This window comes from Triticum urartu, chromosome 3A, assembly GCF_056163025.1.
Source record: "Triticum urartu cultivar PI428250 chromosome 3A, HENAU_Tu73, whole genome shotgun sequence".
Taxonomy (NCBI): Eukaryota; Viridiplantae; Streptophyta; class Magnoliopsida; order Poales; family Poaceae; genus Triticum; species Triticum urartu.
Genome location: NC_141875.1, coordinates 106136522 through 106207792, shown reverse-complemented (window position 1 = coordinate 106207792; position 71271 = coordinate 106136522). Strand labels below are relative to the sequence as shown.

Sequence of the window (71271 nt, the reverse complement as noted above, 5' to 3'; positions counted from 1 at the left end):
TGATAGATCCCATCCAACCCATCACCGTCCAGCAAGCCTACGATGGAATTACTCACGCACGGCGGTGAGCATCATGAAATTGGTGGAGGATGGTTGATGATGACGATGGCGACGGATTCCCCTCTCCGGAGCCCCGAACGGACTCCAGATCAGCCCTCCCGAGAGGTTTTAGGGCTTGGCGGTGGCTCCGTATCGTAAAACGCGATGAATTCTTATCCTTGATTTTTTTCTCATCGAAACTCAATATATGGAGGTGGAGTTGGAGTCGGAGACGCAACAGGGGGCCCACGAGGTAGGGGGCGCGCCCCCCACCCTCGTGGCAAGGTGGTGGGCCCCCTGGCCTCCATCTTTTGCAGGTATTTTCTTATTTTCTGAAAAGTCGCTCTGTGAAGTTTTAGGTCATTCTGAGAATGTTTGATCCTGCACATAAATAACACCATGGTAATTCTGCTGAAAACAGCGTCAGTCCGGGTTAGTTCCATTCAAATCATGCAAGTTAGAGTCCAAAACAAGGGCAAAAGTGTTTGAAAAAGTAGATACGTTGGAGACGTATCAACTCCCCCAAGCTTAAACATTTGCTTGTCCTCAAGCAATTCAGTTGACTAACTGAAAGTGATAAAGAAAAACTTTTACAAACTCTGTTTGCTCTTGTTGTTGTAAATATGTAAAGCCAGCATTCAAGTTTTCAGCAAAGATTATAACTAACCACATTTGCAATAACGCATAGTTCTCAAGTTTACTCATATCAATAGCATAATCAACTAGCGATCCATAATAATAAATCTCGGATGACAACACTTTCTCAAAACAATCATAATATGATATAACAAGTTGGTATCTCGCTAGCCCTTTCTGAGACCACAAAATATCAATGCAGCACACCTTTAAAGACCAAGGACTGACTAGACATTGTAATTCATGGTAAAAGAGATCCAGTCAAGTCATACTCAATGTAAATTAACAATAATGAATGCAAATGACAGTGGTGCTCTCCAACTGGTGCTTTTTAATAAGAGGATGATGACTCAGCATAAAAGTAAATAGATAGGCCCTTCGCAGAGGGAAGCAGAGATTTGTAGAGGTGGCAGAGCTCGGTTTTGAAATAGAGGTGAATAATATTTTGAGCGGCATACTTTCATTGTCAACATAACAACTGAGAGATGGCGATACCTTCCATGCTACACACATTATAGGTGGTTCCCAAACAGAATGGTAAAGTTTATACTCCCCCTTCCACCAATAAGCATCAATCCATGGCTTGCTCGAAACAACGAGTGCCTCCAAATAACAAGAGTCCCAGGGGGAGTTTTGTTTGCAATTATTTTGATTTAGTTTTCATAAAGCATGGGACTGGGCATCCCGGTGACCAGCCATTTATCTCGTGAGTGAGGAGCGGAGTCCACTCCTCTTGAGAATAACCCGCCTAACATGGAAGATACAGACAGCCCTAGTTGATACATGAGCTATTCGAGCATACAAAACAGGATATTTATTTGAAGGTTTAGAGGTTGGCACATACAAATTTACTTGGAACGGCATGTAGATACCGTTTATAGGTAGGTATAGTGGACTCGTATGGAATAACTTTGGGGTTTATGGAGTTTGGATGCACAAGCAGTATTCCCACTTAGTACAAGTGAAGGCTAGCAAAAGACTGAGAAGCAACCAGCTAGAGAGCGACAAAAGTCATGAACATGCATTAAAATTAATCAACACTGAATGCAAGCATGAGTAGGATATAACCACCATGAACATAAATATCGTGAAGGCTATGTTGATTTTGTTTCAACTACATGCGTGAACATGCGCCAAGTCAAGTCACTTAAATCATTTAGAGGAGGATACCACCCTATCATACCACATCATAACTATCTCAATAGCATGTTGGCACGCAAGGTAAACCATTATAACTCATAGCTAATCAAGCATGGCACAAGAAACTATGATCTCTAGTTGTCATTGCAAACATGTTTATTCATAATAGGCTGAATCAGGAACGATGAACTAATCATATTTACAAAAACAAAAGAGATCGAGTTCATACCAGCTTTTCTCATCTCAGCCAGTCCATCATATATCATCATAATTGCCTTTCACTTGCATGACCGAATAGTGTGAATAATAATAATAGTGCACGTGCATTGGACTAAGCTGGAATCTGCAAGCATTCAATAAACAGGAGAAGACAAGGCAATATGGGCTCTTTTGTCAGATAAACAATAATGCATATAAGAGCCACTTCAACAATTTAATTATGGTCTTCTCCTATCGACCCCCAAAGAAAAGAAAAGAAATAAAACTATTTACACGGAAAGCTCCCAACAAGCAAAAGAAGAACAAGAAATATTTTTGGGTTTTCTTTTTAATTACTACTACAAGCATGGAAATTAAAACTAGCTAAAATCTACAACTAATTTTTTTGGTTTTTCTTAAGGTTTATTAAACACACAGGAAGAAAGCATAAAAAGGAAAATAAACTAGCATGGATGATACAATGAAAAAGTATGAGCATCGACATCTAGCAATGAGTGTGTGAACATAAATTTAATGTCGGTGGGAAATATGTACTCCCCCAAGCATAGGCTTTTGGCCTAGGTTGGTCTATGGCCACGGCTGGCCCGGCGGATATCCATAATAATAGTTGGGGTCGTACTGGGATGAGGAAGAAGAAGGCTCCGATTGCCATTGGCTGGCAATCATCTCCGGATCCCACTGGTAATTAGACTGTCGTGAGGGATCAAATTGTGGTTCCGGCTCTGGCTCCTCGGCTGGTGCAGGGTTCCGGTAAGCTTGAATAGTCGTCAACGGAACAAGGTACGTGCCTACAGACAAATCAAACAAAGAAGGAGCAGGCAAGGTAATAGTCTCAGGATGATGTTTGTTAAAGAACAATTGATATTTAAGCTCTCCTGCCCTATTCTTAACAATAAAATCGTGTGCTACCATACTTTCATAATCTAGATAAACACGGGGCAGCACCTTTTCTTCCTTCTCAGCATGCCTAATAGGTATGTTAAAATGTGCAGCTAGGCGTGAGGCATAGATGCCTCCAAAGATAGGGCCTTTGGTATGGTTCAGACTTAACCGTTTGGCAATAATACCGCCCATACTAAAAGTGTTATCACTGTATAAACCTTGGAGCAAAATAATAATATCAGGGATACTAAGGTTTCCACAGTTTCTGCGACCAATTAAGCAACGACTAGCAAATAATGCAAAGTAACATAAAACAGGAAAATGTATGCTAGTGATTCGTGCATCGGAAACTTTCCTAGTTTCCCCTACAGTGATAGTATCAATAAAACCCTCCACATCATCACGATGTGGTTCTTCTGTCTTGCCCTCAAAAGGGACTAGACAAATCCGACAAAAATCATAAGGTGACATCTCCTTATGCTCATCATATAAATGAAACTCCACCGTAGGTGGTGAGTTTCTAGAATGGAAATGAAAGTTTTGCACAAAGGTATTTGTGAGTAAAACATACTGATCGCATTGGTCGTGGAGGAAAGCGGTGAGGCCTGCATTATGAGCCAATTCATGAAAATCTTCATAGATACCAGCTACTCTCAAGAAATCATCAGAAGGCCATTCACACGCCCGAATCTTTGCGGTGCGCGGCAAATTATACTTAGGCTTCGGTGCCTTTTCCTTCGAGCTTTGGCTCGATGAGCCCCTCAATAATCTCCTCATCATTTTTTGAAAAATTCTGAAATTTTAGTAACTTCAAAATAAAAGTAAACCAAACTCAATAATATTGATAGCAACTACTCCTACGAGTGCCTAGGGACTATATCATGCATCAAAACTACTTTTGACCATATAAATTTGACATGCAAGCTCAAGAACAGGGTCACCTAAGCAGCAAAAATTTGCAATGAATAAAGCACTAGAACAAAAACTAATTGGACCAATGGAGGAGTCACATACCAAGGAACAATCTCCCCAAGCAGTTTTGTGAGAGGTGCTTTGAGCAAGGAGATCAAAAATGGTAGCAAGATGAGCTAGAACTCGTGCTTGAGCTGGATATTCGTGTTTGTGGGAGGAAGATGAAGTGTATGGGTGAAAGGATAAGTTGAGGAGGGCCACCATGGGCCCACGAGGCAGGGGGCGCGCCCTCCACCCTCGTGGGCAGGTGGTTGACCCCCTGGTGTGATCTCAGTTCCATAAATCCTCAAATATTCTTAAAAACATATTTAAATTTCAGGGCATTTGGAGAACTTTTATTTTCGAGGTATTTTTATATTGCACGGATAATCAGATAACAGGCAGAAAAATATTTATTTTATTTTATTTAATATAAATAACAGAAAGTAAAAGTGGGGTACAGAAGGTTGTGCCTTCTAGTTTCATCCATCTCATGGTTATCAAAAGGAATCCTCTAACAAGGTTGATCAAGTCTTGTTAACGAACTCATTCCGAATAATCATGGAACCGGAGAAATTTCGAATAACACTATGTTACCTCAACGGGGATATGCACATCCCCAATAATAAGAATATCATATTTCTTCTTGACAGTAGGAAGAGGAAATTCAAAACCTCCAAATATAATCGATGGAATTTTTCCAATAGAGTTGATACTATGAACTTGAGGTTGTTTCCTCGAAAAATGTATAGTATGCTCATTGCCATTAACATGAAAAATGACATTGCCTTTAGTGCAATCAATAACAGCCCCTGCAGTATTCAAAAAGGGTCTTCCAAGAATAATAGACATACTATCATCCTCGGGAATATCAAGAATAACAAAGTCCGTTAAAATAGTAACGTTTGCAACTACAACAGGTACATCCTCACAAATACCGACAGGTATAGCAGTTGATTTATCAGCCATTTGCAAAGATATTTCAGTAGGTGTCAACTTATTCAAATCAAGTCTACGATATAAAGAGAGAGGCATAACACTAACACCGGTTCGAAGATCACATAAAGCAGTTTTAACATAGTTTCTTTTAATAGAGCATGGTATAGTGGGTACTCCTGGATCTCCAAGTTTCTTTGGTATTCCACCCTTAAAATTATAATTAGCAAGCATGGTGGAAATTTCAGCTTCCGGTATCTTTCTTTTATTTGTAACAATTTCTTTCATATACTTAGCATAAGGATTCATTTTGAGCATATCAGTTAATCGCATACGCAAAAAGATAGGTCTAATCATTTCAGCAAAGCGCTCAAAATCCTCATCATCTTTTTTCTTGGATGGTTTGGGAGGAAAAGGCATGGGTTTCTGAACCCAAGGCTCTCTTTCTTTACCATGTTTCCTAGCAACAAAGTCTTTCTTATCATAACATTGATTCTTTGATTGTGGGTTATCAAGATCAATAGCAGGTTCAATTTCTATATCATTATCATTACTAGGTTGAGCATCATCATGAACATTATTATTAACATTATCACTAGTTTCAGGTTCATTACCAGGTTGAGTTTCAGCATCAGAAATAGAAATATCATTTGGATTCTCAGGTGTTTCAACAATATGATCACTAGAAGCATGCAAAGTTCTATCATTTTTCTTTTTCTTCTTTTTAGAAGAACTAGGTGCACCTATATTATTTCTCTGAGAATCTTGCTCAATTCTCTTAGGGTGGCCTTCAGGATACAAAGGTTCCTGAGTCATTCTACCAGTTCTAGTAGCCACTCTAATAGCATAATCATTATTTTTACTATTTAATTCATTGAGCAAATCATTTTGAGCTTTAAGTACTTGTTCTACTTGAGTGGTAACCATAGAAGCATGTTTACTAATAAGTTTAAGTTCACCTTTTACATTAGCCATATAATCACCCAAGTGTTCAAGCATATTTGAATTATTTTTCAATTGTCTACGAAAATAAGCATTAAAATCTTCTTGCTTAGCCATAAATTTATCAAACTCATCTAAGCATGGGCTAGCAAATTTAGTAAATGGGGTTTCAGCTTTATCATATCTATAGAGAGGATTTACCTTTACTACCTGTGTCGGGTTATCAAGACCATGAGTTTCTTCAATAGGTAAAGGATTTGGATTATATGTTTCTTCAACATGCGGTAAATTAAGACCATGTATTTCTTCAATAGGAGGTAAATTCTTAACATCTTCAGCTTTAATACCTTTTTCTTTCATAGAGTTCTTTGCCTCTTGCATATCTTCAGGACTAAGAAATAGAATACCCCTCTTCTTCGGAGTTGGTTTAGGAATAGGCTCAGGAATTAGCTCCGGAGGTGTCCAATTATTTTCATTTGTCAACATATTGTTCAATAAAATTTCAGCTTCATCCGGTGTTCTTTCCCTAGAAACAGGACCAGCACAACTATCCAGGTAATCTCTGGAGGCATCGGTTAGTCCATTATAAAAGATATCATGTATTTCATTTTTCTTAAGAGGATGATCAGGCAAAGCATTAAGTAATTGGAGAAGTCTCCCCCAAGCTTGTGGGAGACTCTCTTCTTCAATTTGCACAAAATTATATATATCCCTTAAAGCAGCTTGTTTCTTATGAGCAGGGAAATATTTAGCAGAGAAGTAATAAATCATATCCTGGGGACTACACACACAACCAGGTTCAAGAGAATTAAACCATATCTTAGCATCACCCTTTAACGAAAACGGAAATATTTTAAGGATATAAAAGTAACGGGTTCTCTCATCTTTAGTGAACAGGGTGGCTATATCATTTAATTTAGTAAGATGTGCCATAACAGTTTCAGATTCATAACCATGAAAAGGATCAGATTCAACCAAAGTAATTATATCAGGATCAACAGAGAATTCATAATCCTTATCAGTAACACAGATAGGTGAGGTAGCAAAAGCAGGGTCAGGTTTCATTCTAGCACCTAGAGATTGCTTACTCCATTTAGCTAATAACCTTTTGAGTTCATTTCTATTTTCGCAAGCTAGAATAGCAAAAGAAGCTTCTTGATCAAAAACGTAGCCCTTAGGAATAACAAGTGGTTCTTCATCATCACTTTCATCGGTATCATCAGATTCAATATTTTCAATTTCTCTAGCCCTAGAAATTTGTTCATCAAGGAAATCACTAAGTGGCACAATAGTATCAGGCATAGAGGTAGTTTCATCATAAGTATCATGCATACCAGAAGTGGCGTCATCAATAACATGCGACATATCAGAACGAATAGCAGAATCAGGTGTAGGTGTCGCAAGCTTACTTAAAACAGAAGGTGAATCAAGTGCGGAGCTAGATGGCAGTTCCTTACCTCCCCTCGTAGTTGAGGGATAGATCTTGGTTTTTGGATCTCTCAAGTTCTTCATAATGATAAGCAGATATATATCCCAAGTGCCTCAAAGAATAGAGCTATGCTCCCCGGCAACGGCGCCAGAAAATAGTCTTGATAACCCACAAGTATAGGGGATCGCAACAGTTTTCGAGGGTAGAGTATTCAACCCAAATTTATTGATTCGACACAAGGGGAGCCAAAGAATACTTCAAGTATTAGAAGTTGGGTTGTCAATTCAACCACACCTGGAAACTTAATATCTGCAGCAAAGTGTTTAGTAGCAAAGTAATATGATAGTAGTGATAACAGTAGCAAAAGGTAACAGTAATAAAAGTAATGTTTTTGGTATTTTGTAGTGATGATAGCAATAGCAACGGGAAAGTAAATAAGCGGAGAACAATATATGGAAACCTCATAGGCAATGGATCAGTGATGGATAATTATGATGGATGCGGTTCATCATGTAACAGTCATAACCTAGGGTGACACAGAACTAGCTCCAGTTCATTGATATAATGTAGGCATGTATTCCAAACATAGTCATACGTGCTTATGGAAAAGAACTTGCATGACATCTTTTGTCCTACCCTCCCGTGGCAGCGGGGTCCTTATGGAAACTAAGGGATATTAAGGCCTCCTTTTAATAGAGAACCGGAACAAAGCATTAACACATAGTGAATACATGAACTCCTCAAACTACGGTCATCACCGGTAAGTATCCCGATTATTGTCACTTCGGGGTTAATGGATCATAACACATAATAGGTGACTATAGACTTGCAAGATAGGATCAAGAACACTCATATATTGATGAAACCATAATAGGTTCAGATCTGAAATCATGGCACTCGGGCCCTAGTGACAAGCATTAAGCATAGCAAAGTCATAGCAACATCAATCTCAGAACATAGTGGACACTAGGGATCAAACCCTAACAAAACTAACTCGATTACATGATAGATCCCATCCAACCCATCACCGTCCAGCAAGCCTACGATGGAATTACTCACGCACAGCGGTGAGCATCATGAAATTGGTGGAGGATGGTTGATGATGACGATGGCGATGGATTCCCCTCTCCGGAGCCCCAAACGGACTCCAGATCAGCCCTCCCGAGAGGTTTTAGGGCTTGGCGGTGGCTCCATATCGTAAAACGTGATGAATTCTTCTCCTTGATTTTTTTCTCATCGAAACTCAATATATGGAGGTGGAGTTGGAGTCGGAGACGCAACAGGGGGCCCACGAGGTAGGGGGCGCGCCCCCCACCCTCGTGGCAAGGTGGTGGGCCCCCTGGCCTCTATCTTTTGCAGGTATTTTTCTTATTTTTCTGAAAAGTCGCTCCGTGAAGTTTCAGGTCATTCCGAGAACGTTTGCTCCTGCACATAAATAACACCATGGTAATTCTGCTAAAAACAGCGTCAGTCCGGGTTAGTTCCATTCAAATCATGCAAGTTAGAGTCCAAAACAAGGGCAAAAGTGTTTGGAAAAGTAGATACGTTGGAGACGTATCAGAATCCCCTACCACACTCCTTGGCCGAAGTTGAGTCTAGTCGATGAAAACTGTTTTACTAACATGACTATGCGGCCTATGGGCCCACGTCACCATTGGGTGGTATTAGGATCTTTTACTCCTCGATCCTTACTCTGGGATTCTGATCTCTCTTCTATTCGTGTTAAATGATTTTCTAAAATCTAACTTTAGGTTCTCAAAAACACTTTCTCCCGGAGAGCCCCTTCAGTCCAGATGATCGCCGGCTGCACCCGAAGATTTCGAAGTTACTCTCTGATACTCTTTCAAGACTTTGTGCCCGTTGCTTTTGCAATTCCCTACCACCGAAATATCCCTATGGATAAATACATACACTCGCCGTTCTTACTTTTATTCCCAGTTGATCTTGTTATTACAAGACACCCTGAAATCCTCTCTATTGTTCCGAGATTATTTTGTGCCTACTGCCTTGTAGTTCCTTGCCACCTGAATACCCCTACGAATAATTTCTCGCCCTTATCGAGTATCCGCTCATCCCCAGTTGTTCATGTGTTTTGCAATGGTCTTCGAGATACCATTCGATCTTTCGAAAATCCTCAACCGCCTATTGCTCTTGAAATTCTTGCTTGCACTATGGTTAATCCCATATGTCCCGTAATCTTAATGGCATCCCTTGTCATTATCATTTTGAGTCTGTTGACTCAATAAGTTGCGAATTCTTGCAATCCCCAATCAGATTCTAGAATTCATCCTTCTGGCTCAGACGGTGTTTTGAACATGAGCTGGTTCTCGACCAATCAAATTGTCGTCGATTGTACCCCTAAGGCTATTCAACTTATCCATCCTTAATTAGAGCGTTTGCTTCTGATCCCTTGATTTGGAAATCATAATTCTTTTGCATTTGAGCTTTGAATTAGTTAGTTGTTTCTATAATCTGATCTCCATGCATTCTTTCTTCCTCTCGTTGAGTACCGATGCTCACATCAGATCCCTTGAGGACCACCAGACCCGTTGTTGGATTTTATCCGACAACGTCCTTCATATTATATCACTTTGGAAGTTCCTTCCCTGATACATAATGCCATTGGTAAATCATATTCTCTGATTTGGCCAACCATGCTTTGCTTTCGAGCTGGTGATATTTACTCTTGAAGCTTGTGGTATATGTTTCTAAGATACCCAATGGGTTGAACCTATGCCTTCCTTAATGTTTGAACCCGAAATGTTTCACGGGTCATACTCCTCTGGTAATTCACCATGTAAGTTTTGACACTAAAATTATTTTTATTTAGAGCAGTGAATGAATGGTCATGCATTGGAGAAGTGGGAGTCGACCTTGAACTTGTGTTCATGCCCATGAAAACGATGTAGATCTTATCATTAAAGCTTCTCTTAAATTAATTATTCCCTTGGTATAAGTTCATCTTATATCTGGGATCTAGCATTTTTGCAATCGTGGTTCCGACCATGTTGTCCTTTAAATACCATTTCCTATGCAAGTTTAAGCACTTTCTTCTACAAAGCAATACCCTAGTCCAACCTCTACTTTGATCTGTCGTCGAGTATTACCCCCCTGGTATCTCGAGATTATCTTGGAACTGCATAACTTCTTGTGACTTGTGAGTTCTTCATCAAGTACTACATTCTCACTGATTACAATTTTTCATGGGCTCTGAGTTATTAAACACTCAAAGACACCGATAACTGAACCGAGTCCGCACTACGGTTCAACAACTCTTAGTAATCTTCTTAACTTGCAAGTTTGTACTTGATCACGTCATCCCAAGCCTGATCGGCTATATCAGTATCGTGCTGATTTTAACTGTGCTACCTGGTCCTTATTTCCGGAGCACCAATTTCGGCGATGAGCTAAGCCTAAGTCGATCTTCCTTGTCTTGTCGTTTCACCTCAAACAACAAGCTTGATTCCGAGTTGGTGCCATATTCATGGTTCCAATAATCTTTCTCTTTGCATTAGTCATGTTGCTTGATGTAGCCGTTGTTCAATCGCTTCTTCGTGGAGCCTCTCGACAAAATTTGCCATGATCATCATCAGCATTCTGAGCTCTTCTAGGATATCAATTGAATTCATAATGAGAAATACCATCCTTGCCCTCAATGATTTGCGTTATCATCGACCACTTTATTGCCTTTCATTCAACACAAACTTGTTCGTGTTTCGTGTTATACCTTGAGATCCTTCTATCCAGCATTTGTTATTTACCTTGGAGGATTACCATCTGTTATGTTAATAATGTCGTGAGAATTTCACCACCTCTTAAGTAATTCTAGATGTAGTGATGCTTCTCGCAATCACCATTCTTTCTTGCCCCCCGTGTTGAGTGAACTCTGTTGTGAGGATTTAATATCTCTAGCAACCCTATTGTTTCAAAGTGAATGGCCGATAGTTTCGTTATCGAGTCACCATTCTAACATGGATCGTGCAACCCAGCCCATATTTTGGGTGCACCTTTCAACCAATGTTTAATTATGTATGTTTTCCTCGAGCATACCTCATTATATCATTTGATGTGACAAATATTATCTCATTGTTCACCTAATTGTGGAAATCCATCTTTTGGAAATCTCGATGGATTGTCGCTGAGTTCATCAGCCACCTCCTCATTCTCTCCTTGGTTTAATGATGAACTTTTGTCCCGGAACTCGCTTCCATAGTTCATTTCCCAAGAATCTTACAATGTCATCTCGTCAATTTGTGTTGCGCCATTTCTTCTCAGGCATCCCGAGTCTGAGGTATCCCGACACCAATTAGATCTGAACCTCAATCAGATATGATGGTGGGAACATATTTCCAAGAGTAATAACAATGGTCTTTATATGACCCGGTAAGGTGATATCGTGCCTAGCACACCTGGCCGGAGGACCTATTGTTACCGTTTCCTTTTTAGCAAGGCTATCCTTTCTTACATGAGGAAATTGTAAGACTTATTCTACAAGCCGTTCCTGATGGATCCTTTGTGTATCCATAGCTTGATCTTTACCTGATGACCATGTCAATGCTATCTCGAAGCATGTCTGTGGTACTCCAATCATCAATAAGAACAGTTGAACCAATGCTAAATTTTATTTATCAACTATCCAAACACCATTGTATGGGTAATGTCATGAAGATTCTCTCCCCTTTCCTAAAGGGTTTTCTACGTTATATCCTATCATGGATATCATGCTCTGCTTGCTCTTGGGAAGGATATACCCCTCAAATATGTGTTTAATTTTTTCCCCATTGGTTTGTTTAAACTGATAATCACATTTTCCTTTCGGTTGGTTTGTTTACCCTTTTTGGTGATCTACACATAATATAAGCAGTAATAATTCTCTGCTTATGTAACACCTCAGTGTACCACTCTGTCAGTAAGACCCTGTTACTTTTGTTGATGACATTCCAGTAACCACCGATGGATGAGAACTTTGCCTATTGGTCCGCCTCATTCAACGAGCAGGGAGATGGTTCTCTTTGTCGCCCTTGGTACCGATGTTGTTGCCGACATAACCGACAGACAATCCTCTGACATGCCTTGCTTACATGATCATGCAAGACGTCACCGCCCTTCCTGCTTTTAACCCACATTGTGGGCCCATAACCCACAGTTCCATAGGATCGAAACCTGACTCCACTATAAACCCCATGTTCCCAAGGTTGTTCCTCGCGTGTGGCCTCGTAAGTAATTCATGAGCCACCTTCCGAGAGATCATCAATTCTGTTATCAGACACAACACTTATTCCCATAGGTCTTAAGCACTCTCACATTCCGATTCAGGCAACGAATGATTGCCTATCAGCTTGGAACTTCTTATTACACCTTCTTACTCTACTCTTGATGACTTTTTTGAATGTCAACACAAGAGATGCCTCTATACCTCATTCACCAAAATAGCCCCTAGGTACCTAACATGTGTTGAACTCCGTCCTTCCCGAGTTTTCCACTTAACTTTCCCTAAGTACGACGGGGATACTGAAGAAAGGGTGACGACTTCATCATGATGACATGAAGAAGAGAAATTAAGACATTAATGTAATAGATCAACCTCTTCGAGAAGAGCAACCAAGACCGAGAAGATCCGTTAGAATTTCACAATCACAAATTTCCCCCTTACGCCACCTCTTAAATCTCGGGACGAGATTTCTTGTAGTGGAGGAGAATTGTGACGCCCGGATAATTAAGCTACAGTAACCCTCTGGAAATGATGCCACGTCACCTCGGTCAGTGTTGATAATCTCACGTTAATTCAAAACCGTTCAAAATTCAACTTCAAAATATGGCAAACAACAAAGTTTTAAAACATTAAAAAATGTTTGGACTGTGCCAAATATTACATAGGTAATTATAGTGAAAAAAGCACATGTTTAAAAAATACTTAAATGCCCTAAATTAAATAAAACAGAAAAGGAAAAAAATAAAAGAAACGAAAACACAAAAATAGAAAAGAAAACTATCAAAAAAAGGACCCCCCCACTGGGCCAACTGGCCTAGCTGGCCACCAGGCCGACTAGGACGGCCCACCCCCACACCTCCATAACCCCCCCATGACACCCAAACCCTAATCTGTCGCCCCACTCCCCCCACGTCGCCACTCCCTCTCCCTCTCTCGATCCGATCTGGATCAGGGGCCAACCTCCCCACTCCCCTCGCTCCTCGCCCCCTCTGCTCGGTCCAGACCGGGCCAACGCCGCCCCGACCCCATCGTCCCCGACGCGCTCGCCGCCCGGAGCGCCTAGACCTCGCTGAAGCCACCCCGCCAGCCTGCCTCCTCATCCCTCTCCTCGTCGGAGCGTCGTCCCCGTCCGCCACCCCGAGCCCCGCTGTCATTACCCCACGAACGCCGGTGAGACGACGAGCCTCCCCTCTCCCCCTGTCGGACGCCATCCGCCATGCCCGGCCCGCACTTGGACCAGCCACATCGGCCGCGCCCAGCTCGCCTCCGCACGCGCCCTGGCGCGCAAGCCCGCACTGCTGCCTTGCTCGATGCCGCCAGCCACCGCGCCCGCCCCCGCTCGCCTCGACCACATCGGCCACGCGCTGCATCGCCCGGCCGCGCTCACCGCAGCCCTGCCCCACCCGGTGCTCGCGCCGTCCGCTTCGGGCCTCGCGCGCAGCCGCGCCCTATGCGCGCCGCCTGCCCGTGTTGCGCCCTTGCTCGCGGTGCGCGCCCCGAGCCCACACCCGCATGTGCTGCTCCTTCCTGCTCGCCCTGTCTCGCGCCAAGGAGCCTCCGCCCCTCTCGCCGTGGCCTCGCGCGCCCGTCGTCCGCCTACGGCCGCCCTGCTGCGTGTCGGCAGCCGCGATCCTCCCCATGCTCCGCCCGGTCGCAGCAGCCGGAGCTCCACGCCGGTGCGCTGGCGCCCGCGCCCACCAGCCGCCCCACGGCGCCCAGTCGGGTGCGCCCCCACGGGCTAGCGCCCGTTTGGGTTGTGCCCGTTAGCACCCAGCGCCTGTAACCCGCATCGGCCCCCTGGTCGAATGACACATGGGGCCCAGCCCCCAGAACGTTAAAAAAAGGAAAGAAAAGGTATTAAAATATAATAATTAAAATATTAATTAAAGAATTAATTAACTTAATTAATCCGGATTATATTAACCTAATCATTTAGTTAAAGCTGATTGACCGGTTTAATTACTATGAGACTATGACAAGCGGGACCCACTAGTTAGTTTGACCAGTCAACAGTCAATGCTGACTGGGCTATTGACTTTGACCGGCCCCATCAGTCAGCCTCTGTTGACTGGGCAGTTGACCAAGTCAACTGAGCCTACTGGTCAGCCACCCCGGGCCCATCTATGGGTACACTTCTATGTACCCATAGCAATTTAACATTTAATTTCTGAATTAAAAATAATTTAGAAAATGATTTAAAACTTTAAAAATCAATATAAAATAATCCGTAACTCGGATGAAAATACATTGTACATGAAAGTTGCTCAGAACGATGAGACGAATTCGAATACGCAGTCCGTTCATCCGCCACACACCCCTAGCATAGCAAACATGCAACTTTCCCCTCTCCGGTTCATCTGTCCGAAAACGCGAAACACCGAGAATACTTTCCCGAATGTTTACCCCCTTCGCCGGTATCACCTCCTACCCCGTTAGGGCACACCTAGCACCGCTCATTGTCATGTCATGCATATGTTTGCATTATATTTATTGTTTCTTCCCCCTCTTCTCTCGCTAGACACCGAGACCGATGACGCTGCTACCCAGTACGACTATGGTGTTGACGACCCCTCCTTCTCGGCTGAGCTTCCAGGCAATCCCCCCCCCTTGATCAACCTGATATCGCCTATTCTTCTCTCTACTGCTTGCATTAGAGTAGTGTAGCATGTTACTGCTTTCCGTTTATCCTATCCTGATGCATAGCATGTCCTTGCTACTACTGTTGTTACCTTTACCTGCAATCCTAAATGCTTAGTATAGGATGCTAGTATTCCATCAGTGGCCCTACATTCTTGTCCGTCTGCCATGCTATACTATCGGGCCGTGATCACTTGGGAGGTGATCACGGGTATATACTTATATACATTATATGTGATACAGGTGGTGACTAAAGTCGGGTCGGCTCGTAGAGTACCGGCAAGTGATTCCGATGTGGGGGCTGAAGGGGCAGGTGGTTCCATCCAGGTAGTAGTGGGCCTGGATTCCCGACGGCCTCCGACTGTTACTTTATGGTGGAGCAACAGGGCAGGTTGAGACCACCTAGGAGAGAGGTGGTCCTGGCCCTGGTCGGCGTCCGCGGTTACTTCAAAATAACACGCTTAATGAGATCTTGGTATTTGATCCGAGTCTGGCCACTGGCCTATACGCACTAACCAACTACGCGGGAACAATTATGGGCACTCGACGTCGTGGTATCAGCTGAAGCCTTCGTGATATTAGCGACTGAGCGGCGCGCGCCGGATTGGACTGGAACGCCTACTCTTGTATTAGGGAGGCTAGGTCTGCTTCCGGCCGCCCACGCAACATGCAGGTGTGCAATGGGTGATGGGCCCAGACCCCTGCGCCATAGGATTTAGACCGGCGTGCTGACCTCTCTGTTGTGCCTAGGTAGGGCTGCGACGTGTTGATCTTCCGAGACCGGGCATGACCCAGGAAAGTGTGTCCGGCCAAAGGGGATCGGGCGTGTTGGAAAATGTTGTGCACCCCTGCAGAGAAGTTGATCTATTCGAATAGCCGTGTCCCTCGGTAAAAGGACGACCGGAGTTGTACCTTGACCTTATGACAACTAGAACCGGATACTTAATAAAACACACCCTTCCAAGTGCCAGATACAACCCGGTGATCGCTCTCTAACAGGGCGACGAGGAGAGGATCGCTGGGTAGGATTTATGCTATGCGATGATACTTGGTAAACTTACCATCTACTCTCTTCTACATGCTGCAAGATGGAGGCTGCCAGAAGCGTAGTCTTCGACAGGACTAGCTATCCCCCTCTTATTCTGGCATTCTGCAGTTCAGTCCACATATACTACCCCTTTCATTTGATACCAATGCATATGTAGTGTAGCTCCTTGCTTGCGAGTACTTTGGATGAGTACTCACGGTTGCTTTGCTCCCCTTTTTACCCTTTCTATACCCGGTTGTCACAACCAGATGATGGAGTTCAGGAGCCAGAGGATCCCGAGGATGATTCTACGTGGAGTTCGACTTCGAGGAGTAGTTAGGAGGTCCCAGGCAGGAGGCCTTGCCTTATCGATCGTTGTTACTTTTGTGCTAGCCTTCTTAAGGCAAAACTTGTTTAACTTATGCCTGTACTCAGATATTATTGCTTCCGCTGACTCTTGTGTATTTGGGCTTATGTATTTGAGCCCTCGAGGCCCCTGGCTTGTAATATAAAGCTGCTATTATTTTAATTTGTGTCTACAGTTGTGTTGTGATATCTTCTCGTGAGTCATTGATCTTGGTCGTACACATTTTCGTGCATGATTAGTGTACGGCCAAATTGGGTGCGTCACAACTGGTGAGCAAGATATGAAAATGCAGTCAAGGTGCATCTCCAAAGCGGACCCGTAAACCTTCTGCAGCCGTTTGGACCGCGCTATCCGAACCGCGGAAGCCATCCAATGCGACCCTGTATCGGTTCACGAGACGGCCCGGACGCGATTTCCCCCGCAAAATAGAGACAAAAGTGAGGAGGTTTATGGAAGTTCTGACACGCGAAACGTACAAATCCGACACCCCAGGCCCCACCCAAAACCTTCCCGGACCCCATGACTCCATCCTCCCCATTTTCTCTCCTTCCTTCTTTTTTTCTTGTCATCGCCGCCGCTCCACCACCCCGGCCACCACGCCACACCCCTACCGAAAATATGCGTCTCCGTCACCTCCGGCTATCCAGCAGGGCTCCCTGCCGCTTCTCCTCCATCTCCGTTCAACCCCCTAACCTCCGACCGCCCCGCCAGGTACCATCCTCTACCATGCCCGGCAACTGTTCGATGAATCACCGAAGCTGAAAACAGCTGGCCCTTCTTGTTTATAGCAATGGATTCTGATTTGGAGTACATATACGAGCAGTATGTTGAGTCCTCCGACGGCACGTCGGACGAGGAGGAGTACTGTGATGATGCAAACGGTCCTTGAAGACGCGGAGCGTGCGAAGGAGCATGTTCTCAATTTCAAGGGCTCGATCAAGGGAGGTGATGACATGTTGTGTGATCATGCACAACATGATCGTCGAGGATGAGGGTGAAGATACTGCCGCAGCTCTGGAATTCGAGAACATGGGTGGTCCTATCCAAACTTTCGGACCAGAATCCGGCCCCATTTGAGGAGTTTATTCAAATGTGCCAAAAAATTTGGCATCAACCAACTCACGAGCAACTTAAGAAGGATATGGTTGAGTATCAGTGAGCGGTGAAAGGGGACAACAATGTTGGGATGTAAAATAGTTGAACTTTTTAAAATTTTAACTAGTGCTGCATGCGGCTATTTGAACTTCTGTGCCCTTTGCATGTGACTACTTGATCGTGCGGACTAGGGAAAAAATCCAAAAGCCGGATGTATACGGCTACGATTGGATGGCTGCCTCTCGCATCCATGTCCACGGACTGGTCCCCCTATCCGTGAATGGATGCGGGAGGTTTTTTGCGGGTTGTTGTTGGAGATGCCCTAAAGACGGTATGCAACAATTAACTAAATTTAGCATTATTTATGGTGCCTCGGCTATCTGTAATAGAAGCTGGAAAATGTTGTTCCGATCAATATTTGGACCTGAGGAAACTATTGCATTGGTCACGTTGCAGGATGTCTTTAGGCCTTGCTTTCGGGAGTTCCGGATGTGGTGTTGTGGCACCTCACCACTCCGGGAAACTTCATGGTGGCGGATCTCTCGGCGGTAGAGGAGTGGAGCGGTGGATTTGGGTTGCCGGGGGCGAGAAATCGGAGGGGAAAGAGGGAATTCCCCATTTGCCGCTCGTTGCGTCGAACTGTCGACGCAATGTACAGAGCTGGCGATCGAAGCGCTTACCTAGGCCGGCCCGTTAATCTATTGGGGCACTTTCCGGTTTTGGGAAACTTCTAGAAGGTTCCTTGAAGCGTTTTTTTTTCTTTTTCGATTTTCTGTTTCTTTTTTTCCTCTCTTTTTTATTTCTTTTCTTTTTCTTTTTTTCGTTTCCTTTACATTTCAAGTCCATTTTTTAAAAACAAATCAGGTTTCAAAATTTGTCCAAAAACTGGAAAACAAAATGTTCATAGTTTTAAAATATTTTCAATTTTGTAAAAATTGTTGTGCTTTCAAAAATTGTTCATAAATTCACATAATGTTCACATTTTCAAAAAATTGTTCGGGCATTTCAAAAATTGTTCTCATTTTCCAAAAATTGTTCGGAATGTTTTTGTTCATTTTTGGAACGTTTCAAATAATGACCGGGATTTCAAAAATGTTCATGTTTTCAAAAATTGTTCTTGTTTCCAAAATTTTGTTCACCTATTCGAAAAAAGTTCACTTTTCAAATTTGTTTGGAATTTTTAAAATTGTTCTCCGTTCTAACTTTGGTCTAAAAATAAAAAAATATGTTCATGATTTTGAAAATTGTTCCCATTTTGAATCTTTTTCACAAATTCGGAAAATGTTCATATTTACGAAAAAATGTTTGGAATTTTCAAATGTGTTCGCCATTTTCATAAATTGTTCGTAAGTTCAGAAAATAACGTAAAATTTGGAATATTTTGTTAGGGATTATTTCAAAAAGTGTTAAGTCTTCTAGCGCTATTAGTTTTTAAAACCTGGCAATGCATATCTGTCACCATATTTGTTCTCGCGTAGTGGTACCAGCTAGCGTGCGCGAGTAGGCAGTCGTGAGTTTGAATCCCAGCTATGTTGTAATAACTTTTTGCGATTTTTCACCATCGCATTCAGAGCACACTGCAATGGGCCGGCCCAGTCGGGCGCACCCCTGTGCGATGGAGCACGTATCTGCCGCAGAATGCGGCACATAGGACCTCCAGGGGAAGAGGGGATTGCGGTGGCGGGGCAATAGAGTTTCATCCCGTATAGCGACTGCGGATCCGTAGATATACTGTTGGGAGTTTCTGAACCACTATAAACATTTTACGGGCCGAGGCGATTATACGGAGTCTAATTCAAAAAAAAAACAGGTCAAACACGTATAGTCGCCGAAATTATACGGATCGGGCGCTTTTACGGTGTCTGCTAGAGATGCTCTAAGGCCGGCGTCAACTTCTCCTGGGCTTTGGGCTCGTGCATCTTCTTGTCTTGACCTTGAAAAAAAAAATCGTGCCCACCCCTACCTGCTCCAATCCTTCGTTCGCCGCCGCCTCCCAGTCCGGCGACACCACGCTCGATCCGAATTATGGCTACGGCGATGAGTCGGGCCCGAGCATTTCTGTATCTGGTGGTCGAGAGATGCAGGCACCCGTTGCAGTCTCTCTACACGGTGCACCGCATACCGCCGTGGTCCCTCTTCTTCTCCGACAAGGACGGCCGGCGACGAGCGCAGGCGGCCGAGGAGGCCGCGTCGGAGATCAGGGAGGGCCGCCTGCCTCCCCCGATCGTGACATTGTACCCGTCGGCCGGCGACCTTCCCATGAACTTCGTGCTCTTCGGCCGCGGCAGGGACAAGATCGCCGCCACGGACCACCTCGGCCGCGCGCTCCTCTACGACGACGCGCTGCGCGCCGTCTCCGCGCTGCCGAGCGCGGAGGGCCCGAAGCACGCCCCCGTGTCGGTCTCCGTCGGTGACGACGCGTTCTTCTTCAGCAGCCCGCCCGACGACGCGCACGAGCGGCCCGTCGTGGAGGCGCTCGCCGACGACACCTACTGGTCGCGCAGGTCGGAGATGCACTGGCGGTACGTCCCGCCGCCGCCCTACGCGACGCAGCGGCCCGAGGAGGGCCGCGAGGCCGGCGCGTACGACGGCGCCGTCGACGCCTACACGGTGGTCGGCGAGACGCAGCTCTGGGTCTCCGCGAGGGGCCACGGCACCTACTCCCTGAACACCAAGAAGATCTCCTATGGCATCAAGGGCAACGAGGTCCGCCATGGCGAGTGGAGCAAGGTCGGCGACTGGGCCATGCCGTTCCACGGGCGCGCCTTCTTCGCCCCGGAGCGCAGGCTCTGGTTCGGCTTCTCGGAGAGGGACCAGAGCGTCCTCTGCGCGGCGGACCTGCGGCAAGCAGGCGCGGCGGCCGGACAACCGCCGGTGGTGAGCCACGAGTGGGAGGGTTTTACCGTGCCCTGCCAGGCGGCGGTACGGTCGTTCCTCCTGCACTTAGGCACCGGCGACGGCCGGTTCTGCGTCGCCAAATTCTCGCACGACGCGAGTGGTTGCGGTGTGGCCATGCTCACCGGCGTGGAGGTCGCGCGCTGCGTCGACGGCGTAGCCCTGTGCCTCGTCAAGCATAAGACGTACAGCTACGGAGGATTATTAGGAGATGATGACAAACCCGTCTGCCTACTCGAATGGAAAAATAATAATGATCATGATATATTCCTCTTTTTAATAATTATAATGATAATGATAACGGAGTATCAAAGTTAGCATGTGTTGCCATTTTGTGTTGTTGTAAAGTGGAAATGCAAAGGCAGTACAATTTGTAAGTTGGTTTTCAAGTGGTAATCCCATGCTGAGAAATACGAAAAGCATATACATGGAATTTTTTACAAATGTCAAGGAGTATGTTTCACTGTTTCTGTATGCATACATGTCCATGACAAGAACAAACAAATAAGAAATTACTTGTCAAGGCCTCAACGGTAGTCTTACATATTTGCATCTCTCATAAGGACAGAGCAATGCACCCGCAAAAAAAAGGACAGGAATGGACACAATAAAACAACACTATGTACATTCGGGTGTTCGGGGTCGTGCAGTGCCCAGAGGCGCGCAACATGGTATGCACTTCACGGTGTAGATGCATGTGTTCATTTCGTATTGCTCGATTTGGATATGTCGGCTCGCAGCTCCTCTTCGAGCTCGTCGAACTCCCACCCGCTTATATCTTCAGGGGAGTACCTGTTGGATTTACCAAATTCTAACTCCAACTCCGCGAGCTCCGAACCAAGGTCCAGTGTTTGCTCAGATTTCACTGGAGATTTTGGAGAGCCCATGGGCGCAGCTTTAGGCGTAGAGGGTGCCTGAACAGGCGAAGAGCTCGACTCGATTCGCTCCTTTGTTGGCACCTTTGCTCTGCGGATTTCGATTTCTAGTGTCGGCCTTTCTATAGACTCGAATGCCTCTCTCAGTTTCTCTATCTCCGAAAATAAGCTCCTGACCTCTGGATCATCTCTCCTGAAAAGAAAAGAAAATGGAACATGTCCAGTTGCAGGGATCAAAACCGATTTCCCACCAAAGAAATTGTAAGGACAAGAAAGAAAATACTATGGGAAGTACGGCCGTACCTAGAACTGTACCCTTGTTCGGAATAAAATAGCTTCTTCATGTGATCAGTGATGCTGAAGGCAATTACGATCTGAAAACATTGCAACATTAACAGCCACCCAAAGTACTTATTTTCTAACCATATATCTGTTCATGTGGTTTCCTCTGCACAACCAACTATTTGGGGGGAAAACATGGGTACATACATAGGAGTGTTTATTTGGAGAGGTTGATGGGGATAAACAGAATTAACTAGCAGTTCGATTATGAAAACAGGTAAGCATCACAATTGGGTACTCGGTACGAACCTTCTTTTCAGTTTCCAAATATTCCTCCTCAAGGGCTTTCTGTGGGCTTGTCTTTTCTGACACCTCCTCGTCTTCAAGTTCCGTTGAGTCATCCCTACAATATTTGGCCCAAATCATATAACGGCAAACTCATTAGGACCTTTGTTGTGTCAGACAGGAGGGTCCAGGAATATGTGGAAGACTTTAGTGAAAAAAACAATTGAATAACCTTGAATTTAAGAATGCCAAATTATCCACGTATGTGTGGATCCGCTCAATCGATGGGCTTAGAACTTCCTGCTCAAGACAAAAGATGCATAAAAAACAGTGATAAAAATATACACCCTAATGGTACAGTGTGTTCTCTAGGAATGGAACAACGGCTTTAAACAGTTTATTTTATACCCAACCAAGTACCTTGAATGTAGAAAGGTGATATTTCGTCAACTTCATAAAATTGCTTGTGCATCTCTCTAGCTCAGCACTGTGACCATAAAACCAAAAATAAAGCTTAATTGATTTAAAAGAATGTAGAACCATTTTTAATTATAGCTTTACAGGGGGGGGGGGGGGGGGGGGAGTAGGATAAAATGGTTGCAATCAAAGGTCGGTATAGCCATAATCACTACATACTTGGTTTTCTGTTCAATCTGTTCATCGTATGACGACTGGAGCTGCCAAGTATCCTCGAGGAAATTGATCCAAGTCTTGACTACACCAGCCTCCACATTACATGAGGCAATAGTTTTTGAAAGTTCATTCTCCTAATTCAAAACAAAATATGAAGCTGATCAAATACTTTAACCCAAAAAGCAAACGTCAATCTCGTGAATATTACTGGAAGAGTACTAAAACTGGGCAATCAAAAAAGTGGACGCACCTTCGCTTTTAAACTAAAGATCATCTGATTGTTTGCTTCATCAAACTGATCCCTCTCTTCCCTTGTTAGCTTGAGCCGCCCAACAGCAGCATTCAGTGAAATGTTGACCTGTTGGACGAAAAGAGGAAGGACCTCAAAATATGATAGTTTTGGAAACTCATATATACGATTAGTTTTAGCACAACAGTAAATATCACTGGTAACTCAACACCTCCGATAATCCTGCATCAGAGAGGCCTTGGGTTAAGGCTACTAATGATAGAACTCATTAGTCTGCCGGACGGAAACATTTGTGTCCATGTCAAACCTATGCCTAGAAGTAGCCAACACGAAAATAATAATATAGGAAGGTCTTATTAAGGAAAACGCAGGTACCTTCTTCAGCTGAGCCTCAAGTTCATCCCTTTGCTTCTCCAATTCAGAAATCTCAGCAGTCAACTCCTATATAAGCGACACATTAAAAGGTAAGGAACATCAGCAGAAAATACAACAAAGCAATATTCATCCAAGCATTTATTTTAATGTATGTGTGACATGTGAATTTGCATGCAAAGTACTTATGATCCAGAAATATAGGTAGACATCCTATAATAGCCTTGTAAACAAAGCTTGGGCTCCACAAGCTGCTCGAGCTCAGCTAGAACTAGCCTCAAGTTAAGTTTGGTTCAAGCTCAAAGTGACCTGAGCTCAACCTCATCTCAGTTAGCTGGAGCTGATCTCACAAAATTGTCTTCACTTTTTATATGCATGACCTTACTGATCTTTTTCGAGCTCAGCTAAACCTCATATCAGTTTGCTCGAGCTGAGCTCGAGCCTAACTCTAGTCTCAAACCACATCGTGGCTGGCTCGAGCTTGACTCGCTAGCAACCCTACATCCCATGAACACTGTGCGCACGCATAATGGTTACTTATAGCAGGTGTTAGATGCAGTTTTCATGAAACAAGACACGTGTCCAAAGGTGCACGGCCAAAACCAGCTGCTAAATGAAAATCACTATGAGAGACCTATGTTCCAAAATATGATTTCTTATAGTACAAAGAGTACAAACATTTCTACTGCCACCGTATGGGCTAGGAATAGGATTCTTACTTTTTCAACTGCACTCACTTCATTCTCCTTTTTGGCACGAAAGTTAAGAGCCTCCTCTTTCTGGCGTCTGCAGTATGCACAATAAAATTTGAAAGGTCACCTCGAAGTTCTTGTCCAACCAATGGATTTGTTAAAAAAATAATACACCAGCAAAATACAGAAAAAGAATGCAACCACGATAGGGAGCAACATGAAAGATACTTAATGGTCTACCAAGTTATTGAATTCACCAAAAAAAAAATCAAAGGGATCATCGATGAAGAAAAATGAACTCGTAAAGGTAGATGATATAAAGTAAATCAAATGGCATCAAAAGATTCATAGAGACGAATTGTATGGAAGCTCCACCTGTGATCCAAAATACGCTTCTCTGCCTTGGAGGATGAATTGGCAAGGGAGGATGCTAAGACCTTTAATTTGTCAACCTGCAAAATTTACCACAATGTATTTGTTATTGCAGTCCATGCCTTTTTCACCAAGTGAGTGTCTATCAAGTCAATATCAGAAGTCTAAACTGAACAAAAAGGTACATGGAAGCTGACTCCACCATGGTCTCAAGCACAATGGTGACTGGTCACTTGCACACACAAAATATGCGTGAAACCTTAGCCCAAAAAATCAACTTCTACAGCCATCGCGTTCAAGTGCTCAACAAGAGTACTAGTGCATAGGATACAACTATTCAATGGGATATTTAAGGAACACATGAAAACATATCCCATTACTCACCAGTTCAATTCTTTCAGTGACAAAGTCTACAAATTAAGTTCCAGGAACAAAAAAGAAGTAGAAGTATGTATGCATAAAATCTGCAGCGCATGGCACTAAAAGATATTCCTATTAGTGATCTATAAAGTATTATGTGAAAGGTAACATTCAGTCATTTTGCAAGAAGTTTTAAATATGAAAATTTCAAGGTTAAAAATGATATGCATAAAGATCACATGAATACATGCCTTCTGGAAATGAACCTCTGGGGAATCCCCAGCGTTAATTGATCTTTTCTTCAGTAGAAGGTCTTCCATTCTAGAGCAGAACCTCACTTCAGTGAGTGCTTCTTTAAAAGACTGGTCAAAGTGGAGAATTCAGTTAGCACCTTAAAAGAAATGTGAAACAGAAAAATAGAAGTAATAGAAGATGTAACATTATAAAACATATCAACATGTGATACTGAACTATTGTTTGAGAACTATTGCCTATTGGTGCAGTGAACAAATTTAACATAATCAGTGAGATCAAGGTTGGTGCTTCTGTTCTCTATAATCAATTAGTCAGTTGCATATGTTTTCAGGGACAATCTATCTGCCAGGTCAACTCCCTGACAAGCATGTGCTCATAAGGTGGGATGAAATAAGAAATTCTAAAGATATAGTTGAAGATCTCAGGCTAAACACATATGTAGTCTGACAAGTGGCGACTAAGCTAAATCAAGAAAACTTCTGTGAATATGTAAGTACTAAATTATAATACGTTGACAGAGGTAACACCTCAACGACTGCAACAGCAGTATCTTCTGAAGCTTTTTCAGGATCTTCAGTTGATTGAACTCGCAATGCCTCCTTCTCATCTAGTTTCTTCCACAATTCTAAGGCTTCAGCATCTATCCTGAAGTAAAATTAACATATTATAGTAACAACAAACGAAATTAAAACAATTTCTGAATTTTAGAGGCAAAAGAACCATGGTATCTCTTTTGGGCGCCCCAGATGTTGCAGGCGAAAAACTTTGGAAAAGGAGGGTTCAGGTATATGATTCAAATATTGAGAGTTTAATTGACATTTATGGACCAATTACAACAAAAATGCATGAGATAAGTATAACATCTAATCTCATTACAACACATCATATACCAGATCGTGTAGACGACCAGTAAGAAAACCAGACTTTGACAGCTAGTTACATAAATGCTCACCTCACAATGTCAACACTCCTCTTTAGTCCTGAAATAGCACTCTGGGTAAACTGAAGCAGCTCTTCACGTTTCACCTAAATGTGTATAGGAATTTAGTATGATAGACATGAAGTCAATTTCTCAAAAAGTTCACCACTTATGCACACACTTAAACTTTTTCCTAATGGAAAGACATTAAAAATGGGTAATACTGAACAATCTTATGCTCTCTCTCCATAAAAGGCAATAGCCATAGTCCAGCGACAGTGGAGCAGAAATGCATCATCACATTCATCGCTCTAGTTCTTCAAGCAACAAATCTGCAGACCCTTAAAGTACCAGAGTATAGCTATGTTCACAGCCTCACAGTCACACGTATTCATCGCTCTATGGTTATTGGTTTCTTCTCATGGTTACTTATTAGAAACCTAAAAAATCTCCTCGAATAACATCATTTTTTTCCCTTATATGAAAGAAAAAAGGGCAACAAGAAATCATGTGCGGTGTAAACACAAATCATCCAGAATTTGGATAAGGTGAATAAAAATAGATAAAGTAGTGCTTGCAAGAAAAGGAAGCAAGCTATGATAAATAATTCTACTATGTCATCAGTAAGCAAAAATATTGAGAATAAAATAGAGAAAGAAACTCAAGTGGGAACGGAGAAATTTAGACATATATGTGAATAAAAAGTTGTAGACTATGAGTTAGGCAGATATATAACACCCACTTTGTAATATATTTACAAATTATCTGTAAAATTTATTATATTGCAATTTTAGCCTTTTGCCAATTTAGTAAGCATGCCATAAGAGTATAGAACATCAAACAAACGTACCAGGACTTCATCGTGGTAAATTGAGAATGATTTTGCCAAGTCTTGTATGCTGCTTATAATTGCATTATTGATTTCTTTCCCTCCTGTAAGACATAGGCTAAAGGAAATGACAAACAGTTAAATGGAAAGGTTGTTGAGATTGAAAAGAACATTCAGTAATACAAGGAACAGTAAACATAATCTTGCAAGGCCTACAACTGATGAGGTTGTTCAGCAATATGTGGGTTATCTTAACTGTATGTTTAGGAGAAATATATCATCAAAACCACAAAACAGCGTAAGAATATGGTCTCGAAAATAAACATACAAGAATCTTATCCACACATTAAATAACCAAATCAACTGTAACACTAATGGATAAGAACAAGCCTTAAAAATTTTAAGTAGTAATTTATTCAGGTGTTTCAGAAGATCATGTTCATTCAGGTCAAGAAACAACTAGCATAATCTACAGAATGTTAATGATTTTTCGTGTACAACCATATTAAGTAATAAGTACCAATATATTCCTAGTATGCCAACTAAAGGAGAAAAGGAAATGTGGTTCTACAGATTGTTAAAGCCCATCGGATCAACCTATCCAAAAATTAGCAACACCAAACTGTATTACTACTATTTACACAATAAACTCACCCGAAAATTTCCAAAAGCAGGGAGACCTCTTCTTCCTTGGGAGCTTGAAGAACCTGCGCGTAAAAAGTACTCAAATGTGTTTAGTTTGATAGCTTCTATCAGTGGTAAGAATGAACAATAGCATTGTGTGACAGGGAATTCAAGCTGGTTAGACAAAGTAGATGTTATCTAGAGTCTTGACAGTCAGGGTATCATGGCTGAACCAACTCACCATGGACAATGTAATACCCTCAAGTGCTTGGCTATAGAGGAATACATCTCGGAAGTTCATAGGAGCTCCTCCAATGTCAGCGTCATAAAACAAAACCTGTGCACAAGAGTCGATATCAAAACACATGAAACCAAGGAAGCAAAGCAAAAATAGCGCATGGCCACAAACGGACACACAAAGGCAATGTGATGCGTAGATGCATACTCTTGCTAATGGTGTTTTCAAGCTGTTTGGGTCAATAGAAGAGACATTCTGTGAGACACTCCCATCCAAACCTCCGAACGCAGCCTCGATCTCTTGAAGTGACCTGAGCCAGCGCGTTAGCACCTGAACTCTCTGATCCCCGCGCGATGAGACTGCCGCCTCTTCCAAGCGCTTCACTGTCTTCTTGACACTTTTGTAGTTCTGGGTGATCTGCAGATCACATTAAACACTTGGTTAACTTGCCGCAAATCATCATCAGGATTCAGGGATAGGGCATTTGACATTTGATATCTTTGAGTGCAGTACAGACACACTGAATCCAGCGTCAAACAGTCGAGCCTAAAATCCCAAATACTCAAAACATTAAAAAAAAATCGCCACTGTGTGGCAACCCTTCCCAGTCTTGGAACATAGTATGAACTTGCCATAACATGTGGGGCATGAAATCGTCCAATTGCTGAGAGATCTCCTCAATTCGTACAGATTAAATTAGAATCAGCATAGCTAGAATGCTGTTTAAATTGGCTTAGTCTGCACAAAATCTCGGTTTGACTAATTTCTCGGTTCGCACGTCCCCAACAGCATCAATTTCGACGAAACCGAAGGGGTTTCGGGAGTGGCGGGGAATAGAGGGGCGGAAAGCGGAGGGGCGCTCACCATGCGATCATTGAGGATTTTGGTGCCCTCGGCGACGGCCTGGCCGGCGTGGTGGGCGACGGCATCGGCGTAGCCCAGCACGGCGCGAGTGACGCCGCTGCGGCCGCCCGCCTCGACGGCCTTGCTCACCGCGCTCCGCAGCCACGAGGACATCGCGGGATCAGGACGGCGGCGGCGGCTCTGCTGGAGGGAGTAGGTGTAGGTGGGTGGGGTGAGGGGGTTGGGCGCTCGCGGTCGCGGCGCTCTCTGCTCCGCTATTCCCTTGTCTTGTCTTCAGGTTGGGGCTTCAGTTCAGAGTTCAACCGTAGAGAGGAGCAGGGGGGTTTCGTGCTGGTGTGTGCTTTTCGGTTTCTGACGATTTTATTATTTTCTCACAACAATATTCTTTATGTTTATGTATTTTATTTTTGTAGCGACTATTATAAACCGACAGTTTTTTAATGTAAGTCACTTTTTATGTTTTTTCGCGTAAGTCACTTTTTATTTTACTAGAAAAGCATTTATTTAACTTAAATATGATCCCCGGATGGAATACCTAAAAAGTTAAGGGGATTTTTGGAAAAATGTAAAATAACGGTTCGATGTGACTTAAATCTGGACTGCGGGTTGATTTCATGAAAACGCAGAGGCTTTTTTACAAATTGATGCGGCGGACCGGCAGAAACCCTACCTGCTTTATTATTAGGTAGAGATACTATGTGATTTTCTCTTTCTACTAGCACAAATACACGTAAGTTGCAATGGAAAACATTCGTCGACTCTATTCGATTCCATCCCCTGACTCTATATGATATTTCTATTTCTTTGAGAGAGAAAACTCTATAGGTTTGACATTTTTGAATCTATTCTTTTTTATATACTAGATGATACCCCGCACGTTGTTGCGGAAATTGTAGCAAGCTAAATGAAAATAAATTAGAAAAAATATATAAATAATTTGAATATAGTTGTTAACCACCTCGTCTCTCAGCTATAGTAAACCCACTTCATGAGATTGTAGAATGCATGATTGGCTAGAAAAATACAAAAGATTTCCTTTAAATTATGAACATAAGCTAGTGCTTCATTTTCCATTAGCTAAATATAGTGACCCAAACAACCATCTCTCCATCCAAAACATCTTACACACAAAGCTAAAATAAATATACTACAAATTAAATAAGCATTGGGGATTTCCTCTGGAGGTGGTAATGATTATTTTTAGTTGCCTGCATAATATTTCAATTTTTATCTTCATCCACTAAGGACAGCAAACAATCACCGGCAATAACAGGGATCACAGTGCTAGCACTTGAAAAGTGGGGAAAAATAGTATGTAAGAAGAGTTGCATAGTGGTGAGAACATAAAAGAAATACCAATTTAGGTTGTACAATAATTTCTGCAAAAAAATTCAACCACTACTATATTTAATGAAGGCTATATTATAGACAAAGTAAGTTTCAGAACAAAATAAAATAGTGATACAGTTTTACTTAGCAAGTCAAGACCAGTCAAGGGAGAAGGCTTTTAAAGTTAGTACTGTGATGAACTTTGGTTCAATAATCAAACATGGCATCTACAATTAAACATGGATTTCAGAACAGTAATGGTTTGCAAAGCCAGGATAACCTGTTCCAAAACAATGATATGTACGTTAAGTCAAACAACTATGACAATGAAGAGAGATAGTAAAAAAAATCTTACCCATTCCGTAAAGCCAAACTGAATGTGTAGAACTGATGCAATTCAATAGCAATCAAAGAATAAGAATCTATAATGATAATTGACATGATCTTACTTCTATAGATAAGGAAATTAGCATTTGAGAGGACATTTGCCAATGTTGTCATTGTAGATAAAAAATAAGAAATCAAAAGGAAAAGTATTGAAGAGAGAGGTTAGTATCCAATGTAGTTTCAAACAATCTGTATCTTGTTTCACAATACTACTTTTAGGTCCATGCAACACTAATGAGAATGGACGGGAAATATGTATTGATATCCCCTCAACTATTTTTTTATCGTCTTAACTTCCTTCAACTGTTCAGACCAATACTCAGCTAACATTCTTGGGTGCGCATACATGCTGAAGTAACACATGTAGGACATTAACACATGACATTGATTGGAAGATAACAACAAAATCCAGACAAAAGTAACCTGCAAACATCTAGACATTTTGATTGTTTAGCAATACATTCAGCAGACACCATTAATTACAATTGTAGAAGTGTTAAACAATAAAGAAAATTATGGTGGTCATACCATCAAAGGAGATTTGCGCACTATGTCTTGTTTAGTGGTGCACGATAGTACAATCTGTGCAAAATTTATACAATACAGAATGGCAGAGAAGGAGTTGCCTCAGTGGGTGGTAGCATCCCCTCTCTTATAAGAGATTCAGTAACATGATTGACACAACCTGCTAGAAGAAATTAGATGAGTAGCATATCTGCAATGGGTTTACGATCTAAAAGAAAGCAAAGTTGCTACTTCAACTTTTAACAGAACACTAAATAATCAAGTTGGGGAACATCAGTGAACGGCAGCAGAAGATTTGACAATACAGTACATTAGTACATGAACAACAACAGGTGGTCTTATTAATTCCTTACGGTCGTAGCCTCTTGGGTAGTCATTGCTCGTGCCGCTAATGGATGGGATCCATCTATGCATGTACGTACCCCATGACTGAAAGGTCAGGTTCAACCGGCTGCAGATGCTGAGGTAGGGCGATTGAGGTGTACCATGTGGTGAAGATCTTGTTGGACTGGGCGATGGCGAATCGAGAACGGTGGCGAGGAGCCTATAGTTGTCGGCACGGTCAAGTTGGAGAAGGAAGGCGACACCGCATGCAGTGGCTGCGCGACGGAGGCGAGCGTCTCCCATCGAAAACCAGTTAGTTCTAGAAGCTTCCACGGTCCTCCTCTTCCGTGAGACTTGCACCGCAGGTGACGGTCGACGGAGGCGGACGTCTCCCATCAACAATTAGCTGGTTCTAGAAGCTTCCACACTCAGCTTGTGTCGCAGTCGGAGACTATGGACAGTGCGGGGGCGAAACCTAATCCCCAGATTCTGGATCGGGATTAGGAGCAAGGCAGCACCTTTGCGTTTCTCCTCGCCAATAGGGACGCGCGCTCGGCTCCTCGCAACACCGCTGAGGACCTCCGGCTCGCGTCGATTTATTGATACCGCACCATCTGTTGCTTATTCCTCTTCTCCACCGAATAAATGCATGAGAAACACGGAAATTTGCAATGGCTCCTAGATGCATATGCACCTATTGTCTAAATACACATTTTGAAAAGGTGGAAAATTCTGAACAAAAATCCCGCGTGTATATCCGGATATTCTATGTGCGTGCACAAAGTTTTCGGTGAAAACGAGGTTTTTTGTGGCTTGTGTAAAAAAGAAAATTTCTGATGCTTCATTACAACTATTCATTTTTCATTTCTTTATTTTTTTACACAAGCCACAAAGAACGTTGTTTTTCATCGAAACTTTGTGCATGCACATAGAATGTCTGGGTATACCCGCAAGATTTTTATTCCGATTTTTTCAACTTCTCAAAATGTGTAATTTAGACAATAGGTGCATATGCACCTAGGAACCAAAACACCGCGTCCTGAGAAACAGATGGTGCGTTTCTCTTCTGCACGCACTATGGAAAATTGGAAATCAATGGATGATTGAGTTAATTAAGGAGATGGGTGGGGGAAGTTAATTAAGGGAGATGATTGGGCCGGGATTCATAGCCGATGGGGAAGAAGATGCGTTCTGCACTGTGCGCATGAACATGCGGTGGTTTCCCTCATGTAAACCTGTAACCCAATGCTCATATGTGGAATGGATTGATCTGTGGTGGGTCCCTCTTGTAAGCTGGTAACGGAGCACTGATGTGGCGGTGCCGCTGATGTGGATAGGCTGCATGTTAAGAGAAATAGATTAATGGGAATGAACTATTATAGATTAGTGATGATTGTTACCCGTCTTATTTTCGTCTGTCCTACACTATTGTTCTCTTTCTCTTTTTTGAAGAGCTCCTCTAGTACCCCGAACGAGCTTCTTCACATCATCAAGGCAGTATTCGTCCACCTCTTATTAATTACGCATTACTTACTGGATCCCAATATGCACAACACAAAACTGCTTTAATTATGAAGCAAGTCGTTTAAGTGTGCAACACTTAATTAGCCCATATAGGACAACATATTCCTTTCTTCCTTAAAGCTCTGTTCGGAACAAAGAGACTTAAAATATAGGAATTTATGAAAATATAGAAATGAAAAAGCAAGACTAGAGCAAACCATAGGATCTACTTCTTCCGTCTTATAATGTAAGATTTTTTTTGACACTACACTACTGTGAGAAAACTTCTTACATTATGAGACAGAGGGAGTAAAAAGAAAAAGGAAGCCTGAAGAAATGTGTTCGGGTGACCGCAGGAAAAACCCAGGAAGCTAGCCTACTATTGCATCTGACATGAAGGATAGTCTGATGCATAGTTTATTCAGCGATGAACACTAGCTGCCTTTAGCCCTGTTTGAATGCTCTAACTCAGTTAGAGGTTAGAGTTAGATTCTAACCCTGAACTAACTCTAGCCAAAGAGGTGTTTGGATAACAGGGTTAGATGGAGCGCGGATACGGCGAGGCGTCTTCACGGGTGGTGCGAGTGGGAGGGAGAGAGAGGACGGGAAGCTTCGAGGAAGTGGGAAGGGATCTGCTGCGGGGAAAGCGAGAGAAAAATGTGTTTTTTAATGGTCCCAAAAAAACTAACCCAAATAATCATCTCTTGAGTGGGTTAGATTTTTTGAATGGATTAGATGCATCTAATCCAAACTAACCCATCTGTTTGGATATTTTTGAATTAGTTGAGTCCAAACTAACCCAAACTAACTCTAACCCATTGATCCAAGCAGTAATAGTTTCTTAATCTGTGCAGCGCAGCTGTCAGGCTCCTCACGTATCACGGCTTGTCTCGGTGTTCCGCCCAAAACATGAGCTTGGGGTGGATTTTTTACTTTCCTCTCTATCCCGAACGCAAGCTAGCAAAATTTTCCATAGGAATTGATTCCTTTGGAGTTTCCTGTGAAAGTCCTTTGTACCGAACAGGCCCTTAGCGGGACTCATTCTCTTTTTCTTATGGCAGCATCCTCATTCGCTTATTGATTTTCAAGTCGACGTATTTAGTTGATCGGTAACACGTAACTCCAAAATGTATATAAATTGATGGTTTTGCTTTGGCGGGGTGGTACTATTCTATACCTACTAACAAAGCGATGTGTTTCCCTGAAATTTTTGTGCATTCTTTTTTTTCTAAGGCACAAATGAGAAGAAAAAAAGATGCAGAGTAGGACCCTTGGCCCACGTAGAGGACTGGCTCCCTATGACCCAATCGAAGGAAAAAGATGCAGAGCAGGCCCCTTGACTGCACGGTTTGGAGGCCCAACCCAAAAATTTATTTATACGTGGACGGATAAAACTTTTAGTACCACCTCAGATAGGTACGGAAGAAAATACTTTTATACGATGAACGGACCAAAAAAATCAAAGAAACACATCTTGTGGGACCCGGGCATGCCAAAGAAAGAGTGTCAAGTCCAAAGATCATGTGATGCAACTAGTTCAAGAATGATGGTGGGCTTTTTAACATGACCCTGATATTGCCCTTGCAAAGCTTTTGAACAGTTCTTCCATTTCCATTGCATGCAGTCAAGTGATCCGAGCAAACCTAGCCACCCTCTTGCTTCCAAGATTGCCAAGAGCCTCTCGGTGTCTCCCGCAGTTGGTTATCTCAGGTACCGAGGTCCAATCACCTCGATCATAGCTGTTGTAAATCTGACCATGGCATCTCCGCATGTGCTCTCGGACATCCTTAGGTACTCGTCCCATGAATTAGCGGTCGTGCCATATGCAAGCATCCGCAGTGCGGCCGTGCACTTCTGATAACCAGAGAACCCAATCCTTCCCATGCCGTCCTTCTTCAAGATGAAGTAGTCCTCAAAGGACTGGATGTCATGGTAAAGACGATCAAAAACATTTTTGTGCATCCGGAAGCTTTGGTAAAAATTGTCAACGAAGAGAACATCGAGGGTAAAGTAGTCGTCCATTAGCGTCAAATGGTCGTGCACCCGGTTGCGGTTGAGCACTCGATGACCCTTGAAATTAAAAACATGCTCCTTTGCACGCTTCACGTTTGCAATCACCGCCTGCATCATCACCGTCTCATCCGTGTATCTTCCTCGTCGAACGAGTCAAACGACTCAACATAGTGCTCGCAGATGCACTCCATATCCAAATCCATTGCTTGAAAGAAGAAGGGACAAAAAATGTTGCTCGGACAATTCACTGAACAGTTGCCAGGTATGATGAGCATCGTAGGAGCAGATGGTACCTAAGCGGCGGTCGGAGGAGAGGTGTGGAACGTCGGCGGTGGAGAAGCAGCATGCAGCCTAGGTGTACCGCTAGAGGTGACAGACTCGTCGTACCGACAGGGGTGTGGCGTGGCGGCCGGGGTGGTGGAGCGAAGGCGGAGACAAGAGAGAAAAATCGAAGAAGAGAAAATAGGAGGATGGAGACGTGGGGTTCGGGAGGGGCTTTGGGTGGGTCAGGGGTGTTGGAGTCCTACGTGGCTGCTGCCCGGACTACCCCCCCCCCCCCCCCAACCCATCCACACACACTTTGTCTCGAGTTTGCCGAGAAATATACATCCGGACCACTCGTTGGACCGATACAGCTTCGTGTTGGATGGCGAAGCATGTCCGGACCACGCAATCCGGACGGTTTGAGGGAACATGTGAACGATAAAATAAGATTTGAAATTTGGTTAAGATTTAAGATTTGTAACCCGTGCAAATGTCTACAGCTGTGAATGATAAGCAGAATTGCTAATTTTCGTCCGGATGAAATCAATTTGCTTTCATTCGTTTTTCTGTCCGTCTGGTCCTTGTGTCAAGATTCGTGTTTGAGGAAATCAAGAAGAGGGATGCTGCGAGATTGTGTTCAAGAAGAGGGATGTTGTGATTTGAAATCTTTTTGTTAAGATTCGCGCAGTCCAGAAGTTACGGACGGTTTAAGGGTCCGCTTTGAAGATACCCTAACGGGGGAAACTAAAGAGAAAATAAAGAAGAGGGAACCTGTGAACGATAAATTAAGATTTGAAATTCGTTTAAGATTTAAGATTTGTAACCTGTGCATATGTCTACATCTGTGAATTAAAAATTACATGGCCCTATTTTCAAGGATATCTGGAAGAGGGATGCTGCGAGATTGTGTTCAAGAAGAAAATTGATCGTAACCGAAATTGAAGCTGACATTTGCAAGCCGCAAGCAAACCGAGCGAAGGCAACTCATCGATGACGACGCTAGACAAGTTGTGCTAGATCCTAGAACAACGCGCGCGAGCTCCATGAGTTATCATCAGCAGCTCCATATGCCCTGCACGCTTTGGGCAGGCTGGGCGAAGCCTTCCATGAGGATCGACAGCGCCATGGCCCTGTAGGCCTGCTGGGTGAGGTGGATGCCGTCCCAGCTCACGTGGCGTGCCGGGTCGGCGCACGTGCTCGCCCCGATCCCGCCGCACATCATGTCCATGTCGAAGTTGTGCTCCCCGCCGGCGCCGCAGCACGCCTTCAGCAGCGACCCCTCGTCGAACCCTGCCATGAAAGAAACACAAGGCGGCACATGCCATGCAGGTCAGCTCCCGGCTCTCGTTGAGGTTCCTGGCGCCTTGGAGCTTTGGTCGATTACCTAGGACGGCGGCGTGGTCGAGGAGGTGCAGGAAGGCGCCGTAGTAGTCGGCGTAGACGACGGAGATGTCGGCGTTGACCTTGCGGAGGTCGCCGATGGCCGCCTGGAGCTGCTCGTTGTGGTACGCGGCGAAGGCGTTGTAGCTCTTGAGGCAGCCCCGCTCGTCGTGGTCCGTGGAGCCGGCGGCGGAGAAGAGGGCGAGGTAGCTCGGCGAGCACCCGATCGGGAAGTTCCCCGGGATGATGATCTGGGTCGCCCCCAGCTCGATCACCTCCTGATTATAACCAATGAAATGCAAATGCCCGTACGGGTTAGATCGATTGATTAATCATTGGTTAATTCTAAGCTTTGCCGCTTGCCTTTGCGACGTCCATGATGCTCTTGACGACCAGTGGCACGTACGCCTTGACGGCCTCGACGGACCTCTTCTGAAAGAATGCGTAGTTGTAGTCGTTCCCGCCGATCTCCCCGACCAAGAACAAGGCTCCGCCCAGCTTCTTCGCGCAATCTGTAAACACGGCGAGTGACACAGCAGGAGTAAGCAGAGCAGAGCAATCTCCATGCTTCTGGTGCGATATGCATGGCGGCCTGCTCACCTTGCTGGCACGTGTCGTTGAGGTGCGATTTGAACCAGTCGAGCTGGGAGCTGAGCGGCGTGTTCCCCGGCGGCATGATGATCGCGTTCTGCAGGAGGTACGTGCGGTCCAGCGCCGTCGCGCCGGCCACCGCGAAGTTGACGCCGCCGCTGAAGTCGGCGCTCTTGTCCAGGTACGGGTTGACCAGCGGCAGGTCGAGCGCCATGGCTGCACGCGCCAGAGAAAAGAAAACTCGTCTCGTCACGCAGAGCATGAATGAATGAGGCTACCTCTGTCCCCCAAGGCAAGGCGAGAAGCTGAGCTCACCGAAGTAGTCGATGATGAGGAGGCCGTCGGAGCAGCGGCCGGTGGGCTTCCGGTACGTCTGGCCGTAGGGGTAGCTGCCGATGGAAGAGAAGAAGCCCACGGGGCCCTCGCGCAGGAGGTTGCCGGTGTCGGCGATGGAGTCCCCGAAGCTGTAGATGGCGTCGATGGAGCAGGCCGGCGCGGCCGAGTCCCACAGAGCCAGCAACAAGACCAAGGCCAGGAGGAGCTTGGCACGAGACGATGCAGCTGCCATGCTTTGGTTGCCAGAACTTCTGAGGAAGATCTGGATGTGTTGTCAGGATTGGGAGATATGGAGATTGTTCTGTGTGATAGGTGGGATGATTTCTTATGTACTCACACGTTACAAGGAAAAAAACATGCATGGATCGATGGTTTTTATTTTGCTAGAATATTTCTGCTCGCGGTAGGTTTTGGAGCAGCATGTTTGGTTCTTGTGCTAAGCTTCAGCTGAATCAGGTGGACTGCTTGTCTACTCTGGTTGACTGATGAGGCCAAGAGCTTGCTGGTGAGCAGTGGGTCAACCTAACAAACAAACCATTGAGATTTGCAAATATAGTTGTTGTTTTTTCAGGCGGACAGGGTGACATATATCCCTAGAGCCAAACTGGAATGAGAAAGTCCACAGTGCAACGAATGTGAAGTTGTGTAGTCCGGGCTACATGTAGCCCTTTATTTCAAAAAAATATCAAAAAAGATATTTCCAAGTTTCAAAAAAATATCTATGTAAACTTATACATATTCGTGATGGATCTGTAAATTTTCATTCAAAAATATTATGATTTGCAAGCTACACAAAAAAAATCCGTCCGAACAACAACAAAAAAGTGGCCCATTTTCATGTACGTATTTGTCTTTTTGTCTACGCCACGTACGAAAGTTTATTGTTATGAAATTTTTTCTGAATGTGTTATACATCTATTTCTGTCTGTAGAAAAAAATTGTTCTCTGGAAAATAGTATTTTCAAAATGGGCTACATGTAGATGTAGCTCTTCCTACACTGGGCATTTTTTACATTACATCCCTGGACTATCAAAACCGCCTAGGATTCAACGCTTCCCTCCCCTGATCCTGGTTTTCTGAGTAGGCCAGGTTTAACTCGTTGATCATCCAGTCAGCTAGTCCACTAAGCACACACGTTAGCCTTTTATTGGCCAAATTTAGTCCAACAAATGAATGTATCTAAAAAATCGAAATAATTTTGCAAAATTAAGGTTAATATACTGATAATTCTGAGAAAGTTTCAGATATTTTTGCTGAACATATTTGAAAATACCCTGAAATTACAATTCCATGCCCTTAACCAGATTCTTTTGAATAAAACTGTAAAATCAATAATAATATAATGATCATTCTAGAAAATTTGAGATATTTTTGCCATAGATTTGAAAATACCTCGAAATTACAGTTCCAGTCCCTTTTTTGTCAAGAAAAGTCAAAAAATAAAAGTGTCCAGAAAAAAATATTGATCATTTTGCAAATTTTCAGCCATTTTGACTGAATAGATTGAAAATACCCTGAAATTCCATTTTCTGCCCTATTTTACTATTTTTAGTTCATGTGCTAACATGGCTGCTGACTGGACGGTCAACGGGCTGAAATGTGGCATGCACTAGCCAAAACTAGGCTTAGGGAGGGAAGGGTTGAATCTAACCTGTTTTCAGAGTTATGGGTTGATTTTTATCCAGTTTTAGTGTTGAGGCTTGATTCTTAGAGATGTACATGAGTTTACGGTTGTAAAGTGGACTTCTCTCAACTGAAATTACTAGATTCGGAAAGGAAGAAAGGCCAGGTTATAGGTAGTACTAGAATAGTAATGCGAAGAAAATTGTACCTTGTTATTGGGAGGGGGTTAGGTATTTGTGGGCCATCAGTTTTAGTGAATGAAGGCCCATATCATCTTGTAATGTGGCAAAAGGAGACCGGTAAGACCCTTCCAAATTCATAGATGTTTATAGCAAATGCAACCGTTCAGAGTGCTTAGGAACTAAACTATCTAACGCATAGATACCTAATTTGTTGTAAATAAGTTTTCTTCATTTAATTAGTTGTAGGATCTCAGACGTCTCAGTGTTCAGGAGGAGGAGCTCCGCACGTGCCATGATGGAGAGACGAGGTTGGAGAAGAGACTGAGGAAAATATGCCCTAGAGGCAATAATAAAGTTGTTATTTATATTTCCTTATATCATGATAAATGTTTATTATTCATGCTAGAATTGTATTAACCGGAAACTTAGTACATGTGTGAATACATAGACAAACAGAGTGTCCCTAGTATGCCTCTACTTGACTAGCTCCTTAATCAAAGATGGTTAAGTTTTCTAACCATAGACATGTGTTGTCATTTGATGAACGGGATCACATCATTAGAGAATGATGTCATGGACACGATCCATCCGTTAGCTTAGCATAATGATCGTTTTTATTGATATTGCTTTTGTTGGGGAACGTAGCAGAATTTTAAAATTTTCTACGCATCACCAAGATCAATCTATGGAGTCATTTAGCAACGAGTGAGAGGGGAGTGCATCTACATACCCTTGTAGATCGCGAGCGGAAGCATTCAAGAGAACGGGGTTGATGGAGTCGTACTCGTCGTGATCCAAATCACCGATGACCGAGCGCCGAACGGACGGCACCTCCGCGTTCAACACACGTACGGTTGGGGAAGAAGTCTCCTCCTTCTTGATCCAGCAAGGGGAAGGAGAGGTTGATGGAGATTCAGCAGCACGACGGCGTGGTGGTGGAAGCAACGGTGATCTCGGCAGGGCTTCGCCAAGCTCCAACAAGAGGGAGAGGTGTTACGAGGGGAGAGGGAGGCGCCAGGGACTTGGGTGCGGCTGCCCTCCCTCCCCTCCACTATATATAGGGCCCCTAGGGGGGCGGCGGCCAAGGGGGGACTTTCCCCCCAAGTCAGGTGGGGCGCCCCCACCCCTAGGGTTTCCAACCCTAGGCGCAGGGGGGACCATGGGGGGCGCACCAGCCCACCAGGGGCTGGTTCCCCTCCCACTTCAGCACATGGGGCCCTACGGGATAGGTGGCCCCACCCGGTGGACCCCCGGGACCCTTCCGGTGGTCCCGGTACAATACGGTGACCCCTGAAACTTTCCCGGTGCCCGAAACTAGACTTCCTATACACAATTCTTCACCTCCGGACCATTCCGGAACTCCTCGTGACGTCCGGGATCTCATCCGGGACTCCGAACAACTTTCGGGTTACCGCATACTAATATCTCTACAACCCTAGCGTCACCGAACCTTAAGTGTGTAGACCCTACGGGTTCGGAAGACACACAGACATGACCGAGCCGACTCTCCGGTAAATAACCAACAGCGGGATCTGGATACCCATGTTGGCTCCCACATGCTCCTCGATGATCTCATCGGATGAACCACGATGTCGAGGATTCAAGTAATCCCGTATACAATTCCCTTTGTCAATCGGTACATTACTCGCCTGAGATTCGACCGTCGGTATCCCAATACCTTGTTCAATCTCGTTACCGGCAAGTCACTTTACTCGTACCGTAATGCATGATCCTTTGACCAAACACTTGGTCACATTGAGCTCATTATGATGATGCATTACCGAGTGGGCCCAGAGATACCTCTCCGTCATACGGAGTGACATATCCCAGTCTCGATCCGTGTCAACCCAACAGATACTTTCGGGGATACCTGTAGTATACCTTTATAGTCACCCAGTTACGTTGTGACATTTGGTACACCCAAAGCACTCTTACGGCATCCGGAAGTTACACGATCTCATGGTCTAAGGAAATGATACTTGACATTGGAAAAGCTCTAGCAAATGAACTACACGATCTTGTGCTATGCTTAGGATTGGGTCTTGTCCATCACATCATTCTCCTAATGATGTGATCCCGTTATCAATGACATCCAATGTCCATAGTCAGGAAACCATGACTATCTGTTGATCAACGAGCTAGTTAACTAGAGGCTCACTAGGGACATGTTATGGTCTATGTATTCACACATGTATTATGATTTCCGGATAGCACAATTATAGCATGAATAATAGACAATTATCATGAACAAGAAAATATAATAATAATCATTTTATTATTGCCTCTAGGGCATATTTCCAACAGTCTCCCACTTGCACTGGAGTCAATAATCTAGTTACATTATGATGAATCGAACACCCATAGAGTCCTGGTGTTGATCATGTTTTGCTCGCATAAGAGGTTTAGTCAACGGATCTGCGACATTCAGATCCGTATGTACTTTGCAAATATCTATGTCTCCATCTTGAACATTTTCACGAATGGAGTTGAAGCGACGCTTGATGTGCCTGATCTTCTTGTGAAACCTGGGCTCCTTGGCAAGGGCAATAGCTCCAGTGTTGTCACAGAAGAGAGTGATCGGCCCCGACGCATTGGGTATGACTCCTAGGTCGGTGATGAACTCCTTCATCCAGATTGCTTCATGCGCTGCCTCCGAGGCTGCCATGTACTCCGCTTCACATGTAGATCCCGCCACGACGCTTTGCTTGCAACTGCACCAGCTTACTGCCCCACCATTCAAAATATACACATATCCGGTTTGTGACTTAGAGTCATCCAGATCTGTGTCGAAGCTAGCGTCGACGTAACCCTTTACGACGAGCTCCTCGTCACCTTCATATACGAGAAACATATCCTTAGTCCTTTTCAGGTACTTCAGGACGTTCTTGACCGTTGTCCAGTGTTCCATGCCGGGATTACTTTGGTACCTTCCTACCAAACTTACGGTAAGGTTTACATCAGGTCTGGTACACAGCATGGCATACATGATAGACCCTATGGCTGAGGCATAGGGGACGACACTCATCTTTTCTCTATCTTCTGCCGTGGTCGGACATTGAGCTGAGCTCAATTTCACACCTTGCAACACAGGCAAGAACCCCTTCTTGGACTGATCCATATTGAACTTCTTCAATATCTTATCAAGGTATGTGCTTTGTGAAAGACCTATGAGGTGTCTCGGTCTATCTCTATAGATCTTGATGCCTAATATGTAAGCAGCTTCTCCAAGGTCCTTCATTGAAAAACACTTATTCAAGTAGGCCTTAATACTGTCCAAAAGTTCTATATCATTTCCCATCAAAAGTATGTCATCCACATATAATATGAGAAATGCTACAGAGCTCCCACTCACTTTCTTGTAAACGCAGGCTTCTCCATAAGTTTGCATAAACCCAAATGCTTTGATCATTTCATTAAAGCGAATGTTCCAACTCCGAGATGCTTGCACCAGCCCATAGATGGAGCGCTGGAGCTTACATACCTTGTTAGCATTCTTAGGATCGACAAAACCTTCCGGCTGCATCATATACAATTCTTCCTTAAGAAAGCCGTTAAGGAATGCCGTTTTGACGTCCATTTGCCATATCTCATAATCATAGCATGCGGCAATTTCTAACATGATTCAGACGGACTTCAGCTTCGCTACGGGTGAGAAGGTCTCATCGTAGTCAACCCCTTGAACTTGTCGATAACCCTTAGCGACAAGTCAAGCCTTATAGATGGTAACATTACCATCCGTGTCCGTCTTCTTCTTAAAGATCCATTTATTCTCTATCGCTCGCCGATCATCGGGCAAGTCTGTCAAAGTCCATACTTTGTTTTCATACATGGATCCTATCTCGGATTGCATGGCTTCAAGCCATTTGTTGGAATCTGGGCCCGCCATTGCTTCTTCATAGTTCGAAGGTTCACCGTTGTCTAACAACATGATTTCCAGGACAGGGTTGCCATACCATTCTGGTGTGGAACGTGTCCTTGTGGACCTTCGAAGTTCAGTAGCAACTTGATCCGAAGTACCTTGATCATTATCATTAACTTCCTCTCTAGTCGGTGCACGCACCACAGGAACATCTTCCTGAGCTGCGCTACTTTCCGGTTCAAGAGGCAGTACTTCATCGAGTTCTACTTTCCTCCCACTTACTTCTCTCGAGAGAAACTCTTTCTCCAGAAAGGACCAATTCTTGGCAACAAAGATCTTGCCTTCGGATCTGAGGTAGAAGGTATACCCAATGGTTTCCTTAGGGTATCCTATGAAGACGCATTTTTCTGACTTGGGTTCGAGCTTTTCAGGTTGAAGTTTCTTGACATAAGCATCGCATCCCCAAACTTTTAGAAACGACAGCTTAGGTTTCTTCCCAAACCATAATTCATACGGTGTCGTCTCAACGGATTTAGATGGTGCCCTATTTAAAGTGAATGTAGCTGTCTCTAGAGCGTATCCCCAAAATGATAGCGGTAAATCAGTGAGTGACATCATAGATCGCACCATATCCAATAGAGTGCGATTACGACGTTCGGACACACCGTTATGCTGAGGTGTTCCAGGCGGCATGAGTTGTGAAACAATTCCACATTTCCTTAAGTGCGTACAAAATTCGTGACTTAAATATTCTCCCCCACGATCTGATCGTAAAAATTTTATCTTTCGGTCACGTTGATTCTCTACCTCATTCTGAAATTCCTTGAACTTTTCAAAGGTCTCAGACTTGTCTTTCATCAAATAGACATACCCATATCTACTTAAGTCATCAGTGAGAGTGAGAACATAACGATAACCACCGCGAGCCTCAACGCTCATTGGACCGCACACATCAGTATGTATAATTTCCAATAAGTTGGTTGCTCGATCCATTGTTCCGGAGAACGGAGTCTTGGTCATTTTACCCATGAGGCATGGTTCGCACGTGTCAAATGATTCGAAATCAAGAGACTCCAAAAGTCCATCTGTATGGAGCTTCTTCATGCGTTTGACACCGATGTGACCAAGGCGGCAGTGCCACAGATATGTGGGACTATCATTATCAATCTTACATCTTTTGGTATTGACACTATGAATATGGGTAACATCACGTTCGAGATTCATTAAGAATAAACCATTGACCAGCGGGGCATGACCATAAAACATATCTCTCATATAAATAGAACAACCATTATTCTCGGATTTAAATGAGTAGCCATCTCGTATTAAACGAGATCCAGATACAATGTTCATGCTCAAAGCTGGCACTAAATAACAATTATTGAGGTTTAAAACCAATCCCGTAGGTAAATATAGAGGTAGTGTGTCGACGGCGATCACATCGACCTTGGAACCATTCCCGACGCGCATCGTCACCTCGTCCTTCGCCAGTCTCCGCTTATTTCGCAGCTCCTGTTTTGAGTTACAAATATGAGCAACCACACCGGTATCAAATACCTAGGAGCTACTACGAGTACTGGTAAGGTACACATCAATTAGATGTATATCACATATACCTTTAGTGTTGCCGGCCTTCTTGTCCGCTAAGTATTTAGGGCAGTTCCGCTTCCAGTGTCCCTTTCCCTTGCAATAAAAGCACTCAGTCTCAGGTTTGGGTCCATTCTTTGGCTTCTTCCCGGCAACTGATTTACCGGCCGCGGCAACTCCCTTGCCGTCCTTCTTGAAGTTCTTCTTACCCTTGCCTTTCTTGAAACTAGTGGTTTTATTGACCATCAACACTTGATGTTTCTTTTTGATTTTCACCTCCGCTGATTTCAGCATTGAAAATACTTCGGGAATAGTTTTCACCATCCCTTGCATATTGTAGTTCATCACAAAGCTCTTGTAGCCAGGTGGGAGCGACTGAAGGATTTTGTCAATGACCGCCTCGTCTGGGAGGTTAATGTCCAGCTGGGACAAGCAGTTGTGCAACCCAAACATTTTAAGTATGTGCTTACTGACAGAACTATTTTCCTCCATCTTACAACTGTAGAACTTGTCGGAGACTTCATATCTCTCGACCCGGGCATGAGCTTGGAAAACCATTTTCAGCTCTTCGAACATCTCATATGCTCCGTGTTGCTTAAAACGCTTTTGGAGCCCCAGTTCTAAGCTGTAAAGCATGCCGCACTGAACAAGGGAGTAATCATCAGCACGCGACTGCCAAGCGTTCATAACGTCTTGGTTCTCTGGGATGGGTGCTTCACCTAGCGGTGCTTCTAGGACATATGCTTTCTTGGCAGCTATGAGGATGATCCTCAGGTTCCGGACCCAGTCCGTATAGTTGCTGCCATCATCTTTCAGCTTGGTTTTCTCTAGGAACGCGTTGAAGTTGAGGTTGACATGAGCGTTGGCCATTTGATCTACAAGACATTTTGCAAAGGTTTTTAGACTAAGTTCATGATAATTAAGTTCATCTAATCAAATTATTTAATGAACTTCCACTCAGACAGACATCCCTCTAGTCATCTAAGTGATACATGATCCGAGTCAACTAGGTCGTGTCCGATCATCACGTGAGACGGACTAGTCATCATCGGTGAACATCTTCATGTTGATCGTATCTTCTATACGACTCATGTTCGACCTTTCGGTCTTCCGTGTTCCGAGGCCATGTCTGTACATGCTAGGCTCGTCAAGTCAACCTAAGTGTATTGCGTGTGTAAATCTGGCTTACACCCGTTGTATTCGAACGTTAGAATCTATCACACCCAATCATCATGTGGTGCTTCGAAACAACGAACCTTCGCAACGGTGCACAGTTAGGGGGAACACTTTCTTGAAATTATTGTGAGGGATCATCTTATTTAAGCTACCGTCGTTCTAAGCAAATAAGATGTAAAACATGATAAACATCACATGCAATCAAATAGTGACATGATATGGCCAATATCATTTTGCTCCTTTTGATCTCCATCTTCGGGGCGCCATGATCATCGTCGTCACCGGCATGACACCATGATCTCCATCATCATGATCTCCATCATTGTGTCTTCATGAAGTTGTCTCGTCAACTATTACTTCTACTACTATGGCTAACGGTTAGCGATAAAGTAAAGTAATTACATGACATTTATGTTGACACGCAGGTCATAAATAAATTAAGACAACTCCTATGGCTCCTGCTGGTTGTCATACTCATCGACATGAAAGTCGTGATTCCTATTACAAGAACATGATCAATCTCATACATCACATATATCATTCATCACATCCTTTTGGCCATATCATATCACATGGCACATGCTGCAAAAACAAGTTAGACGTCCTCTAATTGTTGTTGCAAGTTTTTATGTGGCTGCTATAGGTTTCTAGCAAGAACGTTTCTTACCTACGCCAAAACCACAACGTGATATGCCAATTTCTATTTACCCTTCATAAGGACCCTTTTCATCGAATCCGATCCGACTAAAGTGGGAGAGACAGACACCCGCTAGCCACCTTATGCAACTAGTGCATGTCAGTCGGTGGAACCAGTCTCACGTAAGCGTATGTGTAAGGTCGGTCTGGGCCGCTTCATCCCACGATGCCACCGAATCAAGATAAGACTAGTAATGGCAAGTAAATTGACAAAATCAACGCCCACAACAACTTGTGTTCTACTCGTGCATAGAAACTACGCATAGACCTAACTCTGATACCACTGTTGGGGAACGTAGCAGAATTTTAAAATTTTCTACGCATCACCAAGATCAATCTATGGAGTCATGTAGCAACGAGGGAGAGGGGAGTGCATCTACATACCCTTGTAGATCGCGAGCGGAAGCGTTCAAGAGAACGGGGTTGATGGAGTCGTACTCGTCGTGATCCAAATCACCGATGACTGAGCGCCGAACGGACGGCACATCCGCGTTCAACACACGTACGGTTGGGGAAGATGTCTCCTCCTTCTTGATCCAGCAAGGGGAAGGAGAGGTTGATGGAGATCCAACAGCACGACGGCGTGGTGGTGGAAGCTGCGGTGATCTCGGCAGGGCTTCGCCAAGCTCCAATGAGAGGGAGAGGTGTTACGAGGGGAGAGGGATGCGCCAGGGACTTGGGTGCGGCTGCCCTCCCTCCCCTCCACTATATATAGGGCCCCTAGGGGGCGCCGGCCCTAGGAGATCCCATCTCCAAGGGGGCGGCGGCCAAGGGGGGACTTGCCCCCCAAGTCAGGTGGGGCGCCCCCCCACCCCTAGGGTTTCCAACCCTTGGCGCAGGGGGGAGGCCCATGGGGGCGCACCAGCCCACCAGGGGCTGGTTTCCCTCCCCCTTCAGCCCATGGGGCCCTCCGGGATAGGTGGCCCCATCTGGTGGACCCCCGGGACCCTTCCGGTGGTCCCGGTACAATACCGGTGCCCCCCGAAACTTTCCCGGTGGCCGAAACTGGACTTCCTATATACAATTCTTCACCTCCGGACAATTCTGGAACACCTCGTGACATTTGGGATCTCATCCGGGACTCCAAACAACTTTCGGTTACCGCATACTAATATCTCTATAACCCTAGCGTCACCGAACCTTAAGTGTGTAGACCCTACGGGTTTGGGAGACACGCAGACATGACCGAGACGACTCTCCAGTCAATAACCAACAGCGGGATCTGGATACCCATGTTGGCTCCCACATGCTCCTCGATGATCTCATCGGATGAACCAGGATGTCGAGGATTCAAGTAATCCCGTATACAATTCCCTTTGTCAATCGGTACGTTACTTGCCCGAGATTCGATCGTCGGTATCCCAATACCTTGTTCAATCTCGTTACCGGCAAGTCACTTTACTCGTACCGTAATGCATGATCTCATGACCAAACACTTGGTCACATTGAGCTCATTATGATGATGCATTACCGAGTGGGCCCAGAGATACCTCTCCGTCATACGGAGTGACATATCCCAGTCTCGATCCGTGTCAACCCAACAGATACTTTCGGGGATACCTGTAGTATACCTTTATAGTCACCCAGTTACGTTGTGACGTTTGGTACACCCAAAGCACTCCTACGGCATCCGGGAGTTACACGATCTCACGGTCTAAGGAAATGATACTTGACATTGGAAAAGCTCTAGCAAACGAACTACACGATCTTGTGCTATGCTTAGGATTAGGTCTTGTCCATCACATCATTCTTCTAATGATGTGATCCCGTTATCAATGACATCCAATGTCCATAGTCAGGAAACCATGACTATCTGTTGATCAACGAGCTAGTTAACTAGAGGCTCACTAGGGACATGTTATGGTCTATGTATTCACACATGTATTATGATTTCCGGATAACACAATTATAGCATGAATAATAGACAATTATCATGAACAAGGAAATATAACAATAATCATTTTATTATTGCCTCTAGGGCATATTTCCAACAGCTTTCTTCATGACTTATACATATTCCTCTGACTATGAGATTATGCAACTCCCGAATACCGGAGGAACACTTTGTGTGCTATCAAACGTCACAACGTAACTAGTTTCTTTTTCTTGTTTCAACATGTATCAAAATGTTTCATCGTGTATTGTTGTGTACTAGTAAATCCAATCAGACAGAAGTGCACTCTTATTTGTTGGTAGACGACGAAACTTTACCACACACTTTGGAACAATAAAAACACAATAAAACATCGAAAATACTAACGCCCACATGTGTGGCAACATTGCAACTCGCCCACACGCCTGGATCACTGTCCAGTTAAGTTTGCACGAATCTTGACACACCGAGACAGTTTTCGCGTGCCACGTAGGACAAGATCGGTGTGTGGGCATTGGAGAGGTTGCCCACACGCCCCACAACACACGGTTGTCAGCTGCGCTGTGTGGGCGAACTAGTTTCTGCCCACACAGCCACCACTTAGTCCATGCGCGTGTGGGTGAACTGTTTTTCGCCCACACAACAGTTGTACATTGTTGGATGGCAACTGCAGTTGCACGTACATGACAACTAGGCAAACACACATGGCAACTATGATTCGTTTGCTAGACGGCAACTGCAGTTGCGTTTACGTGGCAATCGGATAAACATACATGGCAACTGTGATTAACCACACGTGGCAACTAGGTGAACACACATGGCAACTGTTGTTTGATCATATGTGGCAAGTAGTTAATCACACACGACAACTATGATTTGATTACACACGGCAACTACCATAAATTAGACATGGCAACTATGGTTAACCAAAACAAAGAGAGTTGCCATGCTTTTACAACCATATTTGCCATCCCGGATAACTACATCTGCCGGAACGGGTCTAGATTGGTTTTCGGTGGCTACGGAAGCTTACGGCGGCGGAACTCCCGATCTAGGTTATTTTCTGGAGGTTTCTGTATTTATAAGATTTTTTGGCGTCGGTCTCACGTCAGGGGGGTCTCCGAGTCGTCCACGAGGGTGGAGGGCGCGCCCTACCCCCTGGGCTCGCCCTCCTATCTCATGGACGGCTCGGGACTCTTCTGGCCCAACTATTTTACTCCGGGGGCTTCTTTTGGTCCATAAAAACTCATCAAAAATTGACACGTCAATTGGACTCCGTTTGGTATTCCTTTTCTGTAAAACTCAAAAACAAGGAAAAAAACAGAAACTGGCACTGGGCTCTAGGTTAATATGCTAGTCCCAAAAATCATATAAAATAGCATATAAATGCATATAAAACATCCTAGATGGATAATATAATAGAATGGAACAATAAAAAATTATAAATACGTTGGAGACGTATCAGTGATTTGTTTGAAAAAAAATACGACACAAGGGCTTAGTCAGATAATGATGCTGTCATGGACAAAGAAAAGAAAAAGAAAGGCCAGCTACACACGTGTGATGAATTAGGGGTTTGAGCTAGTTAGCTTTGTTGATCTGATTTGGTAATGTTCACACGCGAAGGCTATGTGGACTTTGCTTTGGTTTTCTTTGTTGGTACACATTTGTGCATGGATGACGGTGGTCACGGTGATGGCTTGAGGAGTCTGGAATGTGTCTGCAGTCGGGGAAGTCCGGCTGGGTCAGACTTGTCGGTCTGACGGATCGACGCGGGTTGGTTGGTACAGAAGATGGTGGTGGGATCGGCGGCGACGACATAGGAGCGTGATGCTGTTGGTGACCGATTTCTGGGTGTGGAAACACATGACACAGACTTGAGGGCTTGTGTGGCTTCGACAAGACTATGGCGCGGGGTTGATTCATGACGGTGCACACGGAGTTTGAAGTCGACGGGGCGCAAGGGTGGACTGATCGTCTACCATGGAGTCATGTTGAATGTGGAGCTGGATTGAGGGGCTACGGTGTAAGGATCCAGAGAATCGAAGCCTATTCAGTGGGGGAAAAGCGAGTGACATGCAGTTTGGACTGGAGCCCAGTGGTCCGATGGAAGCATGAAACTCGTCATCGGTCGATGATGATCGGTGGTACTCTGCAGTGGGTGTTGAGTTGTGTGGATCGCGACCCTTGAGACTTAACCGGGACAACGGAGGCTCGACGCGGTAATAGCGGCGAGGCGTGTGGTATGCACGGGGCATGAAGACGGGCCAAGGCTCCGTTGGTCGTACATGTGGTGAGACAATTGCGAATTGACTCGGGATGACTAAAAGCAATGGTGAAATTCCTTCAAGTTTCAGACAGACAGTCAAGAAAGGAGCGGTGATGTTGAGTTCAGGCAACTCTTATATGTGACACCAATATGTGAGTTGTTCACTGTCACGCAGGTCAGTGATCAGTGTGTGATGGCGCCGACGGATACTCTGAAAGTTGGGAGCACAAACTAGAGTAACAAGGAACTTAATTTTGCTCGAGTGTTGACTGTGGTCAAGAAAAGGAAGGACTATAAGTTGCAGGTGGAGTCACATGGAGTCTTGGAGTAGCAGCGGTGCTCATGGGATAAGCTCAAGTCCAATATACATGGAAGTTTGATGCATTGACGAATTCAATGTGGTGGAGAATATTCGCCAAGGTGGAGTTTATTAGAGTTGTGTCGAATATTGTGTATAAGATAGGTTACGGTTGGACTCTGAGTTGTATTGTGTGTAGATAAGATATGGAGTCGTGTTCTTGTAGGACACTTGTATTCTAGGCCTCTCATATATAACGGGGCTAGACACATGATGTAACCTATGCCAACATAATAGCACCGGAACGCAGGGAAAGTCGGCGGCATGTGCCGGTGTCCAGGGCGATCGGGTGCGGTATTGTAGCGATGTCATGGGAAGGAGCGCCCATAGTCAGGCCCTGGGGATGTAGCCATATCGGTGAACCTCGTTAACAAATCTCAGTGTCATGCTCGTGTGATTGTTTTGTCCTCGAATGATCGACGGTGTGCCTCGGATTTATTCCAACAAAATCCACCGTCACCGTTGCTTTGAGATTCATGCTATTTTTTTAGAATTGGTAGATTTTGTCTTGTTTCATAGTGTTACACCGGGTTTTTTTCCTCTTATTTCAACATGTATCGAAATGTTTCATTGTGTATTGTTGTGTACTAGTAAACCCAATCAGAAAGAAATGCACTCTTATTTGTTGGTATACATTAAAACTTCACGAGACACTTTGGGACAAGGAAAAACACAACAAAACATAGTATATAACACTTTGAAGTAAGACAATTTTTTATATAAAAGTAAGAAATGTAGCACAAGTCTTAAAGCAACCATGGTCGATAAATCCACGGTCAAGATGTCTCTTGCAGGGCAGAAAAACCACACTCCTAGTAGCATTTTATTTTTTTGAGAATCACTCCTAGTAGCATTGACGATTCAAAGATAAAACCAGCCTAGCGACAATTTCCCGGGACCAAACAATCGTGTCCCGCACTCTCGTCACGCCTCCCAGCGTTTGCTTTCAGGTGCATTTTTTCCATACGCGTGCCACGGAATTCCCAGCATGCAGCTCGGCCTGTCGCCACTGTCGTCTTCTTCCTGAATATTCAGTGGTAGGGTTAGTACGTTCCAACGAGCTTCCAAGTGCAGCAACATTCCAGTCCAGTCCAGTCCCCTGCTCACAAGTTCGGTAACGGTTGCGACTTGCGTGCCCAATGGCGTGGGGAGGAGGGCGCTACGAGACGAACAAGCCTTCAATTCGGCGGGCCGCCTCTGATGGCGATCCGTCTCTCTGACCGGTCGCCAGTGACCTCTGTGTCCCCTTCTTCCCGCAATCCCTGGCCTCGCACCAACCCAAGGCCTCGCAGATAAGCATGACACCACGGCAGCGCACATCATCCATGGTGGACCTCGACTGCTGCTGAATCAGCTGGCCGGTAGCCGGAGCCTGGAGGTAGCGCCGTTCGTCCCCCTGTCGCTCTTCTTTGGCTCCTTGTAGCTTTTCTGTGGTTCGATGTACTTCCGGCGGACATGTTTCCTTCTCTGCATGTTCTGCGCATGATCTTTTGATCGTGTGTAGGTGGTCCTCGGAGTTTGCCATGGCCGCGACGGCGAGGCTCCGGCGAGCTCGACCTCGCGGCGTGCTCGGGCTCGTGTCGGCGCTGCTCGTCTGCGGCGCTGCGGCGTACGCGCCGGAGGACAACTACCTCGTCAGCTGCGGCTCCTCGCTGGACACGCCCGTGGGCCGGAGGCTCTTCCTCGCCGACGACGGCGGCTCCGGCTCCGGCGCGGTCACCCTGACGTCCCCTCGCAGCGCCGCGGTGAAGGCCTCGCCGGACCTGGTGTCCGGCTTCCGCGACGCCGCGCTGTACCAGAACGCCAGGGTCTTCTCCGCGCCTTCATCATACTCGTTCGCCATCAGGCGCCGCGGCCGGCACTTCCTCCGCCTCCACTTCTTCCCCTTCGTGTACCGGAGCTACGACCTCGCCGCCGCGGCCAGGGCGTTCAAGGTGTCCACGCAGGACGCCGTGCTGCTCGAGGACGGCGTCCCGGCGCCCGAGCCCGGCAACGCGTCGACGTCGTCGTCGCCCCAGCCGGCGCGCGTGGAGTTCCTCCTGGACGTCGCGCGCGACACGCTCGTGGTCTCGTTCGTGCCGCTCGTCGACGGGGGCATCGCCTTCGTCAACGCCGTCGAGGTCGTCTCCGCGCCCGACGGCCTCGTCGCCGACGCCGCCGAGTCGTCGACGGGCCGGCCAGAGCCCATCCCCGCCGCGCTGCCGCTGCAGACGGCCTACCGCCTCAACGTGGGCGGCCCGGCCGTCGCGCCCGACGACGACGCGCTCTGGCGAGAGTGGACCACCGACCTGCGATTCCTCTCCCATTCCGTGGCCGACGCGGTGACTCGGGAGGTCCGCTACAACGGGACGCTGAACCGCCTGCCCGGGCAAGCGACGGCGACCGACGCGCCGGACGTCGTCTACGCCACGGCGAGGGAGCTCGTGATCAACAGCAGCTCATTCGACGGGCAGAAACAGATGGCGTGGCAGTTCGACGTCGACGCCAGCTCCAGCTACTTCATCAGGTTCCACTTCTGCGACATCGTCGGCAAGGCTCCCCACCAGCTCCACATCAACGCCTACGTCGACGACGCCAGTCACGCCACCGTGCTGACGGACCTTGACCTCGCCGCCGTCGGCGATGGTGCGCTGGCGTTCCCGTACTACAAGGACTTCGTGTTGCCTGCTAGCGAAGCCTCCGGGAAACTCGCCGTCCATGTTGGCCCTCTGGCAAATAAGATCGTGATGCCCGCTGCCATCCTCAATGGGATTGAGATCATGAAGATGCACCTGAGCGCCGGCTCCGTCGTCGTCGTCGAGCCGGCGGCGGGGGCAGCCAAGTCGCGTTTCGCCGTCCTTCTTGGCTCCGTGTGCGGAGCGCTCGCTTTCGTGTCCATCGCCGTTGCTCTCGCCATTGTCCTCAGGAAGAAGAGGAAGAAGGAGGGGGAGGAAGAGGAGGAAAGTGATAAGAAGCAGCCGACGCCGACGCAGAGCCAGTCGTCCACGCCATGGATGCCACTCCTCGGCCGCCTCAGCGTTCGCGGCGCCATTGCGTCAGGGTCGTCAAGCTTCACTACTGCCGGTAACACTCCGGGAGCCAGCCCCAGGGCTGCCGCCGCGGTGATGCCGAGCTACCGTTTCCCGCTCGCCGTGTTGCAAGACGCGACGCGCAACTTCGACGACAGCCTGATCATCGGAGAGGGAGGGTTCGGCAAGGTGTACGGCGCCGTGCTCCAGGACGGCACTAAGGTCGCCGTGAAGCGCGCGTGCCCGGAGTCGCGGCAGGGCGCGCGGGAGTTCCGCACGGAGATCGAGCTGCTGTCCGGGCTGCGCCACCGCCACCTTGTGTCGCTCGTCGGCTACTGCGACGAGCGGGAGGAGATGATCCTGCTGTACGAGTACATGGAGCGCGGCTCGCTGCGGAGCCGGCTGTACGGCCGCGGCGGCGCGGCGCCGCTGAGCTGGGCGCAGCGGCTGGAGGCGTGCGCCGGCGCGGCGAGGGGCCTCCTTTACCTGCACACGGCCGTGGACAAGCCGGTGATCCACCGCGACGTCAAGTCGTCCAACATCCTGCTGGACGGCGACCTCACGGGCAAGGTGGCCGACTTCGGGCTGTCCAAGGCCGGGCCGGTGCTGGACGAGACGCACGTCAGCACGGCGGTGAAGGGCAGCTTCGGGTACGTCGACCCGGAGTACTGCCGGACGAGGCAGCTGACGGCCAAGTCCGACGTGTACTCGCTGGGCGTCGTGCTGCTGGAGGCCGTCTGCGCGCGGCCCGTCGTCGACCCGAGGCTGCCGAAGCCCATGTCGAACCTGGTGGAGTGGGGGCTGCACTGGCAGGGCAGGGGCGAGCTGGAGAAGATCGTGGACCGGCGCATCGCCGCCGCGGCGAGGCCGGCGGCGCTGAGGAAGTACGGCGAGACGGTGGCCAGGTGCCTGGCGGAGCGCGGCGCCGACCGGCCGGCCATGGAGGACGTGGTGTGGAACCTGCAGTTCGTGATGCGGCTGCAGGAGGGCGACGGCCTGGACTTCTCCGACGTGAGCAGCCTCAACATGGTGACAGAGCTCACGCCGCCACCTCGCCGTCAGAGAAGCGCGGTTGATAGCGACGCCCTGGACCTCTCCGACGTGAGCAGCCTCAACATGGTTACAGAGCTCACGCCGCCACAAACCGGCAGCGTGGAGGGAGACGGCGTAGCCGACGACGATTTCACCGATGCATCCATGAGAGGGACCTTCTGGCAGATGGTCAATGTCCGCAGCAGATGAACCCATATGGCCTTATATGAGAAGATGATGGTGTTTTTTGTACGTCCCTGAGGAGAGTGGATGATGGAAAAGATTGTTTCCCTTCCCATCTTTCAAAGGACAAATACTACAAGCATTTTCGACCATGTAGCACGATAAAGATGAGAAATTAAGCACAAAAAGATTATTTGAAACTGCAAAATGATTCCATGTGCACATAGTACAACAGATATTATGGTCTGACTGGAGTATCAATACCGAAATAGAGTACACAATAAAATCAAACTCGTACAGGCAAGTCTTTGTTCAACATGTTTGGAGAGTTTCGTAGCAGTAGGAAGAATTTGATCCATCTCTCGACCCTCACCAGGTGAACTTCAACTGGGTGAACACCGGAAGGATTTCGATCCATCTCTCAACCACCACCGGGTGATGCACTTCCACTGGGTGCACGGTGGTTGCCATTGTCTTCGCCGTCCCTGGGGCTCGGGCTACGACCATTTGCAGCTGGGCTCATGTTATTAGGGCTGTCAGCCTTCATTGGGCTCCTGCTGTTTTCCCTTGGTGCAGGGCTCCTGCTGCCAGGAGGGGTGGGGCTCCGGGCCCTCCCCTTGGCAGGTGAAGCGCTCCTCCTAGGGCTGCGGCTGTCACGGGGGCTCCTCATAGGGCTGCGACTGCCACGGGGGCTCTTCATAGGGCTGCGACTGTCGCGGGGGCTCTTCATAGGGCTGCGACTGTCGCGGGGGCTCCTCCTGGGGCTGCGACTGTCACGGGGGCTCCTCCTTGGGCTGCGACTGTCACGGGGGCTCCTTGATCGCCTTTCATCCCTCCTTGGGGAAACAGAGCGGCTAAGTAAAGCAAGAGACATACAGTCAGTGTTTCATATACAAAACATGATAGGAAAAAAAAGAATTAAAGCACAACACGAGTATGTTTAAAAGCAATATCAAGGAATCAACCAATTTTTTACATTGGCATATACTCCCTCCGCCCCGAAACAAGTGTCTCAACTTTGTACTAACTCTAGTACAAAGTTGTACTAAGCTTGAGACACTTATTTTGGGATGGAGTATTCATTAGTAGCAAACACGAGTATTTAATTAAAAATTACCACATTAGCGGGTTAGTAAAAATGTATGATGAAGTAAACCTATGCCCACAGAATAGCAGCAGATGGAACTAAACCCATGCATAACAGGAAAACAATATGCAAAAAATGAAATACCATGATAATTGGACAACAAAGGTCTTAAGAGCTTTAGTTTTGCAAGAAAAAAGAATACCAGTACTATGTTCAGAATTCAGACTCCACATACTACCAAAACAACGGAATCATGCCACAGAATAAGCAGAAACGGTGCCCAAATTTTCAAAGCAACGTATACCTGTAGCTCCTACTGCGGCTCCTGCTGTAGCTCCTATCACGCACCCTTCCACGGCGAGGAGATGGAGATCTGGAGTAACTCTTTCCACGCCTGTTTTCATCAACACAACTTAAGTCAGATATGCTCTACTTATAAAACAGAAAAGACAAACTCGCAGGGCATACTTGAGGTTCTTAGGGCTGTTCTGGCAATCCCTTTCTATGTGGCCACTATCTCCACAACGATAGCACCTATTTTTCCAGTCGCCAGCTTTGCAGTCACGAGCCCAATGCCCATCAATCCCACAGTTAAAGCAACGGCCAGAACCAGGAGGAGGTCCCCGACCCATATATTCACGGTCACCGCCACGGCCACGGTCACGGTCACCTCCTCCTCCTTGGCCACGCGGAACCTATAATGAAGATCATAATAAGTGCAAATAACAAAAGCATAAATCAACATAGAAAAAATTATAGTGAGCAATATTTACCCCTTTAGCAAACTCAACAATCATGCGGCTTCCATCAAAGTCACGACCATCAAGATTGTACCTTGCTTCATCAGCATCCCTGGGATCACTAAACTCCTGCAATAAGATTTATACAAGAAAAGGAGGGGCATCAATGTGAACAGTACAAACATGGATTAAGAAGTCAAAACAAGGTGAACAAGAGCGGTTACTTACAACAAATGCAAACTCATGCTTCATATCCACATGTCGCACTCTGTGGAAATGGTTTCCGGAAACAGTAACACCATCAAGACGCAAGTAGAGAAATGTATCACCACGCAGAATGAACTAAACACCAGGCATGATTGTGATTTCCATTAAAACAGGCAATTTATTTTTGAAAACAATCGCCAAAGTCTGCTAGAAACTTTGCGAGAATAGCCACCAATTCCACCAAGGGCACCCTCCCACCAATCCACCATGGACACCGAGGTTGGGTAAGCCCCCAAAACCTTCAACAAGATCATCCAAGTTAAAAAACATGAAGGGCTTGTGGATATATGTGATGGTACAAGAAACAATGGGGGGAGAGAGAACAATGTTGAGAGACCACAGGGTGCTGGCTTAGATATCCCGTATGGAATGCCATTGTCTCAGAGTAACCATGTCGATGACTAACGCCATTGGGTGCAAGAAATTGAACAGGTGTGTCTCAATTTCTGCTCTACATGTCTTCAGACAAGAGAGCAAAGCACAGACCTATTTGACTAAAAGCTAACTCACACATAATTTGCATGGGTGACATGACATGAAACCGGTCAAAATAAATCCGCTGTACAAGAAGGAACTAGTATATTTGTTCCATGAACTTGTCACTCAGAAGGCAAAAAGCAGCTCTGGCTGAGAGGAATTCTGCCCGCTCACCTCCCATATCTGCCGAAGAGGTCTTCAAGGTCCCTTGTGCGGGTGCGCGAGGGAAGACGACCCACGTACAGCCTTGTGTTGCCGCCATAACGATCACGCTCATCGTAGCGAGGCATTCTGCACCGAAACAAGCAGCAAAATGTCACAACCTACAACCACTGACATCATACAAGCAAACAGCCAAGCAGAGCAAACCCCTCCCCATACAAAGCAGCCAATCCAGCACAAATTCAGTTAGAGCAGCATACGGACATCTCGTGACGCAATCTATTACGTAGTATAGCCTAGCTGCGACCATACTGTTCCCCCCTTACGAATCATCAGCCCCAAAACCGCAACGAATCTAGAAAACCACCGACACCTCTTCAGAATATCTAATCCTAATTCGGATACGGCACGCCATGGATGCGGATCTGTCCGTACAAGCAAGCGAATCACGGGCCGACGGGATTCCCGCGGGCGAATCGAGCGGGAGCCCGGACCCAAGCGCCGGGCACCAGCGCGGCGGGCCGACGAGGCGAGGAATCGAGCGGAAGGACAGACGGGGGCACGAGATCGGATCGGGGGTCGGGGGTCTCACCTGCGAGAGCGAAGCGGAGGAAACCCTAGCCGCGGGAGGGGACAAGACTAGAGGAAGCTGCTCGGATGTGACGGCGGCGAACTTATACTCACGCCCGATTTGGTTTGGACGGCAGGTGTTGGATCGGGGGAGGCATCGACGGCTGACAGGGGGAGGAGCGGGCGCGGTGATATTCAGCTTGCCAATATCCATGTTTGTCACTTTGTTGTGATACTACCAGCACGGTGATATTCAGCTTGCCAATATCCATGGTCTTGCTTCTTATTTTTATTCTTTGTGTACATTTGCCCTTTCTTTTCTGTGTATAGTTCATCTACGGTCATAAAACTTGTGTGGAGATCGCGCTTTAATCAATGAACTAAAGAAAGTGCAAATTACGGAATTTAACATTGTTCCGCTGCACCGTCTACATTTACTTGGTCGTTTTCCATACGCATTCTGCTAGCGTGGCATACTCTGCCCAACTCTGATCGTTCGGCTCAACATGAAGACGAATTCGGATTGAGAGGGGGGGGGGGGCTGAAAAATCATGTGAGATTCGTTCCTCGTCTCATCCCACATTCTGGCTTCATTGTCCCTTCTTCAACTATAGTATCATACAATGACTCCCACAACGCGACCAGAGAGATGGGTTAGATTGCCACATAGTAGTGACGGTGTCCGGACTACAAACCTGTGATGTCAAACAAAAGTTATCTCTAAATCTTGTATTATTTCTTGAATTTTACACATGGAATTTAATTTCTATGTAAAGCCTTTAGCTCAAAAGTTGTGTAGCACAGCCACGATATTGGCTTCACCACTACCACAGAGGTGTTGCAAATGAGCAAACAACGGCATGCATGCTTAGGTAGGTGGTGTCATCAACTTCGCGATTCAGGCGTGGCGCACCAAACCACTTCCACGAGGCATGATTATGATGGGGAACGTAGTATTTCAAAAAAAATTCTACGATCATGCAAGATCTATTTAGGAGAAGCATAGCAATGAGCAGGGAGAGTGTGTCCACGTATCCTCGTAGACCGAAAGCGGAAGCGTTTAGTAACGCGATTGATGTAGTCGAACGTCTTCGCGATCCAACCGATCTAAGCACCGAACGTATGGCACCTCCGCGTTCAGCACACGTTCAGCTCGATGACGTCCCTTGATTTCTTGATCCAGTTGAGGACGAGGGAGAGTTCCGTCAGCACGATGGCGTGGCGACGGTGATGATGAAGTTACCGGCGTAGGGCTTTGCCTAAGCACTACAACGATATGACCGAGGTGTGTAACTGTGGAGGGGGGGCACCGCACACGGCTAAGAGAAGACTTGGTGTTCTAGGGTACCCCCTGCCCCCGTATATAAAGGAGGGGAGAGGGAGGCCGCCCGGCCCCTGTACAGCGCGCCAAGAGAGGGGAGTCCTACTAGGACTCCAAGTCCTAGTAGGATTCCACCTGGAAAAGTCCAATTCGGACCCAAAGGGGGGGGCGGCCCCTTGTGGCCCTTATCTCTCCCACTAAGGCCCATGAAGTCCCATTAGTTCCCCCGGGGGGTTCTGATAACCCTCCGGCACTCCGATAATTATCCGGTACCTCTCGGAACTCATCTGGTGTCCGAGTAACATCGTCCAATATATCAATCTTTATGTCTCGACCATCTCGAGACTCCTCGTCATGTCCGTGATCTCATACGGAACTCCAAACAAACTTCGGTCATCAAATCACATAACTCATAATACAAATCATCATCGAACATTAAGCATGCGGACTCTATGGGTTCGAGAACTATGTAGACATGACCGAGACACATCCCCGGTCAATAACCAATAGCGGAACCTGGATGCTCATATTGGATCCTACATATTCTACGAAGATCTTTATCGATCAAACTGCATAACAACATACGTTATTCCCTTTGTCATCGGTATGTTACTTGCCCGAGATTCGATCATCGGTATCATCATACCTAGTTCAATCTCGTTACTGGCAAGTCTCTTTACTCGTTCCATAATGCATCATACCGTGACTAACTCATTCGACGTATTGCTTGCAAGGCTCATAGTGATGTGCATTACCGAGAGGGCCCAGAGATACCTCTCTGATACACGGAGTGACAAATCCTAATCTCGGTCTATGCCAACTCAACAAACACCATCGGAGACACCTGTAGAGCATCTTTATAATCACCCAGTTACGTTGTGATGTTTGATAGTACACAAGGTGTTCCTCCGGTATTCGGGAGTTGCATAATCTCATAGTCAGAGGAACATGTATAAGTCATGAAGAAAGCAATAGCAATAAAACTAAACGATCATTATGCTAAGCTAACGGATGGGTCTTGTCCATCAAATCATTCTCCTAATTATGTGATCTCGTTCATCAAATGACAACACATGTCTATGGTCAGGAAACTTAACCATCTTTGGTTAACGAGCTAGTCAAGTAGAGGCATACTAGGGACACTCTGTTTTGTCTATGTATTCACACATGTACTAAGTTTCCGGTTAATACAATTCTAGCATGAATAATAAACATTTATCATGATATAAGGAAATATAAATAACAGCTTTATTATTGCCTCTAGTGCATATTTCCTTCAGTCTCCCACTTGCACTAGAGTCAATAATCTAGTTCACATCGTCATGTGATTTAACACCAATAGTTCACATTTTTATGTGATTAGTTCACATCTTCATGTGACTAACACACAATGGGTTTACTAGAGTCAATAATCTAGTTCACATCGCTATGTGATTAACACCCAAAGAGTACTAAGGTGTGATCATGTTTTGCTTGTGAGAGAAGTTTAGTCAACGGGTCTGCCACATTTAGAGCCGTATGCATTTTGCAAATTTTATATGTCTACAATGCTCTGCACGGAGCTACTCTAGCTAATTTCTCCCACTTTCAATATGTATCCAGACTGAGACTTAGAGTCATCCGGATAGTGTCAAAGCTTGCATTGACGTAACCCTTTCTGACAAACTTTTTGTCGCCTCCATAACCAAGAAACATGTCCTTATTCCACTAAGGATAATTCTGACCGATGTCCAGTGATCCACTCCTGGATCACTATTGTACCCTCTTGCCAAACTCATGGTGAGGTACACAATAGGTCTGGTACACAGCATAACATGTTTTATAGAACCTATGACTGAGGCATAGGGAATGACTTTCATTCTCTCTCTATCTTCTGCCGTGGTCAGGTTTTGAGTCTTACTCAACTTCACACCTTACAACTCAGGCAAGAACTCCTTCTTTGACTGATCCATTTTGAACTCCTTCAAAATCTTATCAAGGTATGTCCTCATCGAAAGTCTTATCAAGCGTCTTGATCTATCTTTATAGATCTTGATGCCCAATATGTAAGTAGCTTTATCGATGTCTTTCTTTGAAAAACTCCTTTCAAACATCCTTTATGCTTTCCAGAAAATTCTACATCATTCCCGATCAACAATATGTCATTCACATATACTTATTAGAAAGGCTGTAGTGCTCCCACTCACTTTCTTGTAAATATAGGCTTCACTGCAAGTTTGTATAAAACTATATGCTTTGATCAACTCATCAAAGTGTATATTCCAACTCCGAGATGTTTTCACCAGTCCATAGATGGATCGCTGGAGCTTGCACACTTTGTTAGCACCTTTAGGATTGACAAAACCTTTTTGTTGCATCATATACAACTTCTTCATTAAGAAATCCACTAAGGAATGCAATTTTGACATCCATTTGCTAGATTTCATAAAATGTGGCAATTGCTAACATGATTCGGACAGACTTAAGCATCGCTACGAGTGAGAAAATCTCATCATAGTCAACACCTTGAAATTGTCGAAAACCTTTTGCGACAATTCGAGCTTTGTAGATAGTAACACTACTATCAACATTTGTCTTCCTCTTGAAGATCCATTTATTCTCAATGGCTTGCTGATCATCGGGAAAGTCAACCAAAGTCCACACTTTGTTCTTCATACATGGATCCCATCTCAGATTTCATGGCCTCAAGCCATTTTGTGGAATCTGGGCTCATCATCGCTTCCTCATAGTTCACAGGTTCGTCATGGTATAGTAACATGACTTCCAGAACAGGATTACCGTACCACTCTAGCGCGGAACGTACTCTGGTTGACCTACGAGGTTCGGTAGTAACTTGATCTGAAGTTTCATGATCATCATCATTAACTTCCTCACTAATTGGTGTAGGCATCACTGGAACTGATTTCTGTGATGAACTACTCTCCAACTCGAGAGAAGGTACAACTACCTCATCAAGTTCTACTTTCCTCCCACTCACTTCTTTCGAGAGAAACTCCTTCTCTAGAAAGGATCCATTCTTAGAAACAAAGATCTTGCCTTCGGATCTATGATAGAAGGTGTACCCAATAGTTTCTTTTGGGCATCCTATGAAGACACACTTCTCTGATTTGGGTTCGAGCTTATCAGGCTGCAACTTTTTCATATAAGCATCGCAACCTCAAATTTTAGGAAATGGCAGTTTAGGTTTCTTGCTAAACCACAGTTCATATGGTGTCGTCTCAACGGATTTAGATGGTGCCCTAGTTAATGTGAATGCAACTGTCTTTAATGCATAACCCCAAAATGATAGTGGTAAATCGTTAAGAGTCATCATAGATCGCACCATATTCAATAAAGTATGGTTACGACATTCGGACACACCATTATGTTGTGGTGTTCCAGGTGGCGTGAGTTGTGAAATTTATTCCACATTGTTTTAAATTAAGGCCAAACTCATAACTCAAATATTCACCTCCACGATCAGATTGTAGAAATTTTATTTTCTTGTTACGATGATTTCCACTTCACTCTGAAATTCTTTAAACTTTTCAAATGTTTCAGACTTGTGTTTCATTAAGTGGATATACCCATATCTGCTCAAATCATCTGTGAAGGTTAGAAAATAATGATACCCACCGCGAGCCTCAACACTCATCGGACCACATACATCATTATGTATTATTTCCAATAAGTCAGTGGCTCGCTCCATTGTTCTGGAGAACAGAGTCTTAGTCATCTTGCCCATGAGGCATGGTTCGCAAGCACCAAGTGATTCATAATCAAGTGATTCCAAAAGCCCATCGGCATGGAGTTTCTTCATGTGCTTTACACCAATATGACCTAAACGACAGTGCCACAAATAAGTTACATTATCATTACTAACTTTGCATCTTTTGGCATCAATATTATGTGTATCATTGTGATCAAGATTCAGTAAACCATTTACATTGGATGTAAGACTGAGGGAGTCCTGGATTAGGGGGTGTTCGGATAGCCGAACTATACCTTCAAGCCGGACTCCTGGACTATGAAGATACAAGATTGAAGACTCTGTCCCGTGTCCGGAAGGGACTTTCCTTGGCGTGGAAAGCAAGCTTGGTGATACGGATGTTCAGGTCTCCTACCATTATAACCAACTCTATGTAACCCTAACCCTATCCGGTGTCTAAATAAACCGGAGGGTTTTAGTCCGTAGGACAACACACACATCAACAATCATACCATAGGCTAGCTTCTAGGGTTTAGCCTCTCTAATCTCGTGGTAGATCAACTCTTGTAATTGAAGGAAATATGCCCTAGAGGCAATAATAAAGTTATTATTTATTTCCTTATAATCATGATAAATGTTTATTATTCATGCTAGAATTGTATTAACCGGAAACATAATACATGTGTGAATACATAGACAAACAAAGTGTCACTAGTATGCCTCTACTTGACTAGCTCGTTAATCAAAGATGGTTATGTTTCCTAACCATGAACAATGAGTTGTTATTTGATTAACAAGGTCACATCATTAGTTGAATGATCTGATTGACATGACCCATTCCATTAGCTTAGCACACGATCGTTTAGTATGTTGCTATTGCTTTCTTCATGACTTATACATGTTCCTATGACTATGAGATTATGCAACTCCCGTTTGCCGGAGGAACACTTTGGGTGCTACCAAACGTCACAACGTAACTGGGTGATTATAAGGAGCATTACAGGTGTCTCCGAAGGTAGATGTTGGGTTGGTGTATATCGAGATTAGGATTTGTCACTCCGATTGTCGGAGAGGTATCTCTGGGCCCTCTCGGTAATACACATCACATAAGCCTTGCAAGCATTACAACTAATATGTTAGTTGTGAGATGATGTATTACGGAACGAGTAAAGAGACTTGCCGATAACGAGATTGAACTAGGTATTGGATACCGACGATCGAATCTCGGGCAAGTAACATACCGATGACAAAGGGAACAACGTATGTTGTTATGCGGTCTGACCGATAAAGATCTTCATAGAATATGTAGGAGCCAATATGGGCATCCAGGTCCCGCTATTGGTTATTGACCGGAGACGTGTCTCGGTCATGTCTACATTGTTCTTGATCCCGTAGGGTCCGCACGCTTAAGGTTACGATGACAGTTATATTATGAGTTTATGCATTTTGATGTACCGAAGGTTGTTCGGAGTCCCGGATGTGATCATGGACATGACGAGGAGTCTCGAAATGGTCGAGACGTAAAGATTGATATATTGGAAGCCTATGTTTGGATATCGGATGTATTCCGGGTGAAATCGGGATTTTACCGGAATACCGGGAGGGTTACCGGAACCCCCCGGGAGCTATATGGGCCATAGTGGGCCTTGGTGGAAAAGAGAAGAGGCTGCCCTAGATGGGCTGTGCGCCTCCCCCTTCCCCTAGTCCTATTAGGACTAGGAGAGGTGGCCGGCCCCCTCCTCCTCTTTTCCCCCTCCGCGAATCCTATTCCGACTAGGATTGGGGGGGGAATCCTACTCCTAGAGGGAGTAGGACTCTCCTGCGCCCTCCTCCTTGGCCGGCCAGCCTCCCCCCTCTACTCCTTTATATACGGAGGCAGGGGGCACCTCTAGACACACAAGTTGATCCACGTGATCTATTCCTTAGCCGTGTGCGGTGCCCCCTGCCACCATATACCTCGATAATACTGTAGCGGAGTTTAGGCGAAGCCCTGCTGCTGTAGTACATCAAGATCGTCACCACGCCATCGTGCTGACGGAACTCTTCCCCGACACTTTGCTGGATCGGAGTCCGGGGATCGTCATCGAGCTGAACGTGTGCTCGAACTCGGAGGTGTCGTAGTTCCGGTGCTTGATCGGTTGGATCGTGAAGACGTACGACGACTTCCTCTACATCGTGTCATCGCTTCCGCAGTCGGTCTGCGTTGGGTACATAGACAACACTCTTCCCCTCGTTGCTATGCATCACATGATCTTGCGTGTGCGTAGGAAATTTTTTGAAATTACTACGAAACCCAACAGTGGCATCCGAGCCTAGGTTATTTATGTTGATGTTATATGCACGAGTAGAACACAAGTGAGTTGTGGACGATACAAGTCATACTGCCTACCGGCATGTCATACTTTGGTTCGGCGGTATTGTTGGACGAGACGACCCGGACCAACCTTACGCGTACGCTTACGCGAGACCGGTTCCCTCGACGTGCTTTGCACAGAGATGGCTTGCGGGCGACTGTCTCTCCAACTTTAGTTGAACCGAGTGTGGCTACGCCCGGTCCTTGCGAAGGTTAAAACGGAGTCTATTTGACAAACTATCGTTGTGGTTTTGATGCGTAGGTGAGATTGGTTCTTACTTAAGCCCGTAGCAGCCACGTAAAACATGCAACAACAAAGTAGAGGACGTCTAACTTGTTTTTGCAGGGCATGTTGTGATGTGATATGGTCAAGGCATGATGCTGAATTTTATTGTATGAGATGATCATGTTTTGTAACCGAGTTATCGGCAATTGGCAGGAGCCATATGGTTGTCGCTTTATTGTATGCAATGCAATCGCGATGTAATGCTTTACTTTATTACTAAACGGTAGTGATAGTCGTGAAAGCATAAGATTGGCGAGACGACAACATTGCTACGATGGAGATCAAGGTGTCGCGCCGGTGACGATGGTGATCATGACGGTGCTTCGGAGATGGAGATCACAGGCACAAGATGATGATGGCCATATCATATCACTTATATTGATTGCATGTGATGTTTATCTTTTATGCATCTTATCCTGCTTTGATTGACGGTAGCATTATAAGATGATCTCTCACTAAATTATCAAGAAGTGTTCTCCCTGAGTATGCACCATTGCGAAAGTTCTTCGTGCTGAGACACCACGTGATGATCGGGTGTGATAGGCTCTACGTTCAAATACAACGGGTGCAAAACAGTTGCGCACGCAGAATACTCAGGTTATACTTGACGAGCCAAGCATATACAGATATGGCCTCGGAACACGGAGACCAAAAGGTCGAGCGTGAATCATATAGTAGATATGATCAACATAATGATGTTCACCGATGAAACTACTCCATCTCACGTGATGATCGGACATGGTTTAGTTGATTTGGATCACGCGATCACTTAGAGGATTAGAGGGATGTCGATCTAAGTGGGAGTTCTTAAGTAATATGATTAATTGAACTTAAATTTATCATGAACTTAGTCCCTGATAGTATCTTGCTTGTTTATGTTGATTGTAGATAGATGGCTCGTGCTGTTGTTCCGTTGAATTTTAATGCGTTCCTTGAGAAAGCAAAGTTGAAAGATGATGGTAGCAATTACACGGACTGGGTCCGTAACTTGAGGATTATCCTCATTGCTGCACAGAAGAATTACGTCCTGGAAGCACCGCTGGGTGCCAGGCCTGCTGCTGGAGCAACGCCAGATGTTATGAACGTCTGGCAGAGCAAAGCTGATGACTACTCGATAGTTCAGTGTGCCATGCTTTACGGCTTAGAATCGGGACTTCAACGACGTTTTGAACGTCATGGAGCATATGAGATGTTCCAGGAGTTGAAGTTGATATTTCAAGCAAATGCCTGGATTGAGAGATATGAAGTCTCCAATAAGTTCTATAGCTGCAAGATGGAGGAGAACAGTTCTGTCAGTGAGGATATACTCAAAATGTCTGGGTATAATAATCACTTGATTCAATTGGGAGTTAATCTTCCAGATGATTGCGTCATTGACAGAATTCTCCAATCACTGCCACCAAGCTACAAGAGCTTCGTGATGAACTATAATATGCAAGGGATGAACAAGACTATTCCCGAGCTCTTCGCGATGCTGAAAGCTGCGGAGGTAGAAATCAAGAAAGAGCATCAAGTGTTGATGGTCAACAAGACCACTAGTTTCAAGAAAAAGGGCAAAGGAAAGAAGAAGGGGAACTTCAAGAAGAACAGCAAGTCAGTTGCTGCTCAAGAGAAGAAACCCAAGTCTGGACCTAAGCCTGAAACTGAGTGCTTCTACTGCAAGCAGACTGGTCACTGGAAGCGGAACTGCCCCAAGTATTTGGCGGATAAGAAGGATGGCAAAGTAAACAAAGGTATATGTGATATACATGTTATTGATGTGTACCTTACTAATGCTCGCAGTAGCACCTGGGTATTTGATACTGGTTCTGTTGCTAATATTTGCAACTCGAAACAGGGGCTACGGATTAAGCGAAGATTGGCTAAGGACGAGGTGACGATGCACGTGGGAAACGGTTCCAAAGTCGATGTGATCGCGGTCGGCACGCTACCTCTACATCTACCTTCGGGATTAATATTAGACCTAAATAATTGTTATTTGGTGCCAGCATTGAGCATGAACATTATATCTGGATCTTGTTTAATGCGAGACGGTTATTCATTTAAATCAGAGAATAATGGTTGTTCTATTTATATGAGTAATATCTTTTATGGTCATGAACCCTTGAAGAGTGGTCTATTCTTATTGAATCTCGATAGTAGCAATACACATATTCATAATGTTGAAGCCAAACGATGCAGAGTTGATAATGAAAGTGCAACTTATTTGTGGCACTGTCGTTTAGGTCATATCGGTATAAAGCGCATGAAGAAACTCCATACTGATGGACTTTTGGAACCACTTGATTATGAATCACTTGGTACTTGCGAACCGTGCCTCATGGGCAAGATGACTAAAACACCGTTCTCCGGTACTATGGAGAGAGCAACAGATTTGTTGGAAATCATACATACCGATGTATGTGGTCCGATGAATATTGAGGCTCGTGGCGGATATCGTTATTTTGTCACCTTCACAGATGATTTAAGCAGATATGGGTATATCTACTTAATGAAACATAAGTCTGAAACATTTGAAAAGTTCAAAGAATTTCAGAGTGAAGTTGAAAATAATCGTAACAAGAAAATAAAGTTTCTACGATCTGATCATGGAGGAGAATATTTGAGTTACGAGTTTGGTGTACATTTGAAAAACTGTGGAATAGTTTCGCAACTCACGCCACCCGGAACACCACAACGTAATGGTGTGTCCGAACGTCGTAATCGTACTTTACTAGATATGGTGCGATCTATGATGTCTCTTACTGATTTACCGCTATCATTTTGGGGTTATGCTCTAGAGACGGCCGCATTCACGTTAAATAGGGCACCATCAAAATCCGTTGAGACGACGCCTTATGAACTGTGGTTTGGCAAGAAACCAAAGTTGTCGTTTCTTAAAGTTTGGGGCTGCGATGCTTATGTGAAAAAGCTTCAACCTGAAAGCTCGAACCCAAATCGGAGAAATGTGTCTTCATAGGATATCCAAAGGAAACTATTGGATACACCTTCTATCACAGATCCGAAGGCAAGACTTTTGTTGCTAAATTCGGAAACTTTCTTGAGAAGGAGTTTCTCTCGAAAGAAGTGAGTGGGAGGAAAGTAGAACTTGACGAGGTAACTGTACCTACTCCCTTGTTGGAAAGTAGTACATCACAGAAAATTGTTTTTGCGACACCTACACCAATAAGTGAGGAAGTTAATGATAATGATCATGAAACTTCAGAACAAGATACTACTGAACCTCGTAGATCAACCAGAATAAGATCCGCACCAGAGTGGTACGGTAATCCAGTTCTGGAAGTCATGCTACTAGATCATGATGAACCTACGAACTATGAAGAAGCGATGGTGAGCCCAGATTCCGCAAAGTGGCTTGAAGCCATGAAATCTGAGATGGGATCCATGTATGAGAACAAAGTATGGACTTTGGTTGACTTGCCCGACGATCGGCAAGCAATTGAGAATAAATGGATCTTCAAGAAGAAGACTGACGCTGATGGTAATGTTACTGTCTACAAAGCTCGACTTGTCGCGAAAGGTTTTCGGCAAGTTCAAGGGATTGACTACGATGAGACCTTCTCACCCGTAGCGATGCTTAAGTCCGTCCGAATCATGTTAGTGATTGCCGCATTTTATGATTATGAAATTTGGCAGATGGATGTCAAAACTGCATTCCTGAATGGATTTCTGGAAGAAGAGTTGTATATGATGCAATCGGAAGGTTTTGTCGATCCAAAGGGAGCTAACAAAGTGTGCAAGCTCCAGCGATCCATTTATGGACTGGTGCAAGCCTCTCGGAGTTGGAATAAACGTTTTGATAGTGTGATCAAAGCATTTGGTTTTATACAGACTTTCGGAGAAGCCTGTATTTACAAGAAAGTGAGTGGGAGCTCTGTAGCATTTCTGATATTATATGTGGATGACATATTGCTAATTGGAAATGATATAGAATTTCTGGATAGCATAAAGGGATACTTGAATAAAAGTTTTTCAATGAAAGACCTCGGTGAAGCTGCTTACATATTAGGCATTAAGATCTATAGAGATAGATCAAGACGCTTAATTGGACTTTCACAAAGCACATACCTTGACAAAATTTTGAAGAAGTTCAAAATGGATCAAGCAAAGAAAGGGTCCTTGCCTGTGTTACAAGGTGTGAAATTGAGTAAGACTCAATGCCCGACCACTGCAGAAGGTAGAGAGAATATGAAAGATGTTCCCTATGCATCAGCCATAGGATCTATCATGTATGCAATGCTGTGTACCAGACCTGATGTGTGCCTTGCTATAAGTTTAGCAGGGAGGTACCAAAGTAATCCAGGAATGGATCACTGGACAGCGGTCAAGAACATCCTGAAATACCTGAAAAGGACTAAGGATATGTTTCTCGTATATGGAGGTGACAAAGAGCTCACCGTAAAAGGTTACGTTGATGCAAGCTTTGACACTGATCCGGACGATTCTAAATCGCAAACCGGATACGTGTTTACATTAAACGGTGGAGCTGTCAGTTGGTGCAGTTCTAAACAAAGCGTCGTAGCGGGATCTACATGTGAAGCGGAGTACATAGCTGCTTCGGAAGCAGCGAACGAAGGAGTCTGGATGAAAGAGTTCATATCCGATCTAGGTGTCATACCTAATGCATCGGGTCCAATGAAAATCTTTTGTGACAATACTGGTGCAATTGCCTTGGCAAAGGAATCCAGATTTCACAAAAGGACCAAACACATCAAGAGACGCTTCAACTCCATCCGGGATCTAGTCCAGGTGGGAGACATAGAGATTTGCAAGATACATACGGATCTGAATGTTGCAGACCCGTTGACTAAGCCTCTTCCACGAGCAAAACATGATCAGCACCAAAGCTCCATGGGTGTTAGAATCATTACAGTGTAATCTAGATTATTGACTCTAGTGCAAGTGGGAGACTGAAGGAAATATGCCCTAGAGGCAATAATAAAGTTATTATTTATTTCCTTATAATCATGATAAATGTTTATTATTCATGCTAGAATTGTATTAACCGGAAACATAATACATGTGTGAATACATAGACAAACAAAGTGTCACTAGTATGCCTCTACTTGACTAGCTCGTTAATCAAAGATGGTTATGTTTCCTAACCATGAACAATGAGTTGTTATTTGATTAACGAGGTCACATCATTAGTTGAATGATCTGATTGACATGACCCATTCCATTAGCTTAGCACACGATCGTTTAGTATGTTGCTATTGCTTTCTTCATGACTTATACATGTTCCTATGACTATGAGATTATGCAACTCCCGTTTGCCGGAGGAACACTTTGGGTGCTACCAAACGTCACAACGTAACTGGGTGATTATAAAGGAGCATTACAGGTGTCTCCGAAGGTAGATGTTGGGTTGGCGTATATCGAGATTAGGATTTGTCACTCCGATTGTCGGAGAGGTACCTCTGGGCCCTCTCGGTAATACACATCACATAAGCCTTGCAAGCATTACAACTAATATGTTAGTTGTGAGATGATGTATTACGGAACGAGTAAAGAGATTTGCCGATAACGAGATTGAACTAGGTATGGATACCGACGATCGAATC

General features: G+C 45.1%; 5 protein-coding genes and 1 pseudogene across 6 annotated transcripts; 2 read left to right on the top strand and 4 right to left on the bottom strand.

Annotated features, from left to right (window-relative positions):
- Window positions 1–19549: 19549 nt before the first annotated feature.
- LOC125546710 (uncharacterized) lies at window positions 19550–20739 on the top strand. The gene has a single exon (XM_087514896.1). It carries the CDS (start codon window positions 19550–19552, stop codon window positions 20723–20725), a length of 1176 nt encoding a protein of 391 aa, XP_087371022.1. The 3' UTR covers window positions 20726–20739.
- A 79-nt stretch (window positions 20740–20818) lies between these two features.
- On the bottom strand, window positions 20819–28565 carry LOC125543117 (uncharacterized). Its single transcript, XM_048706369.2, has 18 exons — window positions 28258–28565; window positions 27601–27810; window positions 27397–27492; window positions 27186–27238; window positions 26553–26649; window positions 25736–25809; window positions 25311–25428; window positions 24780–24890; window positions 24172–24248; window positions 23824–23890; window positions 23108–23173; window positions 22733–22840; window positions 22486–22616; window positions 22270–22336; window positions 22082–22149; window positions 21874–21967; window positions 21586–21656; window positions 20819–21475 (listed from the first exon to the last, which is right to left on the bottom strand). The coding sequence occupies exons 1-18, from the start codon at window positions 28408–28410 to the stop codon at window positions 21109–21111; spliced, it is 2028 nt and encodes a 675-aa protein (XP_048562326.1). The 5' UTR covers window positions 28411–28565; the 3' UTR covers window positions 20819–21108.
- A 5461-nt stretch (window positions 28566–34026) lies between these two features.
- Window positions 34027–34455, bottom strand: LOC147978798 (uncharacterized). The gene has a single exon (XM_087514895.1). It carries the CDS (start codon window positions 34453–34455, stop codon window positions 34027–34029), a length of 429 nt encoding a protein of 142 aa, XP_087371021.1.
- A 949-nt stretch (window positions 34456–35404) lies between these two features.
- On the bottom strand, window positions 35405–37325 carry LOC125548077 (acetylajmalan esterase 1). The gene is made up of 5 exons (XM_048711763.2): window positions 36889–37325; window positions 36583–36789; window positions 36346–36494; window positions 35987–36260; window positions 35405–35892 (listed from the first exon to the last, which is right to left on the bottom strand). The coding sequence occupies exons 1-5, from the start codon at window positions 37139–37141 to the stop codon at window positions 35657–35659; spliced, it is 1119 nt and encodes a 372-aa protein (XP_048567720.1). The 5' UTR covers window positions 37142–37325; the 3' UTR covers window positions 35405–35656.
- Window positions 37326–51521: 14196 nt separating this feature from the next.
- On the top strand, window positions 51522–54825 carry LOC125543115 (receptor-like protein kinase HERK 1 pseudogene; annotated as a pseudogene). Its single transcript, XR_015618313.1, has 2 exons — window positions 51522–51911; window positions 52038–54825. The product of XR_015618313.1 is annotated as a receptor-like protein kinase HERK 1 pseudogene (transcript).
- Window positions 54826–54931: 106 nt separating this feature from the next.
- LOC125543116 (uncharacterized) lies at window positions 54932–58246 on the bottom strand. Its single transcript, XM_048706367.2, has 7 exons — window positions 58082–58246; window positions 57502–57618; window positions 56812–56851; window positions 56617–56712; window positions 56312–56538; window positions 56148–56237; window positions 54932–55610 (listed from the first exon to the last, which is right to left on the bottom strand). Exons 2-7 carry the CDS (start codon window positions 57615–57617, stop codon window positions 55178–55180), a joined length of 1002 nt encoding a protein of 333 aa, XP_048562324.2. The 5' UTR covers window position 57618; window positions 58082–58246; the 3' UTR covers window positions 54932–55177.
- Between the last annotated feature and the right edge of the window lie 13025 nt (window positions 58247–71271).

What these genes read in the sequence shown, in the direction of transcription:
- LOC125546710 (XM_087514896.1), top strand. Translation starts at nt 19,550, where the DNA reads ATGAGTCGGGCCCGAGCATTTCTGTATCTGGTGGTCGAGAGATGCAGG.
- LOC125543117 (XM_048706369.2), bottom strand. Translation starts at nt 28,410, where the DNA reads ATGTCCTCGTGGCTGCGGAGCGCGGTGAGCAAGGCCGTCGAGGCGGGC. An exon ending in TTTACCACGATGAAGTCCTG is followed by an intron (nt 25,810 to 26,552) that starts GTACGTTTGTTT and finishes ATACACATTTAG; the next exon opens with GTGAAACGTGAAGAGCTGCT. An exon ending in ATCACCTTTCTACATTCAAG is followed by an intron (nt 22,150 to 22,269) that starts GTACTTGGTTGG and finishes TGTCTTGAGCAG; the next exon opens with GAAGTTCTAAGCCCATCGAT.
- LOC147978798 (XM_087514895.1), bottom strand. Translation starts at nt 34,455, where the DNA reads ATGATGCAGGCGGTGATTGCAAACGTGAAGCGTGCAAAGGAGCATGTT.
- LOC125548077 (XM_048711763.2), bottom strand. Translation starts at nt 37,141, where the DNA reads ATGGCAGCTGCATCGTCTCGTGCCAAGCTCCTCCTGGCCTTGGTCTTG. An exon ending in CAACGACACGTGCCAGCAAG is followed by an intron (nt 36,495 to 36,582) that starts GTGAGCAGGCCG and finishes CCGTGTTTACAG; the next exon opens with ATTGCGCGAAGAAGCTGGGC. An exon ending in CGACCACGCCGCCGTCCTAG is followed by an intron (nt 35,893 to 35,986) that starts GTAATCGACCAA and finishes CTTTCATGGCAG; the next exon opens with GGTTCGACGAGGGGTCGCTG.
- LOC125543116 (XM_048706367.2), bottom strand. Translation starts at nt 57,617, where the DNA reads ATGCCTCGCTACGATGAGCGTGATCGTTATGGCGGCAACACAAGGCTG. An exon ending in CTCTTCGGCAGATATGGGAG is followed by an intron (nt 56,852 to 57,501) that starts GTGAGCGGGCAG and finishes CCATTTCCACAG; the next exon opens with AGTGCGACATGTGGATATGA. An exon ending in AGCCGCAGTAGGAGCTACAG is followed by an intron (nt 55,611 to 56,147) that starts GTATACGTTGCT and finishes TGCTTTACTTAG; the next exon opens with CCGCTCTGTTTCCCCAAGGA.